Below are 72,089 nucleotides of genomic sequence, written 5' to 3' on the forward strand. Positions count from 1 at the left end.
GCTGAGGTGCTGAAAACTACCAGGAAAGATTTTTCTTTTTACACAAGCCTCTTAAACTGAGACAGAGGCTGAGAAACTGAGAGAATAGGGGAGCAAGAATGGAGACAGACTCATTAATCTTCTTTGGATCATAAAAATAAAGGTGGAAATACCATTTACTTACCTAGATTTGTTTGAATGGTATGGACTAACACTATAAAAACACATTACACAGATCTGCCAGGAGGGAAAATAAAAACACTTTGGTAAGAGATGGGCAGGATTCTTTTACCTGAAAGCAGCATTTTAAATTTTTTTCCCCCCTATAAAAACCGCTGCCGAAAAGCAAATTCGGTAAAAACAGTTCAATTGTTCGTCTCTTCATTGTCTGTGTGCCACTTTACAGAGCAAACAAAACTTCTTCCAGAATTGTCATGCTTCTTGTTGCTGTAATTGTACTCAAGTTGAGTAGAATTAGCTAGTTAGCATCTGTTTTAACACAGCATTGTATTCTGATAAGCATGTAAGAAGCATCTCTTCAACACCATCAATTTTGTTCTCTTTTCCTAGAGCAAAACAGCTCAGGTGCTTGTCTTGCATCCTCTGCAGCAGGTATTCCAGCCCAGGAATAAATGGCTGTACAGAGCCAGAGGAAAGGATCAGAAAGCTTGCCACCTGAAAAGTGTATCTGAATAATGAATGATCCTCTTTTTTAAAACTCAGTTGTCTCAAACCCAGTCAGCAGCAGTGTTTAAAGAATCTTGCCCTTGAGCTGCAGAGTAAGGATGATGAATTGCACAAAGGAGAGCTTTTCTGTTTGAAGCATTTGAAGATAAACTTTTGAAAAAATTAATAAAGTGTAAATTCCTGAAAACAAACCAGCAAAAAATAGACAATCTTCTGTGCCAATGATCAAAGCTGTAGGACAGGAGATGAGATCACTGTTCTCCATGCTCTGTTTTAGTTCACTGATTATAGGTAAGTGGATTGAACCTGTCATCTTGAAGCACTCTGACCCACAAGCACTTGGATCTACTGTTTGTATTCCCTCACCTTCTCCTGGGGAAGAGAAGTGCAGGCAGCTGCATTATAAATATAGGCAAGGATTGCTTGAAGATACTAAAACCTCAGCTTTCAAAAAACCTGGAAGTCACAGTCTAGAAGCAGCCACAAAAACTGGGTGCCCAGTACCTTTCAGTGAGTACTGGACCAGATTTGTGAAGTCTTACTTTTTTAGATGGAGTGATCTGATTTTGTTGCATTTAATTGATTTCAATGCCCACTGCAGCATGGGGACCCATTGAATACCTTGTGACTTCCATGTGCACCCACTGCTGGATCTTCCCTTGGGATCCATGGTATAGGTCTGGATGGGGAAGGAGAAATCTGGTGCAAATTCAGGTTTTTTCTTTACCTGGTATGTGATAATAACCTAAGGAAGAAGCTGTATAAAAACATTTAGTTACAATCCTGGAGGTAAAGCTGCTTTTAAAAGCTCAACCTGAGCTTGAGTGTGCAGTGTCTGGGGTTTATCTTTGCTGACTGCATATTAATGTTTTCAGTTCTGTTCAGAAAATATCTACATCTTGTAGTGTAGTCCTAATAGACATCATCATTCCACAGATAAAATCTCTTGCCTTGTTGAAGCTAATAGCAAAACACCTACTATTTTATTGGGTCATGATCGATTGCCAGCTGATTCTGCATTTTACTGACACCAGATGGCATTTAAAACTCTCACACTAGCTGGAAATGGTCCATTGTCTGGGAATTATTTCCTGTAGTAGTTCCAGTTTCCTGTGTGGGCCCTCCTCCTGTGCTTCTTTTGCTAATAGAAATTGAATTCCACATGTCAGATTGTTTGATATTTATGGGATTTAGTGCTATTCTCTGAAATCCTGATGCATTTTCTCTGCTTTCATTCATCCCAACATCCTATATATTGTGAAAATCTTAACTTGCAGTGTCCTTTGCATACAGACAGGTCTCCATTCTCTCAGTGGTTGTAAGACAATTGTTATCCCTTGTTACCATTACAAGTGGGGTTTTTTTGAGTCCAACGTTGTGCCCATTGTTGAAGTGGAGTTTTATATGGACAATTCTCACCTCTATTAATGAATAGAGTGATGCTGCAGGGGTTGGTGGGACATGGAGCTTGTCTGTCCATTTATTAGCCCTATATTTATTATTTCTAGGCCTTGGCTTGTCATTTGAGACACTATTTCTTCCTCTGCTGTGCTTTGGAAGGTGTCCTCCCTTCAGCTGATTTGCTCCTTTCCTTGAGTCTCTGCCTCCAGTCTGATGTGAGAAGTGCACTCAGACTGCAAAATCTCTGTTGATACTTGATAGTCTTTTTTACCAGAGAAAGTCCCTAAGGCAGGTGTTTGTGTTTCTTAAATATTAGTGACAATAAAGTGGAAGACTAGAGAAAGATGGAGGCTCTTCAGATTTGCACCTTCTAACAATCCTCAGTACAACACGAGGAGTTTGCAAATGCACATGTCCCACACAAATGTTCCCAAGGCACAGGAACCTCCTCAGACCCAACAAAAGCCTGTGTTCTGGCAGCCTCTCTGTCCCAATTCCCAGCTTCCATAGCTATTTGCACTAGCTGGTGATTTCACTAATACAAGACAAATAATGTAACAATATCAAATGAGAAAGCAGGGGAAACACTTTGATTTTTCTATTCTAGTTAGTACTTTGGTTCCCTGGGGTTGGTATTCCCAGGGTGAAGGTACCTGGGCAGAATACCTAAAGTTTCTGCAATAAATTTCACATTCAGCCTGTAGGACTAAAAAAAATCTGCTTCTCAATGTTAGCTGATTATCTCCATCACTGATTTTGAATTCTCCTCTGATGCATCTGGTAATGGCCATCCTGTGGGATAGAGTGTCAGATGATACTGGATATTGGGAAAATTAGGCAATTGTAAAGAAATAGTAATACCATGAAAGCTTTTTGGCTTGGGCTTGGCTCACACATGTTTATGGAGGCCACTCCTTTGCTTTGCAAAGCCTGAGATAGCCCCTCACAAAGCTTTCTGTGTCCTGAACTCCAATCTTGCCATTGCCCTGAAAGTGAGTCTCTCTCACTCCACTTTGGGTTCTGAGGTCATGAATGAGGACACGTTATTCACTGTGTCATGTAACCACCTCCTCTTGTTGCAGCCTGGCATTTGAACCACACCTGCAGCCCTGAGTTCAATTCATAATAAAGCTTCTGAGATGTGCTGGCTCCATTTAACAGGAAATAAATGTCCAAGGCCAAAGTTCAGCCTTCTCTGAGGCCCCAGTCAAGTCTGTAGTTCTGCTGAGAGCCAGTGCTGCCTGCTGACCCATGTCTTGTCTCTAATTCCAGCCAGTGTTTTCCACCTGTGACACTTGCAGGGTGCTGGGCAGCCTCCTGTTCCCCATTTCCTTGATTTGCTGCTTGCTTTTTGTACATTCAGGTCATTTAAATATCTTCACAAGGGGCTCTGAAAGAATTCAAGTGCTCAGGCACCTCTGAAGTTGAGAGCTGCCCAGACACTCAAGTGTGTCAGACCCCAGTGTACCAGACTTCATGAATTCCTAAATTTCATGAGAAGGGAGTGTGCTTCTGTGTCGCTGATAAATGCAAGAAACCAAAAGTTGAATTGCAGCCTAGGACTTCAATCTTCCATCAATGTGCTTAAATACATACAACTTGCTTACATAACTCTTTACCAATACAATGAAGGCTGCAGCAACTCTTTCTCAAGTTTGATTTGATGTTTACAGATAGGAGTTTGCTTCTGACACAGCCAGGAGATTACATTGTTTGTGTGACATGGGAAGAAAAGGATTACAGTAATCTTTCCTTGTTTTACAGCTTTATGTAGGAGGAGAAAGATTATAGCATGCTTCCATAGGAACATGGAAATGATGGGGGAATTATCTGCAGCACTTTGAATAGCGACCTGGCATACATTAGAACATTGTCACCTTACTGCTTTTGCCACTAACCAAGTCCCTTGTGAGCCACTAGGCACAGCTCTTGAAAGGGAAAGGAATTATCACTTATTTGTGTGTGGGTGTAGACAGTAGCAGTTTGAGTAAAATCAGGCATTTCAGTGGCATGGAGGAAAAGGCCTGGCTGTTTAATAGAAATGCAGATTTTGAATGAACTGACAAAGGCATCCTATTACTTGAATGTGTACATTCCTTGTTTTTTCCCTCCTTAAAGAACTCAGCCAGGAAACAGGGACACATTAGCATTATAAATGGTGTTGGCAAGGAAGGGGAAGGGCTAGAATGATTTATTTTTAACTTTATATTCAGTGAAAAGCTGTAGATACCATTTTTCTATTCTTCTCTTGATATTTAGTGTTGTTTTACCAGGTGTTTCAAGTGAAAAAGTGCGAGGCCTTTGATCAAAGGATCAGAAAAGGGTGTTTGGTTTCAGAGAAGGAAGACCTCTTTCTTTTCCTTTTTTTTTCCTTCATGGAAAGCTACTTTGTGAGCTCTGACAGCAGAGCTTGTCAGGGGATCTCCCAGACTTTGCTGCAATTACATTAACAAAACCAGGACTAAGCTGAGAGTTTCCTCCAATCCTGCAGGATTTGTTTCCTTTGAGTGTCTGAGCAAACCCAGGGAGGAGCAGGGAAGGAACACAGCCCTGTTCTCTTGCATACCTAAGTCACTTAGAACATGATTGTTTACTAGAGCTAGCACATGAATTTTCTGGTGTGTTTGGGTGTGATTTCTCCTTTCCTGCCAGCAGAGATCCTTGGAAACTGATGTAAAATGCAGCCAAGTGGCAGGAGTCTGAGTCGATGGGTGCCCATGGAGGTGTTGGTGACAGCTTGGTCTGGAGCCAGTTCTCCTTGCCTGGAGCTGTATCAGCAGATCCTTACTGGGCAGGGAGGGCCTTTGTTGGGCTGCAGTCACCTGTGAGACTTGTTCTTCAGGAGACTGGAGGATAACAATGTTATCACAGCACTGGGGTCTGCTTTCTTCAGCCATCAAGCACTGCTACCTCTGCCTTTGAAGCTGGATAGAGAATCCCTTATGAAAGAACAATCTCAGCTACACCTCTGGGATTCTTGTACTAACACTATAAATCATCAGAGACCTTTGCTGGGTGCATGATATAATTTTTCTTGCATTTTTTTCTCTGTTTGATATTTATAAAAAAAATTATCTGCTACAGGTGAGAAGATGGAAATGAGTGTTAGTGAGAAAGCCAAGAGAATGACAGCAGGACTGAAAAGCAGATTGTAACAACTGGTGGAACAAAACTGTGAATATTAAAGGATCTTGTTACCTTGGTAATTTAGCAACAGTGGGCTGCAGTGCAGAGATGGGAATAAAGGAGCTTGTAAATATGAACAGGTCAAGTCAAATCTGAAGCGAGAGAAACTTGTCCATAAATGTGGTGTCCCCCAGGAGAGTGTTAAAATCTCTGTTAGGAAAACAGTTAATAAAAGTCCTGGGCAGCACAGCTCCAGGACTGACATGATACATAAGTGTGCTGCCTGTAGCTACAATGCTGTGTCTGCTGCAGGAGGGATTGTTAAACATCCCAAGTGCCTGGTGCTACCGAGCTTGCAGCCTGATGTTTGCCCACAGTGGGTTTCCCCTTTATGCCAAGGACCTTTGAACCTTCAGATGTCACGGGTTTCAGGTTGGCTGTTGGGTTCCTCTCATAGATAGTTATTAGGTCTCTACTATTTCAGGGTACAGATAGAATTCTTCCTATTTATAGTCTTCATTTTCCACAATATTTCTTTACTTCTGGTCCCTTCTCAGTATCTTGCAGCAGAAGTAAATGAGTATTGTGCTTTCTAGTGAAGATCCAGTTCAGACACTCAGGGTGTGAGAACCTTAATATTCTCTGGGAGCTGAAAAATCATTTATTGCAGACCAATTGCATTCAGCAAATGGGACTGTTTTATGCTGATTCTTACCTGGCAAAGATACCACTTGCAGGGAATCCAATCAGAAGTGTTTTTCTGTTTTTGCTGTCATGTTGTGTTCTGCTTCTATCAGTAATAAACTGATCTGTGACTGAGCCATTCTAGTAGCAGAAGTAAGAGATTCTCACTAGAATTAAGGGTATTTTGTGGTAGTTTCACTAAGGGACAGAAATGCGGTTTTATTTTTTTTCCCCTTGATGGATGTTTTTCTGCAGGTTTTTAATAGTTTCTGAGACTGCCCCATTCTTCCAGTTGTTACAACTTGTTTTAGAACAAAACCCAGACACCTCTGAATTGCAGAAGATTCTGGGCTGACAGAATGTTCCTGTCACTGCAATGTCACAGCTACATCAGGACAGACAGCAGTGAGAGAGCTGCTGCTTCTCCAGCAGCTTGTGTCTTACCCAACCTACACATCTCAGAAACTTTCCTTGGGGTGGAGTGGAAAGAAGAGTTTTGGGGTTTTTTTTCCCCCATATATTTGTAAGAGGAGGCTATTTTTACAAAAGATCCTAAAAATATGTTCTGAAATATTTCTTCAACTTCACAGAACTTTCTGTGATTAAAATGTGTTTTAATCAAGTCCCTGTGGATAGATTATTTCCTCAACTGAAGAGGGTAGGAAGATCAATGTCCCACTTCCATTCTTGCAGCCAAAAGACAGAGTTGATTAAAGCTGCCTTGTACACGCTGCTAAAGCTGAAGAAAAGCAGTGTCTCCTTTTAATTCAGAGATGCCAGAGGCTCCATCATATGGGCTGGACAAAGAATGGTCTGGGAAGCCCTGATTGCAAAATATGTGATTTAAATAATTGCATTCATGTTTTGCCCTTCAAAATTCCAAGAACAACAAGAAAAAGGTGGCCCAAAGACACCAGTTGAGTTGCAAAACATAATCTATGATTTAAGTCATTAATGGGCATCTCCATAATGCTGTAATTTTTATTGATTTTGACATAACCATTTTATTCACAGCACTCACCGAATGGATGCAGTAGTCAGCAAATTTTAAAATACTCTCATCTGACCCATTTTTATCAGCTTAAGCCAGCTGTATAACAATGAGATTCTAAATTGTCATCAATGAAAATAAGAGTAAGAGGAGGAGTGGGCAGAAATAATTGGTAGAACATGTTCTTGCTTTTCCCTCACGCTCTGAAAAAGCATGTGTGAGCCAAGCCCAAGCCAAAAAGCTTTCATGGTATTAGTATTTCCTTACAATGGCTTCATGTTCCCAATATCCAGTATCATCTGGCATTCTATCCCACAGGATGGCCATTACCAGATGCATCAGAGGATAATTCAAAATCAGTGATGGAGATAATCAGCTAACAGTGAGAAGCAGAATTTGTTTTAGTCCTACAGGCTGAATGTGAAATGCATCCTGGAAAAGTAAAGAACTGTTTTCCTGCTAGTTTGTGGGGTCACCACCAGCTGAATGCCTTGTATTCACCAGTAGGGTTTGACCCCAAGATTTACACCATTCTTGCTTCATATTAAAACAAAAAACCAAATCAAACACAAAAAAACCCGCGAACAAACAATCTTTGGAAAATATTTGAAGAGCTGGCATTTTCTCCCTATTTTTTATTATTTACTTTTAGTTTGAAGACGTTGGTGCAACAGTTTTTTCTGCACTGAACATAGTTTGCAGTTTTTCATGTCTGTCTGCATGCACACAAATGTGAGGAATAATTGTACGGATTGTTGGCTCAAAGTAAGCTTCTGTTCACTTCTGGAAATCTTAACTTAAAAAGAAATGTGGGTTTGGTATCTAAAATGATACTGGGGAAGCTATGAAATAGGATTTAATGCTTATGAAAAGTAAACCCCATTAATAAAATTGACAAATTCCCATCACCACAACTCGTGGTGGGGCAATTATCCTTTGTGAAGTTTCAACAGCCCTTGCTTTATTGCTCCCACAAGCCTCTTGACATAGCATGGGGTTCTTTAGAAATAAAGCTTGCTCTGCCTTGCCCTGGTCCTCCAGTGCTCTTTAATCAGATGGATGAATGGACTGGAGGAGCTTGCAGCTCTCAGATTTGTTCTGCTTTTTCTTTGCTGTGATGGGGCGGTGACGAGGTGCCCTGGTGCCCTCTGAGCAGCCTGCACAATCCAAGATTGTTGGCTGTGGGACTTCTCATGTAACTGTCACACATGCTGACTTTGGATGCATATCTCTTGTAAAATTTGCAGACAGGTCCTCTGGGGAACAAAAAAACCTCAAAATAGAAACAGAGAAGTGAAGTGCTGTCAGGGCAGAGGTCAAAGCCCCTCTTCTTTCTGTCTTCCATGTATATAGGGCAAGTGCACGTTCTTTTACATTCTCTGAAAACTCAAATTCTCTCCCAGGCAGACAGTGCAGCACTATCCTTGTGGGGTTTTACCTCCAGAAGCTGTCACTGAAGACAAATCTGCAGGCTATGAAGGAGGGAGCACAGGATCAGCCATTCTGTGTCCTTGGGGAATGACAAATATTTTTTGCTGAGGAGGCGGCAGAGGACAGAGATTGCCAGAAAGCCCTTTTTTTTTTTTTTTTTTTTTTTTTTTTTTTTATGGTAACTGAAGTAATGAACTCAAATGAAAGGAATAAAATAGAGGTTTAGAGTGGAAGTGCCATTTCAGGTTTAACTACAGTGTTGCTACTGCAAAGCTATAAATTAGAGCAGGGTAGTTAGGTAGGATGAAATAAAGGAAGAAAGGCAGGGTCCTTGGTAATTGGAAGCTCAGAGGAGCCCAACCTCTGGTAATTGCTGCACATCCCCCACTGGCATGGTCTGCTCTCAGCTGGTAATTAGCAGGGTTGGCAGGAAGATGCAAAGAACAACTTGCACAGGAGGGCGTGTGCTTTCCTAGCTGGGCAGGAAACTCGTTTTTGCTGATGATTAAGTGCCTGCTTTTCCAGTCTTGGACCAGAGATTTGTAGCTGATTACTATAGCATGTTTTTCTGACAGTGATACTTAGAGAAATCCATAGGCTACCATGCAGTGTCTTCTCCAATAAATATTCCTCATATTTTTCACCTTCAGCTATTTCAGGCCTCTATACCCATCTTTGTGACCCAAAGCTGAGACCCTGAAATTCTACCATCTTTCTCTGCCCAGGCAGGGAGAGGTCTGTGGAACTCATTGGCCTAATCAATCTCAATATCATCTGCTTTTTTCTCCTTCTGCTTTATTTTCTTCTGAGTAGAGACTCCTTTCAAAGAGTTCATGGAAAGCTGGAGGGATGCTGGATTAAGAGAATGGGGAAAATACAGAAACTCTTCTTAAAACAAAACAAAAAAAAATCCCTCATAAAATATTAATGTGGGTCAATTGGTAGTTAATAATGCCCTATAGACAAAGAATAAACAATTGGCAAATCCCACAGAACACAAAGATAATCTATATATTTTGATTTAATGTTGCAGCAGATGGAGCTGCAAGAGGTTCTAGTGCAACCTCCCTGACTTTTTGCTGCTCTTTAGGTCAGCACTGCTTCATTGCTAGTGCTCACAAGTGCCCACTGTGGCTGGAAGGGCACTTATAAACATTGAAAAGAAGGTGAGTCAAGGAGCTGCTGAATTCCAGGGAATAAAGGACATCATTAGTTTAGAGCTTGCTGAGCTCTAGTATGTAAGAAAATGCTCTATTTTCTCTGGAAACCACCTTTTATTTCCAAGATCCCTCCTGTAGTTCAATTGCTTTGGAGGCTCTAGGCCAGGTTTCCAGCTTGCCTGCATTCATGGGAGCTCTCAAATGAGTTCCTATGCCAATTTACACTTGTGAGAATGTGTCCCTGCTTGGAAAGTACCAGCTGTACATTGTCTTACAACTGCCTTGTGACTGATACACAATGAAGGAAAGAATGGAAGTGGAACAAAGTGATAGCCAGTCATAGCTGAAAACCTGCATAATCATAGAATTACAAACATAAATTATAAAGAATATCTGAATAATTTTACCTGTGGGTAAAATTCACTGAGCTGAACTTGGTCAACTTGTGGGTGCTTTGTCAGGTAGCTGAAAGCTTCATACATATATGGATGAGTGTCTGTCAGACCTGCTTCCTTCTTGTGGCAAACCAGAAATGCTTCTATAGTTCTAATGTCACAAACAAAATGTGTGCTGCTCAAGGTTAAGTTGCTCTTGTCACAGCAAGCTGCTAGGTGTCTTGTAAAGGGGTGTTCCTGGGGAATTGACTTCAGGTGACTTCCTACAAGCTCTTTCATTCTGAAAAATGCTGAGTCACTTAGCAGACAGAGGTCTGAACTTTTTGAAGGACTGATGAGATGAGTTCAGGGAGTTTCTGGCTAAATGTGTCGTCTGCTGCTGCGTGATTCAAGCAGGATGTCTCTGAATGACTTGTAGTGCCCTCATAATACAACACTTACTTTCCTTGCAGGGAAGGATTACAGCACTGTTCTGAGTTAGGAAACTAAGCATTACTTCTCAGCACAGCTTGATCTCTGCCAATTTTTCAAGTTACAAAATGGAGTGTGCCCAAAAAAGCATTTGTAGTTTAATTTAAACTTCTTTTCCCCGTTCCTCAGCCCAACCTGCTGTATGCCTGTGCCTGGTAATTCTGTGTAATCATGGCCTGAGATTTATTCACCTGAGTCATAGTAGCTATTCAGCTTTATCCTGCAACACAGTAAGCAGGAAACTTCACTTGTATTGAAATGGATCTTTTTCTTAGGCAGGACTTCTGGAATTTGAGCAGGACAGAGTTTTTGGGTTTTTTCCCCAGAATACATAGAGACTCTAAGTATCAACCACTTTCATCTCTCGATATAAATCTACCCCAGGACAATCTTGCACTTATTTGCTCAGCATAGGTCTCAAGACATCTCCATCTGTTGTGTCATCCCCTTGCACTTGCCTGCAGTGGAGAGAGATGGTTGAGAGCCCCACGTGCAGCTGGCAGCAGGGCCTCACTCCTGCCTTTCTGAGAGCTAATGGGATCACAGCCCAGGATCAAAAGGTTGCAGTAAATCAATAGTCACAAATCTGCACTCATAAATCTCTGTGCACTGAAGAGCTACAGAGGGGCCTCTGTGCAGGGCCTTACAGACAGATCTCATTCATAAAAGACTTTGCCTTGTTACTGTGGCACAGATACCTGTTTTGACAGAATATCAGTGCTGTGGTGAGCAGCCCTTATCAGGCTGTTTGTGCTGAGCTTGCTGGAGATGATGGGCACCTGCCTGTCATTGCCACAACTTGTCCTCTCACCAGCTCTCTTCAGTTTAGTCTTTATGTTACTTACAGTAAAACTAAAGGGAATGGGAGGGAACACCCCAGCAATCAGTGCAGTGGAAAGAATTTCTGGGAAAAGTGAGATAATAATCCAGATAACCTCTGGATGTTTTCTGTGGAACCTCATCTTTTATGGCAGGGGAGCAATTTTACAGGCACAAGTCACACATGGATTAGGTCAAATATCTTGTATTCAGATGTTGGGTGTGTCTTCACATCTCATCTGGTCATCTTGACTCTTGTGGAGAGATTTCCATATAATTCAGAGACTTCTTTCAAGTTTTTGTGTAAGGTTCAAGCCTGATGTCCTCTCTCCTGCTGGAAAGCAAGCAGCCAGTGCTCCTCCCCGGCTTGGTGCATCTCAGGTCAGAAGTGTGGTACTGCAATGCCAGCTTTATCTCCCTGGGGCTTAGCTGGTCCAGTTCTCTGCCCTGCAGATGGGCAGGAACAGCAGGTGCACTTCCTGTCCCCTCTGTGTCAGAGGGCCTCCTGCATCCCAGGAATACTCTTTGTGGAGATGTAGCTCTTTGCTGAGGGCAGGGATACCAAACCTGGTGTGACAAGGGCAGGTCGGTGCTGCCCGGGGCACTGCTGGAACAGCTTGCAGGAGCACACTGCCATAGATCATCCTTTCCTGTCTGCTCCATTTTTCCTGAGGAAATAAATCACTTGGCTGTAGGTGAGAAGCCATGTGGCTTTGACACATATTCACTTTTTTCTTAAAGGAAAAAAGACTATGATTATGAAAAGATGGGACAATGCTGTGCCCTTGATTCGTTGTTGAATGTGGAAGTGATTTAAAATAGGATAAAAGATACACAGGGAAGTGTGCAAACTGCAGAGCATAACTTGATGTACTTTAAAACTGGAGCATACATAGAGTATGGACTTCAGTACATGTTGTTGCTTGATTTTGAGCCCTGGGCTTGGGTCCCTTTGCAATGCACTTACCAGGGAACATGCATGAAAAGTAATCTTTTTTTTTTTTAACCTGTAACTTTTTGTTCAGGAGACAAAAATCCACAAAGTCACAGAAAATATATCTTCAATTTTGTTTCTAATTTGGTTTTTAATTTTTGATGAGTGAATCCTTTGAACTTGCAGAAGTTCATCTCCCACTGTGATTTTAATGTTTAGTTCCTGACCTGGATTTCTCCAAGGACTTGAGCTGAGACCATTTAGGAACCTCAGGTCCAGTAGATGACTAGAGGCCAGAGTCTCTAAAAGATTTGGCTCTGTAGCTAAAGCTGTACAGATAAACTAACAACAGAAAAAGGAGAGGGAAAGAGAAAATATATGATTATCAGCGGTGTTACTGATGTTCCTGATCAATACAGAGTTTTTATAATCTGAAATGCAATCTCTACAGTCTCAAACTGGGGTTTGTTTTTTATTTCCCCTCTATTGAAAGGATTTTAGAACATGGTGAGAGTACCCGTTTACTGCTAATTATCTGAGTCTGAGCAGACAGCCAGCCTTTTACTACTTCAGATTTTCTTGTGTTTCCAGCATATGCAGCTCAGAGCTGGGCTTCCTTTCTGAATCAAGCATTGCACTCTCAGATTCTGTAATGCACCACAACCAACAGGTTTCTATGATTAATTTTTTTAAATTTTGTTTTTGTTTTTTCCCCCAAGCTCTTACAGGAGTTGTGCTTTCATGCTGCAATAACTCAAGTGACCCTCATCTGAACAGGGATTCAGGGATTCATTGCCTGAACACTGCTTACAGATAGTTTTGTTTCTTGAGTTAGTGTTGCTTCTCTTAGGTATTTTTGTTTTGTCAGTTCAAATCATGTCATTTACAAGTACAGAAATCCCTTCTTGTGCTCTTTTCTTAGGCATAAAATACTGTTTGAACCAGAACTCTGTATTTTACCTCTTGAGATATTAACTTTTTCCTACATGTGCTTTAGGCACATGAAGAATTTGCCTCTAGTGGCTCTGGAGCAGCAGGAGGTCTTGTCCTATGGAACTTATTACTCTTCCTTGATTAGGCATGAGCTCCTGGCAAATAACTAGAACAGTGAGGGGGAATTAAGGGTGAGAATTTGAGAGGCTTGGCACTGCAGGGGCTGGTGCTGAGTGATCCCCAGCTAAACCAGCAACCTTGATCTCAGCTGGAGCTCCCTGGAGGTGAATTGGAGCCTGTCCCTGCAGTCAGGTGCAGAGCCACGTTCCAGAAGGAAGGGCTGGGTATAAATAGTGCTTTGTTTTGATATCTAAAGTTGAGTCCATGTGATTTGGCTTCTTCTTTTTTTAGATGGACTATTCTCTGAAAAGCTGTGTGACCTCTCTGTTACTTCAACTGCAAAACCTGAAAGACCTGGATAACAGTTCTTGTTTCAAATTTGCTTTTCTATTTGACTGAATATTAGTTGTGAGATTTTACTGCTGCTTAGGCTATGGAGTTAAAATACTTTGCCTCTGTTTTTTATCACCAAGCCAGTGGGTCAATGAATTGGAGTCTGCACTAACTTGCAGGATTCCTGGTTTTGACTCCATTCACCTTCTCAGATGTGTTTATGATACTTGAATAAAAAAGGAGGAGGTGTGAAATTGTTAAAATTGAACTTCAAGAACTACAGCAGGGATGGGGAGAGAAAAAGATGTTTGTACTCCGATGCGTGAGGCAGTGCAAGTTTTATGTTGGTGCCTCTGCACATATGCAATGCTTGAAACTGCTCTGTGTTTATCTTATATCCTTCTTAGGTTATTTATAACTCTTGTATGTCTATTTCTGTCTTGGCATTTAGGAATAAATTAGGTTTTACTGTTCCTTCTTACTTTAGAGTGCTAATGGGACTTATGTGTATTTTAAAGGACCAAAGTGCCAAGATGTTTCACTAGGCAGACAAATATTTTTTTAATTAAAGAGATAGAAGTCAATAAGTAAATGAATGCCTTTGCAAGAATTCATTTATTAATGGACAGAGCTATGAAATCAATCAGCTAAAGTGCAAGTGACAGACATCCTGTCTTAAACATTCACTCTGAGTTGGCTAACTCATGCTTGGAAATGTTGCAGCTTCACTTGGGACAGGATTTTTTAGTCAAGAATATGAAACAGTGATATGGATTTTTATTTCTTTTTTAAATTTCACCATGTTTAATTTGTCTTGGGAAATAGTTGTTTTATCATGTTCTGGTACTGGGAGTCCTTTAATACAGCCAAAAGCTGGTCCTCCCTTTGAGTTATCCTGTAGCTGTCATAAATGTGTCCAGCTCCTTTTAATCCAGCAAACTGCTGGGGGGTTTTTATAATGTTCACTGTTTCCCTCTGAACTCATAATCATTGCTATCTTTCTAGTCATACTCCTAAACATTAACTCACTAACAACCATGTGGCTTCACTGCTCGAGCCTGGAAATTTAACTGAGTTCAGACACAAACTGGGGCATGTGGCATAAACTCAGGGATAAAGTTTAGGCTGTACTGCAAAACTGAGTGCACAATATTACTTTCCTTTGATATTAAAGGCAATCCTAATATTAAATAAAGTTCTTGTTGAGAAAAAAAATCAGTTTTGGAAAATTCCAGAACGCTTTCTTGAAAATGGTCATGTTTTTCAACCAGGAAAGAGTAGTTTTCTGATAGTGCTTTAGGTTCCTCATGGTCAGAGAATTTCTGCCTGCATGTGGTCCATATATGCAAATACACATTGTGTCTATATAGGCATACACATATACCTGAACACCTACTGCTTTATTATGCTATCAAGTTCCAGCTTTCCTTGCTACAGAAGATGTGTAGACCAGCTTTTTGGATTATTTTCTTCCAGATGCCTTAGCTTATGACTTTGCAAATTGCATTTTGCTGGTAATTTCTGCTCATGTTTCTAATCCCTCTAATCTGGAGTTTTCATAACATGCTGTTTCCTGATCATTGTTATAAGTATTAAATAGGACTAGCAATGATGCCTCCAAGCCTCAATCATTCGTCATTTAGTATTATCTTTTGTTTGCATAACTTAAGCTATCTTGTATTTTGTAGGGTAGGTCTCACCTCCAAGATGATAAGAATTAATTGAGAGGAAATTTATGCAATGCAGTTTTGAATCTCTAAAAGCCACATCATTTAAATCTGCTAAAGGCCTCCACCTACTAATCTTGTTTGTCAAAAATAGTAATGTAATCAGCTCAGCTCAAAGAATCTGCCTGTTGCAAGCTCATTCTAGTTTCTTCTGGAATTGGAGAGTTGAGGCTGCTGCTGGTTCCAAGATATCTGTATCTGTTTGCTCAATTAAAAAAGTGTAGCTCTGTCTCTATTCTGTATGAACAGAATTCTGGTGTCAGAAAAATGTATTGCATGTTCTAAAGCTACTCTGCAATTATTAGCTGTACCAGAGTATAAAATAGTGCATTGGCAGGTCTCTGGACTTGTCAGGAAAGTTACAGGGAGAGGATAGAAATCTCCACAAGGAATATAGGAATAGGAATTTGAGTCTTCGCTTCTGGTGAAACAAGAGAAGCTTGGTTTAGAGAATTCTTTCCAAAGCAGAAAATAATTTCAGCAAAAGTTGCTGGTGTGCAAGAACAATGTGAGATGCTTGAAAACTTTCACAGAAGGTCATAGTGAAAATTTTACTCCTGCTTGTGAGGGTTGACACCCCCTTCTCCCAGCTGTGTTTGCCAAAAACTGCTCTGTATCACTGGTTGTTACTGGTTTGTGAAGGCCTGACTTAGAGAAGGCTGGTTTTTATTTTTGTGTCTTCTTGCTGATGGTCCAAGCAATTATTTATTCTCTGTTCATGCAGTGAATGTCATGTCTTCTTTGGCTCCTGCAGTAGGAGCTGAATTTCGGAACTAGTCTGGGTGAATGCACTGATTTGCAATTCAGTTTTTCCTGCCTGCTTGCTGAAGACATTGCTGTGTTCAGGTTCCTCTTCCTGGCTCTGTCTGTACTTATCCTCAGGACTTTCCCTGGCTCTGTAGGTTTCAAGCAGGGTTTAGATTTTGAGGTCCAAAATAGTGACTTAATTCAGGTTTTTCAAACTTTAAATTTATCTTCAATTCTTATGAACCTGAAAATGGCTAAATATGTCTGCACCTTTTGTCATTTTGGTTTTTTCTCACCTGATTTTGGTCAGTAGTGGGTTGAAGTCGATCTTAGTCTACACTGACCTTGTCTGCATGTAGACAAAGAAAAGGCTGCAATTCAATGGGGGTGGGTATGGAGGGAAGCTTAATTTAATTCACTCTGTGGTGCTCAGAACAAGTGCAGTGCTGGAAGTTTAAAGAAAATACAAAAATCATAGTTGATATTTCTTTTATAATCTACTCCAAAATTGAGATGCAAATCTGTAGGCACAGTCCAGAGAAACAACCAGTGGATGTATTTCGCTTTTCCATTATTCATCTCTTTCACAAGATTCTTTTGTTTCTGAATGTAAAAGACTCCCTAAGTCTTCACTACAAAATAGGATGTGAAGATGAACTTTTATATGTCTCAAAAAATTATGGAAAGCTGTGTCTGTCAGTTATTTTGGCTTTTTTGTTGTTGTTGTTTTTCAGGTTAATGAAAAATGGCCTTTACAAAACACTGCTATGTCCCTGTTTTAGTTTTATCCTTGTTTTCTTTTGACTTGATATATGTGCCTTTCTTATAGGCATAATTTATGTTCTATGATGTTAATTAGGATGAGCACATACAGCAGACAGGATAATTTAGCTTGTGTGTACTGCTGGAAATCAGATTTTGGGGGAAATGACTGCATTTTTGGCACGGAAAGCATAGGGACATATGGCCATGTGATTGAATGGAAAAAAGCTAATTTAGTTTGTAACTCTTCTGACCATGTCTCAGAATGAAGGTGAGAAATAAGTCACAGATTTGTTAAATGAAGGCTGTAAATGACTACTGTGATTATTTAGTGAGCACTGACTTCTCCTGCATGCTGGTTTTCAATCCAGCACCTTTGCTTGAATAAGACCAGGTGCTGTGTTAAACCTATGCAATTGTGATTTCAAGGTGTGCAGAGAAGGAGAATTATGGGTAAGCTATTAATGAACCTTACCATAACAAATGTATCTCTTGTTTCTTATCTGAATATGCCTGTCTCCAGGTTCAGCTATTGCAGCCTTGTTCTCTCTTTAATTAGGACACTGAAGAGCTTTCCCTGCCATCAAATGCTGCTCTCCCTCCAAATCCCTATTACACCACAATGAAACCCTCCCCCTGACCACACTTCTAGCATAAACAACTTTTGGAACTTTTAGTTCAAAATCTTAAGTAATTGTTTTGTTGTTGTTGTTGTTGTTGCTTTATAAATATTTGCAATTTTTCCATATTCTTATTTAAAGCTGGGTGTCAGAACTGTATGTGGCATTCCTTTTTCTGTAGACAAGTGCAAGATTGAAATACTTCTTTACATCTCAGTGCTTCTTTGCTTTAGAGAGTGTAGCTCTTTCAAGCTGTTGCAGCCTGTGCTCAGTATTCCATTCTTGAATGTCTGATAGATGTAAATTGGCTATGAAAATTCTGCTCTTAGCTGCACCTTCACTGCTAAAGAAGGACAGCACAAATCACTGCTGTTATCAGAAAACTTCAAGACTTTGGAAACCTGTATCACCATCTGAGGTATTTAAAGATTTCCTGTATCTGTGGTTTTGGTCACAGGTCTACAACAGAATTTCAAAGGATACAATCTTGGGTAGAGCCTTTTGAAAGCAGGCAAAGAGAGAGCTCAAGGGAGGAAGATGTGAAAAAAGTTGGTGGCAGGGATGTGAGTTTCATATAGTGATTAAAGTTTGGCAAAGCACCATGGGGATTGTGATGCCATCTGTTCTCTCTGTCTCCATTTGATTACATCCTCTTGGGATCAGTGACAGCTTGATATTCCAGTGGACTTGGAGACAGCACTAGATAGCAGCTCAGTAGCTGTGATGGTGAATTTTGTACCTTTCAGGCCTTCTCTTTCCTTCTTTCCTGGCAGATTAATGATTGCAAGGCCAGGGATAAGGCATGGAAAAGCCCATTTTGTCTGTGTTTCAGGTTAAACTTCCTCCCTGCCCTCCTCGGGTTTCTGAGTTGTGCCTCTGTCCCCTGCCACTCGTGGGTCAGAGGCTGATTGACTGCAGTCTCTCTGTGACAATTCATGATTTACCACTCCACTTTTAGTCACCTGTAGTCTTCATGGTGACAATTTTATGGGTAGCATTTTATCAAGTTATTGACAACATTTTAAAATAGATATTTATTGAGCAATCACTTTGGCATTCACACTTGAAACAGTCTCTTAACAATACTAATTTACAGTTAAAATTTTATTTTGAGAGCTCTATAATTGGATGGATTTAAATTGAGTTATGGCCAGTCACATACTCTTTGATATAATTCTGGTTTCTAGCTGTATTCAACAATTCTTACAATCTAGAGCAAAGTTTATATTAGGTACAGCAAAAGAAAAGTGAGCTTATGTCAAGGGCTTCTGAAAACCCTCCCTCATAAAGAGAGTGTAAGTGGCTAGAACTGTTATTTCATTTAAATGGCAAACAGAAGAAACTAATAAATACAGATTACCTAAATAAATCAAAGTCAGGATGCTTCTGTTGAAATGCAAATCTGCTGTCATAAAAATTTCTATAAAGTTATCTAATTTCCATAAGCAGGCTTTCTATTGGATAATGATTTATTCATCTAATGTTTTGCCAGAGATCTTAGCTGGCTGCAAGAGAAGATATCTTGAATAAAAAGAAATCTTTATTGTTTTTTAATTTATGTAGAAAAGGTTGACACTGCTTTCCAAAGGTTTCAGAATTAATGTTTTGTTTCTATTATACTTTTGTTTTGGAAAATAGAGGTTCTCTGTCTATTCAACTCTGTGGTCCATGGATTGTTACCTGCCATATTTATATTTTTGCAATTGTTTCATCTCTCCAAGGTGTGAGAGGGAGACCTTTTAGATGCCCTCTAAAACATCCAGTTAAAAAAAATGTGTATATGACCCCCAGACTGAATGAGAGCTGCTCTTTTGTTTCAATCTTGCAGTTGTATAAAACGAGAGGCTTGTAAATGTTTGGGTTTGCTACTTGAGACTGGTTTTAGTTCTGCAAGTGCACCTCATTCTTCCTGAGTGACAGTGGGAAGGACAGAGAGAAGTATGCTGTAATGAAATCACTTGAAATAGGGGGAAAAATGTGGTTGCAGGCTTGAGGTTTCTCTGCTAGTGTCTGCAATAACAGAATTTCTCATTTTTGTGTGGTGTTTGTTTGGGGTTTTTTGACTCTATTATTCTACTGGTATTGGCAGTATTGTAATCCTTGTAACAGACTTCTGACTACATGTTTAAGCAAAGCTTTTATTGTCCATAAGTGAAGATGAGAATGAGTTCATCAGGATATTTCATCTCTTGGTAAAGCAGTAGGAGCAGTTGGAAAGGAATAGGAGGGATATTGGTAACATAAAGCTGTTGTGCTGGTGAAAGGAGGGAAGGAGTCCTGAAGGCTGGTGACAGCCCTAAAAGCTCTGCCAGGTGTCACTGTGCTGCTTTATCCAATGAGCAGCAAGCCACAGCCTAAAGGCAGAGGGTGGCTGCAGTATGAGTCAGACCTGTCTGCAGGCAAAAGAGCTTTCTAATATTTCCAGGTGTCTGGAAACAAAAAGCAGAAGCACATCCACAGGCCCACCTTTTCAGGATGAGATAATGCATTTTCTTGTTTTTAAAGCCACAAGCTGCCTTCCCAGAGAGCTGCTCTTAGAAGAGGCACCTGTTTGAGACAAACACTGGACCAGGGCTGCCTTTGCTGTTAAAGCTCAGTACAGGGAGGATGATGAGAGTGGCTGTGCTCACTGAGCTGTGCAGTGTAACCTGCACTTCAGCCCAGGTACCCTGTCTGGGAGCACTAAAACTGCTCATAAAACAATCCCCCACTGCTGCAGGTAATTTTATGACCCTGCCTTGAGTATGACAGAACATCAATAGCCCTTGCTGAAGCAGGACTTGAGAGAAGATGAGCCTTGGGCTATATGTACTCATTGTTATGGTCCTCTTCCAAATCTGGCATTTCAAAAAGTTATCATAAGTGTTTTGTGAAGTGAGCCCCTTGGCTGGCTGGCATTTGCCAGTGCAGCACTCCTACAGCCCAGTGCAGCTCCTCAGCTCTCCCTGGAGTGCTTCAGACTGCTGCCTCTCAATAAGTGAGCAGCCTCTCCTCTGGAGCCTCATGTCCAGAAATTGTTTCAGGATGAAACAAACAATTTCCTTAAAATGTTTGGAATATCTTGTCAGTGCAGTGCACTCGCAGTGAAGGGAGTAATGGAGCTCACTTGGAGTGAGTCATTTTCAGAGGCAGCTTTTTACCCCAGGTGAGGGCAGAGGAACCTTCTGGGAAGTTGTGCCAGGCATTTGGACACTTGCTGGAGAAACCCTCTGAAACCCATGGTGAGAAACTTTTGTACACTCTGTCCTCACAGGGATAAAGCTTCAGGGGTTTTAGTTATTTTTTAAATGTTGTGGCTTCAAAATTACAATGACAATATTAAGACACTTTTGAAAACAACTATGGGATGTTTCATGCAATTATTTATTCTTTCAAAGGTAGTATCCAGGTCTGTGTGGAAATGTTTATTAACTATTTGCTTTCTAGTTGTGTAATAGAAATGGGGTTTGTGATACACATACTTGAGAACTGACATATATTTAAAAATGTCAGATTCTTTTCTTCTTAGCCTTTGGTTCAGAGACACCCTGATCTTCACAATAGAGATTAAGTTGGATAGTGTGCTACAGTGCAGCATAAATGTGAGGTTTTTTTGATTATTTCATTTAAAAAACGGTGCTTTGTAGAAACAATTTAAAAGAAATGGAGTGTGATCAGTCCTCATGGCTTGAATACTATGAAAAAAAAATTCCAAGTGATTTTTAGAGTCACACTCAGGATGTGAGGCTTTTGTGTATGTTTGCTGCTCAATGGGAACTGCAGGAAGTGTTTGACATTATGTTGACAATATTGAAGTGAAGGAAAAATTTGTTTGTGCACTATATCTTTCTGTGAATTGAACAGCAGCACTGTTGTGATGTGTAAATGGCATTGTATAAATGGCAAATATTTAAATGGTGTGCTTGCTGTTGCAATAATATAACAGTGATGCTGCTACATGATGCTGCTTCTAATGATTTTTAGAGATAGAGTTGCTGCAATTTCTCAGTGTCTTTCATGGTGTCACTAAAGAATTTATATGAAATGTCTATTTTTCTGGGGTTTTCTCTTTCTTAGATCCTATGTGTTTATATTTATTGTATGTGGCTCAGTAATATTGTTTGTATTTTATAAGCTACATCACCTTCCTGGCTCATCAGTGTGCTAGCTGGCTGCAGGGCTGGTGATTTTGCTGTTCCTAATGGAAGGGAAATGCTTTTTTGTTCATTTTTAGCCAAATGATGTTGGCTGAGTTGTGAGCTAAGCAACTCATATGAGAGGAGATGTGTGGATTTACACTGAGGGTGAGGCCTAATGGCAATCTCCAGGAATGAGCTTGAAAAAATGCAAGTACTGTGGACATTTGAAAGCTTCTTGAAATTCCACTGACCCCAAACTGGGTCAGTTTTCTGTGGCAGAAGAGTGTTCTGTTGGCTGTAGTCACCAGGCTGGCGCTGAACCTTCAGTCTCTTTCTATGAAGAGATTCCTCAGTGATCCAAATTTGCCAGCAAGTTTTCCTTGGGCACAGGAAGGAAGGTCTTACAGGGGTGGTTGTCTTTATTTAGCTGTATGCCAACGTTCTTTTCACCTGTTTTAAGAAGAAAAGCTGGAATAAGTGCTTATTTCTAAAAGGCTTTTTTGGTATTTTGGAAATACCAAAAAATGGTTGGATTACCTGTGTTAATTTGGTGCCAGAAGGAGGAAGTTTGGTTCTAGTCTTTCCTGCCCAAAAGAAAGTAAATAAGACTACTTAGCTTGCTTTTTAATTTTTTTTTTTATTAAAGCCATTAACTGTAGATGTAATAGAATTTAGTAGAATTACCCTCTGTAGAGCCAGATAGCCAAGGTATAATGAAATATAAATCTATTATCTTTACACCAAATGGGACAATCAAATGCAGAACTAATCCTCTGTGAGCAATAGTAAATAGAATGAGCAGTATATATTAGCTGCTGAGGAGGAAAAAACATGTGGAAAAGGAAATTTTGGCATTAGATTTTAATCCTGTGGTGTATTTTACATTTCACAAAAGGACTGGGCATTTTCCTTTCTGGATCTATAGCACTTCAGGGAGAGGAGCCACACAACCAGTAGGTTTTAACTGTTCACTGTCAACTTTCAGGCCTAAGATTGTTTCTCCCTATTTTTAAAAAATTGTTTATATTGTTTAAAAACATAGGTAGAACTTTGTTCAATTGACTGTAGTGCTTAAACAGTTTACATCTTCTAAATTGATATTTACTGTTCTAATCAAACCTACCTTTGACATCTGCTGTAGCAGTAGAGGCCACATGAAAATGAGACCCTCAAATTACACCTCTGTCTCATCTTGTACCTCTTGTTTTTGGCAAATGAAGGCTCAGCACAAGGTGTGAGTGGGTGGCTGAGGGCCAGGTAATGTGATGCTGGATCTGTCACCTGTCTGCTCTGCTGTGCCTGCCTTCAGGGCAGGGGGCACAAACCCCCTGCAGTGGGGGGTTGATCTCCACTGCTGGCTGGAGGAGAATTGGTGTGTTCCCTTTCCTGTGGTCACACCTGAGCTGCCACAACACCTGGATTCCTTGGTGAACCTTCTTCCTGTCAAATTGTTCCCAGAACTGCCTACTTGTAGCAGTAAAAATCATTATGGCATTTTGTGCCTTTCAAAGCTAAAGGGTGAACATTATGCAAGGTGCTATTTACTATGACATGCTGAACATGAAGTCTGGATCCTTAGCAAGCAAGAGAGCATCTGGAGCTAGGCAATTCTCAGAAAGGTGGAAAACCATCTGTGCTAAGCAACCATAAATGAATCAAACCCAAGACAAAAAGCTCCTCAGAGTTCCAACAGGAAATATTGAAGTTCAGCTGCTTTCTCTTCCTGTGATCACTGCTTGCTGTTCAGTGCTTCAGCACACATCAGTCAGACCAAGCACTGCTGCAAGCCTTGCTGTATTCTAATTGTCAGCAAACGTTTGCAGCAATGAGGTACTCAAAGTTTGCAGCAATGAGTTGCTTAACTGTGAATGGTATGTGAGCAGTATAGAAAGCAAAACAACAGCAGGGGAGAGGTGTTTGCTTCTGCTTCACTGAAAGTATTGATGAGCACTGTGTTTATGTTGGTACAAGAGCAGCATTGATCAGAAGGGGAAAAAATTAGAGACATACCTGCCAAAACCTGTTTGGTGCTGATGAGATAGCAGGTGGCTCAATGCATTATTAAACACAATTTTCAATAAAGAGATTTTGGGGCTAGTTTTACTACGACAAAGTTGGCTTGTATATTGTAAACAGTCCTTCACTATAACCTAGAATTAATCATCTTTTCCTTGGAGCTAATGCTCCAAGTACAAAACAGAAATACACCAGAAGAGATAAATGAACATTGGCATTCATAAGTAATGTATTGTGCAGCTCTTATATGGCACCTGTGGCAAAGTTCCAGCAAGAAAAGCTTTGGTGCCTGAGCTGCCTGTTACCTCTGAGGGAAGCAATTATGGTTATTTAGTGCAGGAGAGTTAGATTTAGAGACTGCAATAGCCAGGAGCACTGTGTGAAGGATGTGGGAGTAGGAAGCAGGTATCTGCTAACTGTATGGATTGTAACTCACAGTATGCACACAAGGAGATCTCTAGATTATCAGGCTCATGTTTTGTGTTAAATGTTTTGGTTGTTCATTGGGTGTGTGTCAGTAGAAAAGTGATTCACACCCTCTAATTCATGCTTCCCATCCAAAGTGCAGATTGATGGTGCTCTACAGGAGCCTGCATCCTTATCTCCCTGCAGAAATACCATCACACTCCAAGTGTCCCTTAAATCCTCAGGTTTGTGCTGTTTAGAGCTGGGATCTCCTTGCCTGTTGTTTCAGGGCAGTACAGTGCAGTGGCTGTCTGTAATGCCCAATTGCCCCCCACATGTTTGGAAAGATGCTCCCCTCTTTCCTTCCTGGCTCTCTCCCTCTCAAAAAATCACTGACAGATTTTATCAGCCCCTTTTGGATGAACTAGACCAGCTAAGCAGGAGCTGGGGGGCCTGGAGAGGTAGGCTGCTCTCCTCTGTGTGTGTGCAGAGCTAAATACTGAGTGAGCATGAGTCCTAGTGCTGCCACAAGAACTTGAAGTGAAAATGACTGCATTTCTCTTTTATTTTAGAAGAGGTCTCTCTCTGATAGCAGTAAGACAAGTTGGCTTAATAGACTTCTGCCCTGAGTTAGAGGAGTTGTCTGTGGTGGAGGACCCAGCTGGATTGATGATATGCTGGGGTTTTTTTCTTTTTTGTGAGGTGGGTTTATTTTTCCCTCTGACTGGGCTGACTCAGCTTTATTGGAAGAGCTGAAAAAAATTGTGCCAAAAGCAAAGAGTAGAGAGAATGACAGCTGATTTTTTTTTTGCTTTTCTTGCCTTCTTATCTCTGGTAATGGAATAAAACTAGGCCAACCCTGATGGCTCCTAGACCCTATTTTATCTTTTGCTCAGGCTGTTGTGCCTTTTTAAGAGCCTCAGAGAGCCCCTGCTCTTCAGAGATCTGGTGAAGTGAGGCCATGGGAAGTTCTGGGGACACGGTTCCCTGCACACCCTTTGTCCTGCCCCCTTGCTCACATTGCTCTCTGGAGGACTCTGCTTCCCTGTCCAAATTTTCCAATGCAAACCAGACGTTCTGGGCAGCAGGTACCCACCTTTTGACAGGAAATTAGGACCCCAAACTGGGAAGTGTTCCTGGGTTCTTTGCTGTTTGCAATAGTGGGCTCTATCTTTTTCTTCACAAAACACTCTCTCCTGCAATATAGATTGTTAATTTTGCAGACCAGAAGAAATAAAAACTACTTAGTTTGGAATTAGAGATCAAAACAAATTACTTGGGCAATTTGCCAGACTGGGGAGTTAAATAGATTACAGATAAAACCTTATTAATTAGTATCAAATCTGCTTTGGTGCCATATGGATCACAGTACTTGTTTCCTTTGCCTCTTCTTCTTGTCATTATCTCTCAATTTCCTTTTCTCTTTCTGATGTGAACAAGTGATTGTGTTACTCTGAAAAGATTAAAAAATGGCTTAATATTATTGAAAGAAAATGCTATGAATCCTCTTGACTTTAATAGCAATGAAATCTAAATACAGACAAGTGCTCTAATTGGCAGGTAAAAATTGTTTGGGTCAAATAATCTTTATCTGATGGGAGAAAGATTAGTAAAGTGGTCCCAATTAATTCTGTGGTTCCTTTCATCAGATCAGCAAAGTAGTGCTATGGTTGTACTGTAATTAGCATTTTATGTTTTATAGAAACATGTAAAAGTGTGCTCGAATACCTAATTTTTAATTTTTTAAACAATGTCCTACAGAAAAAACCATGTAAGTGTAGTACAGGAGTTCAGAGGAAGGCAAAAGGGAATTTGTTAAAACAATAGAACTTGTGGTTTTGGCTTTGGAGAAACTTGTTAAATTCATCTTTGTCCCTATTTTTAACCTGTTTTATGTGCTATGGCGGCAATTCAGCTCAATGCTTGAAAATTCTGTGTCTTTAAAAACAAACCAAAATAACACCCCAAGAAAACTTTTTTTTTCCTAGATTAAAGGAGCAAATTTTTTATGAAATTTCCAAAACTTTGGTTTTGAAGAATATGTACAGGGAGGGGCATCCATTACTTGCCAATCTGAGTTTTTCTTTTGGAACTTGACAGCCTCTGGGAGTTTTACTGTTTGATGGATAATCCTCTCACAGTTGCTCTTCCATGGAAGGCTAGAGATTAAATTCTCCTCTTTACCTTTTCTACCATCAGTTTTACCCTCCATAACAGACAGGAGATTTTCAAGTCTAGGAAAATAAATATGGAACCATATAAATTGACCAGCAGTCACAGAGCTGGTAGACTTGCAGCTGCTCTTGTCGCAAAATACATTTTTATAATTTCATAAAGCAGATATACAGATGTAATTCTGTAGAATAAAAGGAAATATGGAAAAACCACATGCAGTGATGGGATTTTTATTTGTAGGCAGATGTCTATATTTGCATTATATTAAAGTTTTAGACACTGAAATGTTTACCACCAATAACTTTGTGCACAATCTATGCACTCATGATGGAACGTAGCAGATTTGATTTTTTATGAATGCTTCCCTCAAGAAGTGAAAGATCAGAAATTATGTGAACAAAAGTATGTGCTGAAATAAAAAAATAAACCTCTTTATTCCAAGCCACACTTTCCCAAATCTTGCAATGCTCAGGGAAGAAGCTTCTGTGAGGTGAGATGTAGGATAAGTAGCAAGGTTCTCTCTAATTAAAGAATTAGAGAGGACAGGGAGTATTTTTGAAGGAGTGAGAGCACTGCATGGAAATGGATATCCATGATATAAAGTTCTGACATTTGGCAATACAGTGCAGCACAAATTGGGGTTTGTAATGATTCCAGAGAGCCTTCTCAAACCTTTATAGAACTTGAATTAATCACGTGCCAGAGAAGCACATTACAGCTACAGGAAGCCAGAGGATGTGATGGCTCTGTTCACCTCATATATTAAGTTCTGCTGTGATATTTCAGGGCTGGAATTCAGAAACTGGACTTATGCAGGAGTGTTATATATTCCTAAGCTTTCTATGTGAATATAGCATAATTTTTAATCAAGAGTAATAGGCTGCTGATGACAAGTGCAGCTTGGAGTGCTCAGGTGGGCTTTTGGAATTTATCATTGTGGGGAAAAAAAAAATTTATATATATATATATAAATATATATATATAAAAAAAAATATATATATATATATATATATATATATAAACACCATTAAAGTAGCAGATGCAAAGGACTTATAAACCACCTTCTCTTGTGTTATTTTTGAGCATGGTTTAGATAAATCTATCTCCATATGTAAAATAACATCTTAGTTGACCTGAAAGGGTATGTTTTTGTATTAATTTAGTAGAATTTAAAACTGGATTAGTGATCATAAATAGATCAACATGTCAGCAGTATTAGAAAGACTTGTTGATCTGGAAAGATCAGACAGTCTGGAGACTGAATATTATCTATGCTTCAACAGTCTTGCTCTGCCCCTTGCTTCATTCATTGGAAATCCAGAAACTTACCAGCTTGAATAAATGTCCAAATCCTTGTTCCACCTTGGAAATTTTTTTCTTTCCCTTCTGCCACAAAATTTCACAGAACATGTTAGAACAACGTGAAGGTTTCTTGCACTTTGTCTGGTTCAGCTTAATCAAAAGCTTTTGGCACTGCTATGTGTACTGGCACTTGGTTGCTCTTCCACATCACATCCTGATCACATGGAAGCCTGCATCATTCCCAGGGCTTGCCCTAAAAATACACAGGCAATATCTATTATGTAATGCCTGTCTTCTGTCTCAAGGTAAGTAAGTGTTAATTAACAGCAGGAAAGAACACCTTAAATTAAAAGAAAGAAAAAAGTTATGAAGGCTTCTGCATTTTGGTTTAAATAAAAAAAAAAAAAAAAAAAAAAACAAAAAAAAACACCCAAAATCTTAAAAAAAACCCCACAAAAAACCCAAAACCAGAATCAGCCCCCGCCCCCCCCCCCCCCAAAAAAAAAAAAAACCAAAATACAAAAAACCAAATTGGAAACATCATCATTTCGTGTTCAAAGTAAAGGTAAGGAAAATAATTATATCATGTTTCTGCTTCAATACCCTTCAGTCCACCAGGAATGCTTTTAGTGAAGGGAATGTGTGTAATTACTGCTCAGTGCTCTGATTGCTCATTACACAGCAGACTCTTACAAGGAGAAGAGATCATTTGCCTGTCAAGAATCAGTCACAGTCGTTAGTACTCACCTTTATCTTGACAGAGAATAAAATGTTTTACTCTAAGCTGCTTGTGATACATTCTCTGCACTGCTGCATTTCCTAAACAGGGACCCAATTAAAACTGCTATTACCCTCTACCCCTTCCTGGTGTACCTGGACACTAATTTTGTTTCACTGAGCAATATTTTTTTACTGGTCACCTTTTCTGTCACACTCAGGCATCACAAGCACCACATAATGAGAAGGTCTCCAGTGCTGTGTCAGAGCCAGGACTGAGACACGAGATAAGGCACAGGTGTTCACTTCTGGGGCATTCTGGTTATGCAATTTCATACTGGCTGCTGAATGTCAGACCTATAGCACAAAGAATTCAGACTCTATGTAATGAAACTATATAAAAAAAGGTTTAAATATATTTTAATAATCTTTGCTGATAGGTGAATGTGTCTGGGTGTTTTGTTCCTGGTTCTAGCTCCTCTGTAGTGTGAAGGTCCCACAGATGCAGGTATATAAGTAACACCATTCACAGTCCTGTGATTTCCTTTGGATGGGAATAACTGCACTGCTCTTGAGTGCTCCTCCACAGCTCATTGACAACAGCTGGTGATATTGACAGTGCTCAAACACCCTTGGATCTGTCATTTCAGAAAGGATTTTTGTTGGTATAAACTAATACAACTCTGCTGGCTCAAAATTTTCATTGAGTCTGAAGCCTTCAATTATTAAACAATTGCATTTTTACACATTGGGAAATTCAATCCTCAAGCACCCATAAAAATTTAAAAGGAGAGGAGTCCACTGTGTTAATTTTAGATCAGCCCAGTGAAAAGGCAGTGTGTGATCTCTTCCCGTCCTAATTTCAGGGAACTAAAATTATTGCATCAGGAACATGCATCTCCACCCTCATATGTGTTCTTTAATTCCTTTTTTTGTTGCCATTAGTACCAAAAGTGCAAGCAATAGTGCTTTTTTTGGTCAGGAATGTTTGGGGTTTTTTTTAAGTATAGCCTTGACCCATAGAGACAGTCATGAAAGAACCAGCTTGGTGGGAGAAAGAGCTTAGTCTGAGAGAAGGGGGTATGTGTTTTTACTGGTTTGTGTTTATGAAAAACAGGATAGAAAAATGTAAATGTATTTGAAAATCACAATTTAGTGCTGTGCTACACTGAACTAAAACCTAATGTTGAATCCTGGTCCCCAGCAAGTACTATTGACTTTATCCTCTGAGCTGGCCTCTCAGGGCTGCCAACAGAGTGTTCTGCACTACATCAGGGCTGATTTTTTTGTTTGTTTTCTTTTCTGATCACTGGAATGAAGAGAAGAATGGGATTCTCTAACAGTATTTGACACAAATAAAATCCTTCCCTTATCCCTGAGGCTGTAGCAGGGAACAAGGACCTGCCTGGGAAGAGGTTATGGAGAACACATGATGGTGAGACAGGAGTAAACCCCCTCCCAGAGTCTGCACAGCTCTGGGTAGCTGTGTGGACCAGTGATGGAAGGAAAAAGGCAGGGGGAGGGCAGGGCAGGGAGTGTTGTGTTCCTGTGTTCAGGGCTTTGGAGTGATGCAGGTCCTTGTTCTACAGACATGCATGGCTCTTCTTGCACTCCTGGAAGTAATTTAACACTTCCATGGAGTGTATTTTATGACTAATGGGAATTTAGCCTAGATATCTACCTGTTTTTATGCTCCTCATAGTTGCATCTGAGGCAGAGTTAAGGCTTCTCTTTCAATTTTTTTAGTGTTGGGAGTGAGCTGAGATAAAGCAGCCTACACAGCATACAGCCCTGGGTGCCTTCTTCACTGAAATATTGTCAGGCATCCACTGGCATAATACCAGCAGATTCAATTCAGTTTTGTTGATGTTTTCTTCTGCTGAGTAGCCAGGAACAGAAATGCATAATTTCCAAGTGTGGAAGAATACTCACAGCAAAGTGAAAGTCTTTAAAGCTAGGAGAGTAGGTGCTTGTGAGAGTGCCTGGGGAAGGAAGGAGATGTCTGCAGCGTGTTGGTTGTGCTGCTTCTGTCTAGAGAGCTACTGCCAGCCAGTTAGGAAGCAGAAGTGGCAGCTCAGGTTCTCAGTCTGAAAAATGGATTACAAATAGCATTAATAGAGGTTGTTTGACATATTAGTTGCAGTGGGTTGTTTCTGCAAATCTTTGCCTGTATTGGTTGTTAGTGGAATAACTCTCGCTATGAAATTTATTAGCAATGTTTCGTGCTCGTGATGAATTTGTGGACAGAAAAATGAGCTCTGTTAGTTATGTAAATGGTGAATACTTCTGGCAGAGGCATTTTGTCAAACTACCTCACCATTTCCCAGGTTTTAGTCAAAGCAGGATCTGACCAGTGCCTGCAGTACTCCCTGTGGCAGTAGGAGAACTGAAGCCTTCTCATTCTGTGGGCTGACAAGACACCTTGTGCCACAGAAAGGTTGTGTCCTTAGTCAACCCAACATTTTCAGATTTGCTTTGTTAATCTTTGTCATACTCTTCCAGGTTTATGTTCAGTTTAATTTTGAAATAATTCTCAGTTTAGGTTGAGGTCAAAGAAAGGTCATTTAGCACTTAAAATGTGTAGTAAATGTGTTGCTGATCAGTCATATTGAAACCATTCCAGGAAGTCACAGCATGCCTACTGCAGGAAGGGTGAGCATCCTCTAAGTGCTAAAACTGGAACATCTTGTTTGTCTTTTTTATCCAGTTGCTACCTGGTAGGCCCAGGGTGGGATGGTGTCTAGAAACATTGCCCTGGTGAAAACTCTAAGGCTTGTGCACTGGACTTTCCTTCATTTATGGGCTTTATGTTTCCCTTCCTGCTGTCATTAGCACTGCAGAATATCCACTTTGGATTTGCCACAGGAATTGTCCCATTTTGTTGCCTTCTGCCCTCATGTGTGGCTGCTAAGGACAGACTGAGGAGGGGTGGGTGGGGAGAGTTGTAGGACTGAGCTGTTTGCATGATGTCCTCTTGAACCTGACTCACAGGGACGAAGCTCCAGGTAAAACAGGGAAGAATTCTGAAAATTTCAGTCTGTGCATAGTGAACTTTTAGTGTGAGTTTTTCCTGAGTTTAAATGAAGCAGAACTTTAACCAGAGCAAGAGCTACATCTGAGCACAAGCAGAAATTAGGACTCTTTAAACAGCATGGCAGTAGTCTACCAAAATACCCTGATTTGGGACAAGGACCCCAAAAGTTGCTATTTTCACCACAATTGGTGAGAATTAAGAATGTGGATGATTTTTTATGGATTTTTCTTTCCATTTCTCAACCCCATCTAAAGCTGTCAGTGCAGAACAGAACAATTCTTTCCAGCTATTCACACTGGATAAGTGGACAAATCTTGTTATGCACACTTAACTTGTCCTGGTTTGAGACTGAGGCAGAAAGCACTTTTTTCCTCTCTAAAACACTCGCTATCAAATGAGATTTAAAATGCAATCCATGTAAAGCAATTCATGTAGCCCAGAAGATTATCTTGGGAAATTTCAGCTGATGCTGGAACCCTTTGGGCTTCACAACAGCAGCACTACCAACAATTTCATAGTAACAGCCATATCTACACAAAGCAACACAGAAACAGTGGTCTGAACAGAAAAAAAACCACTAGATCCACATAGTCATGCTATAAAGCATAATTAATCCAGGAATACTTCATATTTCTTGTGGCAAAATGGCATTCTTAATTTCTTCTAGGGAACATTTCCTTAAAGCCATGCTTAAGGCAAGTAGCACTTGCAAACAGATCCAGCTGGTAGCATAATTTGCTTGTGTAGTAGTTATATTTCCCATTTCTTCTTAGAAGCTCTGTTTCTGTGCACCAAAATTCTAATGGTTTAAAAATAGATTTTTGGCCTGGAATGCAAATACTATTAGGAAAATGATTTGTTTTCCCCCCTGAATTCTACAGCAGATATTAGTGCTGTGCTGTGATAAGTTCTCCACAGACAGAATCCCTGAAAGAAATGGGCCTTGATTTTGAGTCCTGTGGTTGTATCTGCATACTCTGATACCAACCAAAAATAATTGGCCCATTGTAAGTGCATCCTCTGGGTTTTAGTTTTATTTCCAGAACTGAGGTAGAATAAACAAGGGCCACAGTTCCTCAGCAGTCTGAATTTTTGAGTCTGTTGAAAAGTTAACACGATGTGAGGAAGGAAGCTCTGAGAACTAAAAATTGTCCTAGTGAACTGTGCCTCTCCTTTCTGCTGTGTACATTAGAAACTCCAAGCCCAAGTATTTAATCGAGACCCAAAATCGAAAAAAAGAAAAAAAATCAGAACAATTTTCACAAGATATTGTTTAAATTATTTGCACCTCATAATCAGAATGACTGGGGAACTTGTGACTGGGGAATATCTACAACATATGGATTTTAATTCTTGCTCATTTTATGTTCAGAATAACATTTCTGGAATTCCTTCACTCCCAAGAAAGATTTAAGGAACTTTAGGATCTTATCCTTTGTGGTAGTGCTGCAGAGTCTGAACTGCTCTGGATCCATCAGGACTCACTGTGGCATTTCTTGGAGAGCACTCAGTGATGTGGATAAAGCTGGGACTCAGTGCTCACCTGGGAAAGCATGGACACTGAGTCAGCACAGAGATGTGACAAAAGCAATAGGTGAGGCAGCAGTCTGTAACTGAGATTGCTGGAGTGCACAGTCTCCATTCAGAGGGGAGGGAGCACTTGGAAAAAGAAAGGATCACAATCAGTTTCAACTGAGCAAGCAAAAAGAGGCTTCATAAATATTGTAGGAAAGAAGAAAGCGAAGGGATGCCTGTAGTCTTCTTTAATAGAGGGAAGGAATAAACTGATCTCAGGGAATTCAGGAGAGTTATAGTGCTAACAAATCTTGAAATAGTGGGAATATATTTTGGACAGCATGGTTTTGGGCACAAAGACTCCCCACAGGACCAAACCCCATATAGTGCCAGTTGCTCTGTTCCCATAGGCACACCAGCTGAGGCTTCATTTTTCAACACACTTGTTCCCAGTCCTGACAAAGCAGGAGCTGTGTCAGGGCAGGAGTGCTAATCTGTCTGACAGCTCTCATGCAGGACAGTTGGCATCTCTGAATTTTGCATCAGCATGACCTGGGATGAAATACCAAAAATGGGCAAATGTCTGACAGAATGGAATTAATTGAGACTGAGTTTGCAATCTGCTTTCCTTGGATAAAAATTAGTTTTTACCAGTGCAAATACTAAATAATTATTTTTAATAAAAATACATAACTAATGAACTTGCATATGGTAACACTGTAAATTTTTTCCCAGTACAGGGATCAGTCTTAATACCAAAGCAGGTCACTCATCAGCCTCATAGAAATTGAAGAGATGATTTCTTAGTGTCTCCATGCAGTTTCAGAAACAGGTTTACCATTTCGTTCTCTTTAAAATGAGAGTTCTCATGTCCTCACAGTAAGATTTGCAGACAACATTTTGTAAGGATGAAATAAAGTAAAAAAGGAATGAAGTATCAGAAAAAATAGTGCAAAAAATGGTTCAGAGTTTCTTTCCTTGTCTCACTCATGTTTCTACACTCATATTTTAAATGCAAAGCAATACATTTTCCATATTTCATTCTGATGTTATAATTTCTCTAATATTTAAAGTATACTGTTTTCACTGTAGAGGAAAAAAAAAAAAGGAATAAGAATTCTGTGAGTGAAGAATCATCCAAAGAAGAGTCAGAACTAGAGCAGGGAGTCAGGACATGCATGTGGTCCTGGAGCTGTGACCTAAACATGGAAGTTGTATTGGAATCACACCCTAATGAAAAGAAGAATGCATAACTAAAAGTACTCAGAAGTAAAATCTGAGGGAGACAGCTAGAAAGGCCAAGACCAAAGAGAATTAAAAAACAAACAAATGTAAACAATCCTAATGAGACTTTAGCATTATACTCAAAGTAAGAAGGAAAGAAGTAGAAAATAAGTATGTACTAAAAAATTATGAAACATTCCCTCTGTTTTCATTTAAGTCATTACTACTTATATTGGGTATGTATTTAATAAAAATGGGATTAATGAGAAGATAGAAGTCAAAGCAGGTCAAATATATGTAATATTAAAGAATGGTGTAAATCCACAGAGACAGCACCAAAAAAGTCACCCTAAGGCATTTAAAAATGGGCCAATTGCTAATGAATTCCTAAAGGAATTATGGCATTCACTTGTTTAAAGGGACTTGAGTACATTTGCAGCTGGTCATCTTCACTGTAATCCCCAGGAGTGTTGTGTACTAAATTATTACCTAGGCAGTTGTTGTGGAGCTTCAGCACAGAGAGGCAATAAAGTTAAATCCAGCCAAGGTAAATCTAGGAGTAACAGATGACATTAATTTATCACCCACTCTTCCTTTTTTTCCCCCTTTGGTTACCGGTCTTGTAGCCTTTAAAAAAAAAGTAAATTAAAAGGAGAAAAAAAAAAAGGCAGTGATAAGTGGTCTTTTTTGGCCAAGGAGTAAAGTTACCAGAAGGACCTTATGAAAATATGTTGTGGGAATTCTGTCATTCCATGCATTCGTAGCTTAGTAAAGAGTGGGGTTGAAAATTAAACCGAAAATATTTACAATTGAACAAAAAGGTCAGGGTAGTTCAACATAAGTCTGCTTAGCATGAATTGCAAAATGATCATTCAGTGCTGAATGACTAGGTGATAAAATGGCAGATGAAATCCAATGCTGATAAATGTAAAATAATGATACCAGGAAAAATAACTTCTAAGGCATATGCCATGGTAAGTTTTACCTTAGCTACTCCCATTCAGAAGGACCTTCTTTAAGGTCACTGAGTGTAGTTCACAGCAAATATCATCTGTGTGCTCAGTCACACAGAAAAGGCAAACAGACTCGTAAAAATTATTAGGGGAAAAAAGGAGAACAAAATAGAAAACATCTTTATGCCATCTATAAATCCAGGCTTTCCCTGCACAGTGAAGTTAACAGGAAGCTCTGATCACACTCCTAGGAAAGTGGCAGAGGGAAAGCAAATACTGAGAAGGGCAGCAGAGGTGCTGAGAGGTAGGAAATGGCTTTTTTGTGCAGATCTGGTTAGGCACACCCTGAGGACCTGTAGAAGGAATACAGCTGGGGTATCCAGACACAGGAGGCACATAGGACACGTCACTAATTCTCATGGTGGTCAGTGGAGTGAGCACTGTGGCATTCAGTTATAGCTCCTCTTTCCTCCAGCTGGAATTGAGTATGGATACAGCCTCTGTGAAAGTCCATGCCTTGGTCCACGAAATTTCACTCATTTAAGTACATTTTGGTAGGGTTTTAATGAAATGTCCGTTATGGAATTATTGAATGTATTTGCAAAAAGTGCTCTCTGCTCTATGGGAAATTGGATGTTTTTAATAGTGCTCTGAGTGCTCCTCGGGCGTGGCCCACACGAATTTCAATGTCTTGGTCAATGCTACAATTCTGCAGTATGAGCACATCAATGCTTGAAAGAGGACTGAGTCCAGGAAGAGGAAAGATTGGCTAATTAGTGAGTTCTGTCAAATGTCTTTTTATATTTACCATTGAGTTCTGTGGGTTTTGGGGGTTTTTTTCCTACTTTTTTGTTTTGTTTTGGTTTGGTTTTTTACAATAAAGCTGTAATGTCATAATTTTTGGTGTTAGGGACTGGAGTGACTAGAACAGAATACTTATGTAGTATGGAAGTCTATGCAGTATAGGTATGTAGGTATAGGTAAAGAAGAAATTGTTTGTCATGGGGGAAATAATTAGATAAATTAATATAGGGGTTCTAATGATCTAAATAAATTTTACAAAGGTTAAGGGTAATTGTTCTGCACTTCTGTGGTTCACAGCTAAGTCTGTTGTAATGATGCTGCTAATAAAGTATTTTATGTGTCAGCTTTCACCATTATTGCAGAAAAGGCACTGAATGCTTCAATCTTCTCTGTCTCACGTTCCCTCGAAACAAAGTTTGTGCTAAAATTCAGTGAACTTAATTTAGACAGAACAACTCCATGCCCCATGCTTCAGTCCTTGAATAAGGAGAGAAATTGTGTGGATTTTCAGGTTAAAAAGCAAGACATGAGAACAATTTTTATGTGTCACTGCTTGGACTAAATATTTGGTAGAATCATTTGTCAAGAGACTTATTTTTTTATTAGTAAGATCTGCATGCATACACTGAAATCTCAATAGTTTTAATATTTACTGATAACTTGAGTTTGCAGCATCCAGTGGCAGAGTTAGACACTGAGTCCTTTGGGATTGAGCCATCTCTAAGGCAGGCAGCTGCAATATAGAGGTGTTGGAATTAATCCTGAGAAGTTGTCCTTGTGTCTCACATGTGTCACAGGGACCTCCTGACACTGGAGACCTGGATGACAGATCTTAGAACAGGCATAATCCCAGTTCACAAAAGTCTATGTCCAGTGATGAAAAATTTGTCATAATAAATTAGGCTTTGTTCCAGGCACTGGTTTTAGTCAGCTTAATCAGCAGTATGTGATTCTGTGGCACTTCATTTGTTTTAAACCCAAATTAACCTCTTTTACAGAGCCTCTGCGTAGTTTCTGTAAATTAACAACAGGATATGGCTTTTTGGAGCTGAGGTTATGTTAAAAAAAAGCACAGATGTGCAGAAAATAATAGCCAGTTAAATGGGAAGCTTGTTAATGCTTCTCTTGCAGTTATGGTCCTAATTACTTATTTTAAAGACAAAGTGAAGCTACATGTTTTCTGTTTGGTTGAAGCAGCTGTATATTGCTGCCTATTTTAATAGATTTTTCTTTCTTCTTTCCCTACTGCTTCTTCACCTCCAAAATGACCCAGCCCACCCAAGGAAGCACTGAAATCATGGTGCAGCAGGACAGCACTGTTCCCTCCCTGCAGTGACTGGGGGAAGTCAAAGCCAGGATCCTGCAGAGTTGGGAATATTTCTTTAGTACAGTTCCTTCTCAGGGCTGGTGTGCTGTTTGCTCCAAGCCATCTGGCAAAAGAAGTTCTGCAGTTCACAGGGAGCTCCTAAACCCAAACCTGACCTGTGGAAAACAGTGTTGAGCTCTTCTGTCACCTGTCCCTGTGAGACAGTGGGGGGGCTCCTTGCTGTAAGAGTTATTCCAATTTTGAGATGATTCTTCCTGTTATGACCAATTCTTGTCATTCCTCTGCATACAGAGCTGTTCCTGCTCCTCCCAGCAGTAAGTTCAGTACACAGGCTACTCTTAGAATTGATCCATCTGTTATTTGTCCTGTGGATGTCAAAAGGAAGAGGCCAGGTGTAGAAATGGGCAAGTACAAGTCTTGTACAGCAGCTGTTTGGAGTAAACTGAGGTACAATCAGGCAATACCTCTTAAAGAGTTTTCCCTCTGACCTTGTGAAGTAAGTAGGGGAAAATGCATTTGAAAGTTAGAAACAGACTAGGAGAGAACTGAGTAGAAATAGATTTATGGCAGTGTCAGTGAGGGAAGACGGAAGACAAAGTGCTGTTACAAGTGCTGTTCTCAAAATGAAAGCTGCAAGGCAGAGCAAGTCCTGTGCTGGCCATCTCAGCACAGTAAAGCTGCCAGGACACAGCTCCTGGCAGCACCAGCTTGTAATCTGAAACCCAGAGGCATTGGAAAAGATCATTTACCCATCCTTGTGTGTACTTCAGAGCTGGTTAAGCATGCAGGTGCCTAAATTAATCCATATGTTGATATTAAGGCTTAATGAATCCAACTGTTTCTGTTTAATCTGTTACAATGGAGGTTTCTTAATATGCTTGTATTGCAACTGGTTTATTTCCAGCTTTGTCTCGTGAATCTGTGGCTCCACAGTGAAACACAAACTGGTTTACAGCACAGCAGTCACTCCTGAGCTGTGCCTTGAAGTCACATTGTGATCATGCAGAACTCCTTAGCTGTAATGCCAAGGAAGAGTTGTGGTGATACTACAGACAGGATCATTGCCAGAGAGTCAGAGTCTTGAATGCAAAAAGCCCCAAACCTTTGGTTTCGATTCATTATGAAATCTTTGAAGACTGAGCTCATCACCTGTTTAAACTGTCTTCTATGATCATTCCAGTAAGTGGAAAAAATCCTGAGCCTTTTGTGGACCACTGGAATTTATCAGCAGATGTGTGTTAGGTAAATATTTGAGGAGCAGCTTTTCAGCCTGTGTGAAATGTCAGAGTATTAAAGGCAGCTTCCCTTATCTGTGTGTCTCTCAAGACTCTCCAATCTCTAGCTGTGGGAGGGGAAAAAAAAGAAGTTGGGAGGAAGGGAAATGTGCTCAGGCTGCAATTGCTTCCCACCTTTGTGAGGAACTTGTATGGAGGACTTGTGAGGAACTGGTGATGAGGTGGCAAGTGCATTTAGATTTCACTGTGTATTGTGGTCCCTTTGCACTGAAGTCAAGAGCAAGGTGGTACAGAGGTGAGAACCTGTATGGTGCTACTGTTCATACAATATTTTTGAACTCTGCTCTCAGCTTGAGGCACAGGACACTCTTGTTTCCCACTTGGTGAGCCTGGTCAGTGAGGTTAAGCTGAAGTTCATGAGCCCAGCTCTGCAAACTCAGGAGAGGTGCTCAGGAGCAGAGGAGGATGCAGGGTACAGTGGAGACTTTTTCACAGGAGGCAGATTTTAGCCAGAACACTCAAGGGAAAGGCAGCAACGAGTGAATGTTTGTCCATTTGGTTGAGGGAGAAATGAGAGGAGGGATGGGGACAAGGCAGTTTTACAATTGCCCTTTTGACTGAGATTTCTTCAGTGATTCAAGTCTCATCTCTGCTGTACTGACAGAATGGGATTAAAAGGAAGGTGGGTGGAGAGAGAGGAGGAAAGCATACTGAGTAGATTTTAAGCAGGCCAGCATCAATATTTGGAACAGCAAGCACATATAAGTACACATATGAAAGCATTGAACATTTAGTTTATCATATAGTTTATAATATTTTATTAGTTTATAATATGAGTTTATAACTCATATAATAGGATAAATTGCATTTTTTTCTGCTGAGTTTTGCTACTGAAATAAGAAGTTACACTAGAGTCCTTTAATTGCATATTGGTAATGGCAAATAATGCACCATGAGTCTTTATGTCATGTGTGTTACTGAAGTCTTCAGAGCAGTGGTGAAAAATTAAACACAAAACCACATCCAGATCTCATTCAGTCACACCAGAGCTCCCCTGCAGTAAGCAAGTGGTACATCTGGTGAAGAGATGATGCAAGGCTGTGCCAGTTTGGACCTTTCTGTGAGCACTGGGGCTGTGCAGGATGAGCAGGAACTCGTGAACCTCCATCCAGTGGCACCTGCCCTGAGTCTGGAGGGGAATAGAATGGTAACAGCTCACTCTGAGCAGAAACTGAAGGAATAAGGCTGCAGTTGGCTCCCTGCCAGCACTGCTGAGTGGGATTGGGATTCTTTTATGGGGTTTTCGTGATGTTGGTACAACTGAACCAGCGGGTGCTGAGATTTGTGGGGTTTGTTACCTGCTGCTCACTAAAGGAGAATTGCAATCCAAACAAGTCAGGTGTTCCTGAAGAAATGTGGGGCTCCACTCCGAGAGCTGAAGTAAGATAAAAACCACGAGAGCTCAACACTCTTCAGTGGGATGCCAAATCTGAAAGTGTAAGATTAGATCATTAGATTCAGGCATTGGTTTATGATCTAATAAAAACACTAATGTGCTCTGGTGCAGCAGAAGCAAAAGGTGTGGGACAGACCCTACGTCTTGTGTGAAGCAGCACATAAAAGATGGGGTAAATTGTAAGCTCTAGCAGATGAAACCTTCATAGAGAAAGTCAGGCGCTGTGGACTTTGCAAAGTGCAGCTGGAAGGGCCAGGTAGATTTTCCTGCATGGCAGAGAGGAGATACATTGTGCTTGGCTGGCTATTGACTGAATACTCAGTGCATTTCTGTTCCTAATCATTCATTTGCTTCATGTCAATGTCAGCTCTGTCAGCTGCTGTAAAAATATTTTTAACTGGAAAGCTGATCACCAGTGAGGTACTGTCTGTGCTTCTGATATTATAAACTGCTAGTATTAATAATCTTTGGCTGTTTTAACATCCTTTATATCATAACAGAGGCAGGGGAGGGGCATCATTCTGTATCAGAGTCATCCCAGTAAAAAGTTTTAAGTACTTTAAAAGTATTAATTTAATTAATTTTTGATTGAGATATCATTAAATGAAGAAGATTAAATGTTTTTTTCCAAGCCCAGATTCAAATCTGTTTGGCAGTGAATTGAAATGATTGTGGTTGTTTTGATCAAGGATGTTTTTTGTAACTATTGTCCAAGGACCATCTCTTCCTGGCTGCATATTCCAAGGGAAATATCCAGAGGATGTTCAGAGTGGAAGATGCATTGTAAGGGCACTTGAACAATGTTTTCCTCTCTCCTCACACTGACTGCAATCATGTGAAGTGCTGAGAGACTGCTGAGGTTGAGCTGGAGTCAGAGGAAATGAGTATGCTTGGATAGTTAACATGCTTACTGTGTTCATTAATGACAGATAAGCCAGTCAGGAATGAAAAATCCTTCTCTGTATTCTTTCCCCCTAGGAAAGAAAATGGAAATAAAGTGCTAAGTTTATATGGAGAGGTTATAAGTAGAAACTGAGGAAAATTAATTACAAAGGAATTTATTTTACTCTAAAATTTTTCCTACATGTCTTTTCTATTTAGTCTCCAAAATTTCCATGAATATGAAGTTTTTTTAACCTCCAAAATGTTTTGACAACATTTTTCATTCTTACTTGATATACAGTTTACAAACACTTTAAAACTTTCTTTTTCATCATCAGTGTGAAGGCTGATTTTTTTTTTTTCCAGGAAGGTAAGAGGAGAACATTTTCCATCAAAGGCACAGTCTTTTTGCTATAAGGCAGAGAAGTAAAATATCTGCAAGCTATCTCACTTCTTAATAATCATTCAGAAAAGCATAACTGATATTTTAAGTCCAAGGGGGAACATTTGGAGAAAGTTCAGTGGAGTAAAACTATGAACACCTGATTGGAATTACTGCATGAACAATTCAGTAGAAGAATTTTTCATCACCTTCTCTGGGCAGAGGCAATGCCTTAATTTTTTGTAATGTGCCTAGAACTTTAATGTTGTGTGTTTGCAAGTGAATCTTTAGTCTCCTATGAAAGTTGTGGTATTTATCTCCCAACAGGCAGATTCCTAAAATCTTACTAACTAGGCTATGTAAACTTTTTCTTTCAGTGCAGATCAATCCCATAGAAAGGAAGGTGACCAAGTCTTCTGTCCAGTGTGCTCTGTGATTGAATAGATGAGATGTGGGGTTCAGGAAATCATGAGCTTTAACTTGATTTTACTTCTGTGATATGAGAAGAAACTTGGCAAGTCTGTTGATTTGGGTTGTTTTGCCTCACTAGAAAAGTAGGATTGATGCTCCTGTTGTTATCTGCATCCTAGGGAAATATCTCAGTTTGTAGATGGGTATCTGTGGCAGGTTTGAACCACAGGCAGATACTTTTTTGGGCTCATCCCTGAGGTCAGCTTGATGTATTTTGGCCAGTTATATATGCAAGCAGAATTTCCTTTGAGGGCTACTTTGTATATAAATTTTCTCTTTGCATAATGCAGGTGCAATTTATGGTATCCTCTATCCTTGCCCACTTTGCTAGCCTTTTCCCAGCTGACAAGTACTAGAACAGGACCCTGAAACCATGGCCTAGCTTTAAGAGCTGGTGTTTGGCTCTACTTACTGTTCAAAAGAGCATGTCAAGTCAGAGGGAGAGACTTCTGGATTAAATCACAGGGGGAGCTCTCCAGTCTGCCAGGGAGAATGTCTGATGAGTACAGTGTGATCCTGATGTCTTTGCCATGATGTTATCCTGCCTGACATTACCCTGTTAGGTATATGATGTGAAATGGCATTGTGTTGCATGTGATAAAACAATGCTGCATTAAAAGCTAGAACAGTAATGACAAAGCCAAACAGGCTAACAGTAACTTCCTTGAAAGCCAACAAATAAAATAACAGTTTTCTAATCTAACTATGGATCTTTCCATTCAGCTGAAGTTAATATAATTTCATGCAGGCTTAGCTTTTTACCGTTACATGTACCTTCACACCCACACACAGTTTATTTCTGTTCTGCCTATGAATTCTTAATGTTTAAGGTTTAATAGGAAATGCACTGGCTGAGTCAATTAGTGCTGCATCTACTGCTACTTGTTTTAGCCCAACTTGTGCTGTTATAAAAGAAAATGTCATAACCTTCACAGCTGTCTCCTGTATCTGTCATGAATAAAATAGGATTGCAAGTTCATCCGGTTTGCCAACCTTCCTGTGTCTTAGCAAAACACACTTGAGCTGGATATTGCTTCTTAAAAAAAAAATAATAATCAGAATTATTTTGCCATCCAGCCCTTCTCCAGGGTATTGCAGCTGTTTTCATGTCCAGACCCTGCTTTGGCCCATCACTGACTGAGAAGTTGTGAGTTGTACTTGTATGAAATTGTCACTGCCTATGGGGAAGGGGAAGGTTGGCCTGTGCCTTTGGACTACAGGTGAATGTCCCAAGGATTTTCCTGTATGTAATCTGCCACATTCTACCTATTTGCAGCTTTCAGAATAAACTCCTTAGGAACTGATCCTTTATCCATTAATGGCACAAGAAGAGCAACTTTTTTTTTTTTTTTTCAACGTGTATGTCTTACTGAGTTGTTTTCCAGTTTATCATTTGCAGGTGTCATGTAATTAAAGTTTAGTCTAGCCTAAGGATTTTTTAATGGTACTTTTCCCATTCAGACTATCTCAGGGTACTTTGCTGGATTGGAGAATGATTATATAGGCAATTAACTTGGTCATTATGCTCTCAGCAATAGTTCACACACAGCTTTTTACATTACGACCTGAATTTTATAGATGAAACTAATGTTAGTCTAGACATCAGGGTCATTCACTCCTTTTTCAAAGAAGTCCTGTGGGACATTTAAACTTCTGCTTAGAGGCCAACAGAGGGTCTGGCTTTATGATTGCTATTAACAGAGAACAGCAGCTGGACTTGCCTAGACATTAAATACTGCAGTGCCAACAGCTGGTTATGAAAACATGTCCTGATCCCCTCTAAAGCCCATGACCTGCTCCCCCAAAAGGAAGAAAGTCAATCAGTGAGCAGGACTGCAGTGATTGTGTCTTAGTTTGTAATTGCTTGGAACTGTGCTGTTGGCTCTCTTGAATGGCATTGTAGCTCCAGATGTCCTGGAAGTCCTTTGCTGTTCTTTGCTGATGAGTATTCATCTGTGATACTGTGACTTTTAGGCCCAGCATTTTGGCCAATGTATTATGCCCATCAGTCACACATGGTAGATAACGCAGCATTCCCATAAAAACCTCCTATGAGAGGCTCTCTCAGTGAAAGACAGTCTTGAATTACATGTGAGGAGCTTGTTTGTGTGATTGCCTTTGTGCTTCAAGAATGGCATAACCATGAAAGGTCCTTTTTTTCTGTCTTAGAGCCCAGAGTAAGGACTCCAATGTGTCAGATCCTGCTTGCTCTGCGGGTAGGATGCTGCTGTCCTGACTGACAGATCATGCAACTTACTGTAGGAACAGAGCTGTTCTGGGGCCACGTGGGCTTAAGGCACTTTATTTGGGGTAAGGTGGAGGCTAATGGGGTCTGTACACTTGGGTGACCCTCAGTGAGGTAGGGAACACCATCAGTCTCAGTCAAAACTGGTAAAAGTCTTCCATAAGTGGGAGATATTCTTTGCTCATTTTCTCCATGACAGTGAAGAAAGCACCAGGAGAGGGACAAAATAAGTATTTTTTTGAAGAGAAGGACACACTTGGAAAGATCGTTGGATCCTCACCATCACTGGTGAGGGCAGGAAAAGAAATTAACTGTGAAATAAGTTTCAAGAGCAAACAGCTCTAGAGCAGGAAAAAAGGTCAAAAAGAGTGGATTTCTGTCTAAGAAGAGGTAGGCTCCAGTCTCCTGGAAGCAAGTAGAGATGGAGAGAGAACAAACGGAGCATCTTCTCAGCAGTGGACAATTCCCTTCATTTTTAGGGAAGGGATGTAAAAGTCATTGTAGCTGTGCAAGTTAGAAGGGAATTTACAGCTGTTGTAAACACCCACTGGGCCTAGCTAAGATGATTTTCTACTGCATGTCTATAAGCAGTGTGAAGACTTGATAGTATTTCTGGCTGTGCCTTTGCAGCAGCAGGAACCACAGGACAAAATATATCTGACATGATTTGTGACTTGTCAAAAAAACATTGATTTCCCTGCAGTTCATGTACAATTTCATGGCATTTATTCATACTTTGTGCTTTGTGGCACCTCCTCTGTTTTGTGCCTTGTCTCAGGTGTACATAAGGAATATTTTTTTTTGCATTCCCATGTAAATGAACAAGTTCTTCAAACCATAGCTCTTTGACACAGTCCCTCCCAAACAGAATCCAAACTGGGTTTGTCAGCTGGAAGGTGATTGCTTTGGTGGTCTCTGATCTGGCTATAAATTGGAAGTGCCTAATGAAAATCAGCATAGTTTAGAAGAGCTGGCACATGAGAAGTGCTTTCATAAGGCAGGAATTCTTGACAACAACATTAGGCAGTGAGATTTCTCTGAATGCCTGGATCTGGTACTTGTCTGAGAATTACCAGTGTGGCAGCTCTTGGTAAGGCTGTGTGTGTCACCAGGTGCACTAGCACATGAATGGAACATTATTTAAACCTCAACAAGCCCTGAAAAGGGAAAAAACCAACCCACATCCCTCTGGCTTGCAGCTGATATTCTCAGAGATGAAAGTGGATTTATTTTCAAATACTGCCTGCAGTCAGGATGCAGCTATCAATGCCCAGCTAGCACCAGCTCATTTCAGTGTCTGGAATTTTTCTTGATAATTTTTTTCAGACATTTCCTTATGTTAAAATATTCTTTCAGGGATTTCTCTTGTCTGATGATTTTTGAAGTGCTGTTATCCCCATGCTTGTTTTTAATAGCCATTTGGCATCTGACAGCACATGTTTTCTTATATATTATCTTCCATTCTGTATGCACTATGGTTTGTTTATTTTGTTGCTATTTATAGGAGGGTCTCCCACAAGGCTTTGGGCACTGGTAATGGTTTTTAGAGAACAGAAATATCCTTGGAGAAATTTTATAAATGGAAAATATCCCAGATGATAAATAGATGCAAAGAGAGAGCATATATTATAACCTGGCTTTTCATGCCTGCATCACTCAGAGGAACCTGTCAGCCCACAGCTGAGCTATTATGGATCTGTCTCAAGGAATATATGCTTTATCCTCCAAATATGATTATTTCCCCTGCCAAAAGAAAATGCCAGTAGACCTGCATTTTTTAGGATATTTAAGTAGTTTTAATAGGGAAGAACATGGAAATTTCTGTAATTTACATGCAACCATCATTGTTTTAAGTGCTTTCCATAAAGGACCTCATAATCTATAATGCTTTAAAAAAGAATAGAAGAGGAATTAATATGTTTGCTGGGAAGGAATGAAGCAGGTCATAAAGGCTCCTGCTAAAAATGTTGTAGATATTGTAGGTGAGGAATAGTTATAAACATTGATGAAAAATATTACACTGAAATGCTGCTGTGATTCCAGCACAATAATAACAGTTTTGTGAATAGTCCTAACACACTGGTTGTATTTGAATTCAAGACCAATTTCTCACCTGGCCCCAGATGACAGGAGTCAGCCCTCTTCAGTGATGCTGGCAGTGTGCTGGAAGGTTTAGCAAAGCAAATGCCTCTTTCATTTAGGCTCAGCTTTTAAAACTTTTGTCATGTACCTCTCCATAAAGAGAACAAGCAGGAGCTTCAAGGGACTCTCACTCCTTCCTAGATTTTTCCTATGGCTGGTTCATAGGGACCCCACAGCCAGAAGTGCTGGGCCATGCTTTTGTGCTCAGAACAGATATGTTTTATTTGTGCTGCCTTCTCAGAACATAGCTGTCCTCTGTGTAGCTCTTAAATTCTTAATCTGCAGGGCCTGTATTTGTGTGAGCAGACAATGTGTTTGCAGAGCAAATGAAGGAGGGCTGAACAGACATCTGCTTGACTTTTAATAATTGCTTACATTTCCAAATATGTTAGTTCTAAAGTAGCCAATCTGTACCCAAATCTCGAACTAGGCATTCAGAAATCTAATTAGAGAGTAAAGCAAAACATTTAGATTAGGAGCAGATGCCTCATGCTAGGCACCTCATCTTTGAGTGTGTTTCTTTTCTTGCTTTAAGAGGGCAACTGAGCTGGGCAGGTCATTGCAGCCTTCAGTTCAGGTGTTGGAGCATTATCTCTGGACATAGCCTTCTTTCTTTCCAAGCCAAACAAAATGCTAATGGCAGCTAAATGGTAACAATGGGCCAGTCTATGTTTTAGGTAGGTCTTGTCCATCATAAAGCTCTGGGCCTACAGCTCTTTTATGTTAAAGATAGCTCAAGAACACAGGATGAAATCTTTCATCTGGAATAAATGGAACTTTGTCCAAATGAATTCACAAGTGTGATATGTAACAGCTTCCTCAGCTCTTCAGCACTTTTCTGTCCTGTCCTGTCAGTATTCAGATAGAGAGACAAAATTATTTTCGCTGCAGGTTGCATCTCCATTCAGCTGTATGCATTAGACAGTTGTTTTTTTCCAAGTTATCACTGTGAATTTGCCCAGGCTATTATGTAAGCATGAAAATGTGGACTGGTGCTTGTAAACAGTTTCAATATTTTAGGTACCTTGTGTTTATGCTGGGGTAAAGCATGAGCAGTAAGCTGTCTCTTTCCAAGATAAGGAAGAGGGTTTTTTAAATTCCAAACATGGGAGCTAGCATGAAGCAAACCACAACTTTTGTACATTAGATCAAATTTTTCAGTTTCATTGGTGCCGTGACCAAATGTCATGATATTGGTGGCAACTCTTTTTGTATAAGACACACACAGTTTTCATTACCAATATGTGTCAGAAAACTCATGATCAAAGTTTAGTAGGGATTGTGATTGGGCATGGATCTGTGGATATAGATAGATATATTGGGCACACTACTAACTGTAGTTAGTAATTACCTCCAGCAGGTTCCTCTTTCAGAGGAAAACCTAACAAGGGGCAAACAACCAACAGTCCCCCACTCCCAAACAGATTTATGTTTTTTTCTGATTTTTGTCAGGTAAATAGTAAATATTTTGTCATGTAAATAGTAATTTTTTTTTCCACCTGAAACACAATTTTAACTTCAAAGGAAACAGGATTTGCCTGACCATGGATCAGTGGTCAGTCCAGAAGGCACTTTACAATATTGCATGTACCCACATTTTTACTAAACAGAATAATTTCAGCCTAAAATCTGCAGCTTTTCTGGAACTGGGAATGGGATTAAATCCTGTTCATTAAAAGATAAATCTGAGATAACTGACAATTTAGAAGTCATTTGTATGTTTTGTTATGCTGTTTGCATGCTCAATGTGTGCTCTCAATAATAGTCAATAGAGAGGACCAAATGTTGTGTTGATAAAACTGATGAAGCTCTGTTGAAGTCAGTCCAAGTCTGTCCATTTGCAAGAGTGTTTCACTTCTTTGGATCCACTAAAGGAGATTTCTCCCTTTTGTATGTGTAATCAGAATGTTGAAAAAACCCTAAAGAAGATGAACAACAGATTTGATTCAAAACAGTAAGGGATGGGGTGTGATTTCTTAAAAAAGAAATATTTCCTCTGGTCTGTAAAAAAATGAGGATTTCAAATATTCTTGGATTTTCTGCCTCTCCCTGTCTTGTTAGAAAAATCTGGTGCATTTTTATGACAACAGAGCTCTGATGTTGCCAGTGCTGCAGAGTCTAGTGATGAATGGTCCCTGTCATTTTTGCCTAGCAGTTTTTTCAGCAATATTTAGCTAAGTCTTGTAGAAGTAACTTTAAAGGATTATTTGGGGTTCAAGGTGACATTCTGCTTTTATGGTGTCTTTTTCCTGCTTGCAGTTAGTTTGACTGGTTGGGAGTGTTAGGGGCAAGGTGTAAAAGCTGATTCACCCTTCTCTCTGCCTATCAGAGGGAGCACTGGCTTCCTGGAGCTTTCTCTTGCCCTGTTTTCTTGCATTCACCACCTTGAGTGAACTTTAAACATTTGATTTCACACATCCATCCCAGCAGAGCTTGGGCACTTTGCCTTGCTGCACACTTGAAATCCATGTGGGCAGTGGCAACATCCTGCATGTTGTGGGGTCTGTGCTCCATGTTCTGGAGAACCATGGCTAGGTGAGGTTGTTTCTAAGCAGCTTTTCCACATTTCTCCTCTGTATCTTTCTCTTCTGTCTCCCTTCTCTGGAGGCTCCTTTTCAAGCATGTGCAGAGAGCCTGAGCAGCAGCACTGGCTTATTAGACCCTGCTTATTCTGTTTATCAGATGCTTCAAATTTGGCTGTGGGCTCTAGCCAGACTGGCACAGAGTTCATGTTCTCTTTCAAAATCTGCTGTGTGTCTTGGAGAAAACACAATTTTGTCAGTAGTAAAACACATTCTCCCAGCATCCAAGGCTTGTTCTCTGTACGGATTATTTCCCCCCTCCCCAATTTGGAAGTCTTCCAATCAAAAGAAGAAGATTCTGCTTTTGTGCTTATTGTTTCTACTATCCTCACACCATACATAATATCCTTCCCCATAATATAATTAACTTAAAGACTCCAGAGCAATTTATAAAGATAATTTCCAGCAAGCTAGATGTCTATTGTCATACACAAAAATAAAACAAAAACAATGAAAACCCTTTCCAGTCCAACTGGGATTTATGTATCAGCCACATTATTTAGTGGTGGATATTTGACTAATTGAAGTCTCTGTCACAAGGAAGAGCTTTCCTTAGCTGGGCTATGTTAGAGAGCCCAGGAAGCCTGAGGCAGGGTCAAATGTGAGCACAATAGATGGAAAGTTTTGTGGGCTGACAGAAACCCTTGCTTCTTTATCCAAAATGCTCAGATAATTTTTATTCTCTTCTTAATAAGCATTGTGGATATTTTTTGTGGAATCAAAATTGTTTCTTCAGTGTCTTGCACCACCTCAGCTTATTTTGTTTGATCTGGACTGACTTGGCAAAATACCAAATTTGGCTTCCCCTTTATTTTGCTCCTTTGGGGTTCATTCCACACTGACAACTGCAGCTGCTGAAAGGGTGTGCAGGGAAGAGAAAAGGGTAGGTGGGGCAAATCATCTTCCCTTGAAAATCCTCTGTGGTGGCTGTGTGGCAAACCTCTCTTCCTAATGCTTTCTAGGAAATTCCTGGTGTTCTCTAAGGAAATTTTAAACCTCTTGCTTTGAGTTCCTCCACACTGAGTGAGAGATCTTGGTACCCTAGAGAAAAGCATGTTCTCCTTCCTGCTGCTCTTATTTGGGATCTAATGTAGGTTTCTCTTCTTAATGGTGCACCTAAACTTAATCTCTGCATTTCCTTTCATACTTCCCCAATTTTCTTATATCCAGTGACTGACAGGTGAAAACTGATTAATTCTTATGGAACTCCTGTTTACATGGAAGGTTTCACCAGCACAATTTTTATGAAGGAATTACTAAATGATTAAAAGGCTCTTTAAGAAGTGATTAGTCAAATGTCATAGGTTTTCCAATGCATCAATACCATGATTCTCACCAGGAACCTTGCTCTTAGTGTTCTGTGCTGCTCCTGGAGGAATCAGCCTCTCCTGTTGGGTGCAGCACCATGCTCAGAGGAGCTCAGGTGGATAAGGCAGATGCCAAGAGCTTTGTAGCTTCTCCACTCCAGGTCTGTTTTGAAACATTTTCTGTCATCCTAACAGAAAAATCAGTGATTTTTCTCTTATGTTGTAAGGTAAGCTGAGTTCCTGGCTCAGTATTTTCATGGTGTTGAAGCTGGACAGCCTAACACATCAAAACAGAATAATTTGGAAATAATATGTCACAGTTTGCTTGTGTATTTTTGTTCTGTTTTGAAACCCAAACACATTTCAAAATGTTAGAATTTTCTGGGGAGCTGGAGGTCTGAGTTTTGATTAGTTCTGGTGCAGAAAGCATCTGTGGCTTGGTGTGTTCTGTGGGTGCTGCAGGATTATCCCTGTAACTCTGCTCCTCAGTTGGAACATTAATAACTCTGCCCAGTGCTCAGGCAGCTTCTGTCTTGCAAATGCAGCCAGGCTGTTTTCAGCTGAAATGATCACATACAGAAGTTCATCATCATTTTTAATAAAGAGAATGGAAGTTTGACAAGCTAAAAAATTCACAGTTTCCCACAGAAGCTTCCCAGTATCAACAAAGGAGCTAGGAAAGAAAAAAACTTTACTCATTTTAATGGAATTTCAGATTCTCCTGAGTATCTGAGATTAAACTTGCAAAAAGAAACTTATATTGTGATTTTTTTTTCTTTTAGTATTTTTTCCAGAGAAAAAGCATCTTACAATAGTCTGTGCTCCATGCTCTATTCTATGTGTGAAAAATCAGCAAATGTGCAGTAAAAAATCAAAAAAGTTGATCTCTGGACTGATGTTTTGGCCCTCATGCTGTAGTGTGCTTTTTTTTGCCTGAGGTGGGCAGGCTCACTGACACAGGTACCATGGGACAGGGAGAGGTGTGGTAAGAGTCTGTTCACATGGAAAACAAACACCTTGGAAGTGGATGTGCTTTTCATCCCTGGGCTGCAGACTGTAGCATTTCTCATGTATGCTCCAGCGCTGCACTGAGGTGTCATCTCCTGCTTTTCTCAGAATCACTTCTGTTCAGCTGGAAAACTGTACCTGGTCACCATGGGGGCTGCTGGCCTGCTGCAACCCATCCTTTCCTCTTTGCTGTGTTTAACACTGGTCAGAGAGTTGATCATTTAGTGCAGAAGGGAGGCATCCACACCATGGTCCTCAAGGGCTCTGCTTGTGTTCATGGTGCTAAATGCCACCAGGTCCAAAGCCACCAGGCACTCACCTTGCTCCTTGTTTTTATGCTGGGCAGAGGGAAGGTCAGCCCAGTCATCCCTGATCAATGCACAGCAGGAACAGCCTGTGGTGAAGGGTCATGAGCTGAACAGGAAACCTTCTCCTTATTCCTCAGGATCCCAGAAATGAGTGACACTGTCCTTTTGAGAGCAGAGGAGAGTCACAAGATTGAAGTCATTAAGAAAAAGAGAAACTATGGTTTATTAACTAGGGTTACCAAAGTTTAGTTTGGTTTGTTTTAGCTTAGTTTGGTGCTATGTGTCACTCTTCTGGGCCTGAGATGTAATCAGTAAGCAGCCCCTGGTAGCAGGGACCTGCAAGGCTGAACAAACCAGCTCATTTAAAAGCTCTGCACTGTGCTGTGAATCAAAAACATGCTCAGCTGCCTGTTTGCTCTGGATCCTGACTGGCTTGCTTATAATACTAAAATCATAAGCCTATTTTGTTTTGATTCTGTAGAGGGTGGGAAAAGAGAGACAACAGGAGGAGGCAGGAACTGTTTGTTATTTATGACCATATGCCATTGTACGAGCTGTGCAGAATCCAGGACAGTGACTTTAGAAGGAAACTCACTGAAAAGATTTGAAAAGGATTTAATTAATTCCTCCCTCCCTCTTTTTTATCTCTGTCTGGAAAGAGCTGGCCTGTGTGGCTTTTATATGGCTCTGTGCAGGATCAGGTGCCAAACTGTGGTAATTAAAATTGGGAGTGAGGAGGATGTGGTAAGACAAAAAGCCATTTTTCTTGGCACGCACCTCTGTTACAGTATTATAAAAAGAATTTGCTCACAATTTTTCCAATTTTTCAAAGCTTCAAAATCCCCTTCAAGCCACCTCCTCACAAAGGGAGAAGAAAAAAAAAAAGGCAAAATTTCACACATTAATTATCTTCTTCAAACTTGCACATCATTTCAGAGGCTTGTTCTCATTATAGCCAGTTTTAAGATGATGTGGCTTCAATAATGTGCAAATCTAGAGATTCTGAAGGGGGAGTGTTGCTTTCATGAGTTGCTCATATCTGTAACTGCCACACCCCTGCTGTGCTGGGTGTTCTAAAGAAAACTATCACTGTAAAGGTGCTAAGTTCAGTTAGTGGTGTTCCATAATTAACATGAAAGAAGTGAGTGAATTTGTGCTATTGTATGTCAAGAAATTGAAAGAAACAAAGATTTTTTTTCTGAAGAGAAATTCAGGCTGAAATGATACAGGATACATCAAACAATTGCAGAAGCACTTACCTGCACTCCATGGCTGTAATGCATTTTATTTTTGGTACTATTTGTGGGCAGTCGAAACAACAGCCACCATCATTGATCTTGAAGGGAGAAGGAAAAAGAGCCTATATATAAAAAAAGCATTAATAGTATACAAATATATCCTTTATACTATATCCCAGCATAGCCAGCTTTGCTATGTGGGAACCACTCCAAACTCTGAGTGTCAGTCTGACTAAAAGCCCTTTGCTACACAATATAGCCAAAGAGAGCCAGATCAAGCTCTTCTATGAAGAATTTCTTATCCTAGTAAGTAAAAGTCTTCTGAGTGTGTGGAAGGGTGGAAACAGCAGTTTGATCTCCCAGCCCACTAATTTCCAGTCCAGCATATGGGGATTTTCATGCAATAGCATTATAGGTAGGCAGGGGATTTGTCCTCCCCATGTAGGGTGGCTGCTGTTTGCACAGTTTATGCAAAACTCCACGTTTATTTAAAGGAAGAAGGATGTCCTGGTTACACAGAGAGGGTAAGTCTAGACATTGCTGAGGTGAAAGCACCAGAACAGGTATCTTAATTGCCCCCAAATATTTTTGTCACATTCTGCACCCTTTCCTGAGAAATGTTTTATAAGGAGAGTTCTTCAGATGCTGAATAGATTGTAATATTTAAATTCACATTCATATGAAATTTGTCACAGCTTTGACACCATAATGAGCTATTCAGAAAGCACAATCAAGTCATGTTTACAGTGCTTTTATTGGCATTCTGCTGTGAGTTACAAGGTGCTTGACAGCTTTCCTCTCTTCCAAGTTGTCCTTTTTCCTGTTTAATAAACACTGATTTGTGTCTCCAGCCAGCAGAGCTTAGTGTACTGTCACAGCTACTGTGACAGCATCATTTTGCTTTATCTTGATGAGAAAGTGTCCTTTGCAAGCAAACCTGGGAATGCTCATAAGGACAGATGGGGGCACAAAGGGTGCAGAGGTTGGGGGCAGAACTCCTGTGTGCTCAGCCCCTTGCTGCTGCTGATTCCCTCCAGGACTACTCTAGGCTTCACTGCTTGTGAAGGGCAAGTGCTAGAATTAGGCATAAAAGTGACTTTGGAACAGTTATTATATTTAAATAGTTATTTAGCCATGTAGCAGGAGAGCCAGAATGTCAGCCTGCCTTCTTGCTGGAGATGGACATGTATCTGAGGAAGCTATTGTTGGAAGAACATTGAGATCCTTGCTGAGATGGTATGGGTGAAGCTTTTCTAGTTGGCCTCAAGAGAAACAGAAAATAGGTCTGGAGGCTACTGTAAATGGGTCTTCTTGGTCTCTGGCATGAAATGACAGCTCCAAGGAGATTTAGATGGGAATAAAATTGTGATAGAGGTATTAGAATATCTTCAGAGGTAAATCCCCACTCAGGTATTTAATGGTTTTTATCAACTGAACTTTCTGTGTGTGTGCCAGCAGCTTCCCAGCACCTCATCTTAACAGGTATCTTAACAGGACTTTGACCCATTCTGGTCACAAAGTCAAAGGCAAGGGAAAAAAAGTAGTAAATTGCCTGGAAAACAAGTGTGTTTTCAGAAGATATTTGCAATGAAGTTGTGCCTGCTTTTCCTTCCTTACAGCACTCACTGATTTCTTTAAGTGGAAGGCTCAGCTTTGTAGCCAGGGATGCCCGTGCACCTTTTCATCTGATGTCTCACCCACTCTGATTGTCTCAAAGGTGTGGACTCCCCTGGGCTGGTGACTAAAATGAGTCCAGTGTAACAGGAAGAGTGAACCAACATAGATGTGCTGGTCACAAGCTCCTGGGAGCACTCACATCCTCTTCATAATGTGCCTTATTGCTGGTGTAAGCACAAGGCTGCCCCCAGAGTTTGGCTGTTTTTCTCTGCCCAAGCAGACAGTGGGAGTGCTGGAGGGCCAGAGAGCTTGCTAAGTCAATGAGCCTAGATTTACATCAATAAGAAGAGTTTCTCAAATCAAGGTCTAAAAAGAGTGAGAACAAAAACAGACTCAAAACCCTCCAAGCCATTAAGTGTAGTAGGAGAGCAGTTCATTGAGGAACAGTTCACCCAGCAAACACGTGTGCATTGGCAGTAAATGAGAGAGAAATAGCTTCCCTTAATGCTACACCCCTCTCCCCTCTGCCTTACTTTTTGAAGCACAAGACCTGTGACGAATGCCATTGGTTTAGCAAGAAATGGTTCTGATCCACAGCAAATGAAAAAACTCAGCATATTCTCCATCACGTGTGGTAGAGCTGGATGGAATATGTGGGGTGATGCACTCTTGCTTTCTCTGCCTCCTAAATCTACCAATCTGAGCATTCATTTTGAGATAAGGCAGTGGTTTATACAGAAACCTAAACACATGGGAACATGCTGTCCTGTGGAGTGACAGGCAGGCAGTGAAATCCCCAGAATGTGCCTTTGCAGAGAATGGCTCCTTGGTGCAATCTGACAACTTCATCAAACAGCAATTTGAAATCTCTCCAGAGGAGATGCTGTCCTTTGACTCTTCTGCATGGGCAAAATAATAAAGAAAAAAATCTTTATTTGCTTTCTACAGTGACACCTTGCTAGTTGTGAAAGTGCATTTTCCAAAGTCTGTAATTCACAGCCTTAAAAGCATTCTCCCTGCCTTGTGCTGTCAGCTCTAGATAGGGAGGTGTGACATGCCAGGGAGGCTGACTGTCAAATGGTGGTCAAAGACTTCTGGGGGAGAAATGGCTTTAAAGAGACCCAGACAAGGCCAGGGGTCAGTCAGTTTCAGTCTTGAGTTGTCATTACTTGGTGTACTCTACACAGTCACTGTGTCCATCACCTGCAGTGACAATCTCCTTTTTACTGAGAATTATTTTCATAGGAGTTTCTGAATATGCAGTATTAGTTTCAAAGTCTATTTTTTTCAAATAAACCTTCTGCTATCCAGACCTTTGGGGATTCTCTTCTAAGTTAAGCTGAAAAGGAAGGCACTGCTTCCTTGAAGAGCTGTTGAAAATACTGGCATGTATTGGGCTGTCAAGCTACTGAAACAGCTTCTGCTCTGGGCTGTGCCTCTGCTGGAGTTACTGGTGCTGCAGAAAGCTCTGCTGAGAGGAACGTGTACTTGCTCTGTCACACTGCAGGCCACTGTCCAGCACATCAGCAACTCCACCTTTGGGGTCTAAATGGACCTATTATGTTCTGTTCAACTACTGCTGCCTCTTAGTCAAATATTCTGGAAGGCATTTAGCAATGAGGTTTGCCCAGCAGACAGTCAAAAATGCTTCAAGACTTTGTTTAGTGCCTCACCGTGTAGTGATCAGTATGTGAGGAATGTTATTTATTATTTGAATGTACAGCTCATAGTTCAGCTTGCTTTGTGCTCTCTAGACACTGAAAACAAGTTCCAGGAGATAAGAGGCACTGGGGCCTCACAGAGTTTGTGAAATCCTGCCATAATTCAAAGTTACAGCATTGCTGATTCCCATTTATCCAGGCCCACAGGTTTCTCTTCTTTTTATCTCATTGTTCACAGGGGTGCAGAACTGTACATTTGAGAAACAATTTAAACTTGACTTTTGGCAAGACTTCCAGAAATAGACTTATGCATTTCATCCTGTACTGCTTTCTGGATTCTTGTACCCTTATTTTGTTTGGCAGTAGTTTGGTTGGGTTTTTTTTTTTTTTTTTAGGGCAGAGATGACTCACCTAGCTGCTTCTTCAAGGTAAATATGAATTTAAAGCATAAGTTTTTCAGGTATGCATAGATGTTTATAATATTTGGCCAGAAAGAAACTGTTTAAACATGGTAAGTGACAGATGTGACAGCAAGTGACAGATGCACTTCATGGGGTCCTTCCAACCCAAAGCTCTATAGGATGCTACTAATGGCTTATGTAGTTATAAACAGCATTTTGCTTGATTAATAATCAAGTTTTGTGGAGATCACTAAGCTTTTCCCTGTTTGGTGGGAGAGGAAAAGTGTTTCAGAGAGACAACAGGTATTTTTGAAAGCAGAATGTACATGTGGATAAAGCTTTGCCTTCTTTTCAGAAATAACTGAAGCCCTTTGGCTAATGTTGAAAGCGGTAACAATATTAAATTAAAACAACAAATAAGGCCAAGAGAGATGCCAGGAGCATCATTCCAGAGAGTAAATTTCTGGCTAAGCCCAAATGCAGAGACCCTCAAGACGCTGTGGTGCTAGAAAGCCCCAGAAAAGACCTACTTGTGTAGGACCCTGCCAGCCTCCTTTCCTGTCTCCTCTGCCTCTGCTGCTGCCCCTGTCAGAGGCACCCGAGTTGCAGAATCACAAACCAGTGAGCTTTGGGGGTCAAGAGATGTTTTTTGACTCTTTGGGATTGCATAGTATTAATAATCCTCTTTGTTGTTTCAGTCCAGTGAACAAGTGACCTTGTGAAGGAAAGGAGTGCTTAAAAAAAATAAAGCAGCCTCCCCCTTCAAAATAACCCAACCAAAACAAAACCCCCAAGGCATTGGCCTCTTTAGTGCATTTGTAATATTTTATAACATCTAAGCCATTAAGAACACAGTTTGTAAGTTAAAAAAAGCATAGGAAGGTGGAATGCTTGCTAGTAAATTGCTTGGCTTTTGACCCTTAAAATTTAGATTGTTAAGGATAAAGATAAATTTAAAACAGGATCTCAGTTTAAAGGAACCTGTCAAGATACTTTCCCATCATCTGTAAAACATCTCCCCTCGGGCTGTTTGTTATATGACAATACCCTAAGGACCTTGAAATTCAAATCTGTTGTGACTTTTTGTTTTTTGGGTTTTAAAAATTATTTTTAAATGGTCACTTCTCTCTGTTAAATGTAGTCAATTTGTTTATTGTAGGGTAGTCCAGCAATCATCATTCTTGTCTTAGTGTGATAGACGATAGAGGAATTCTGAAGAATAAGTTTGAAAGGAAAGAATGATGGAGAATTGGAAAAATTACATATTTTACATCTATTTATATAATATCTATATTATATTACGTAAATCCTTACTATTTTTTTTTAATATGCAAGCACATAAGTGAATTCATCAAAATATTCCTTTCTGGTAACGCTTTAATTATTAATCCAACACATGCTGCCAGTATGCATTGTGTGTACTTGTACAGTTTGTGTGCCTGTGCTCACATGAAGTAATCCACCTAATAGAACCTGAGAAAGCTGGAACAAAATGTCCTATTTTGTCTTTGAAATTTCTCTGTTGGCTTCTCTGAAATTGGCAGGCTCCCTCCCAGACTCCTTCCCTGCAGTCAGAACATATTACCTGTCGGGGGAAAAAAGAATCAAGCTGACTAATTCTGAGTGCAGCTTCAAGGATGCCATATGAAAAAGCTTCTTTAACTTCGACATTATCACCAATACATAGAAGGGTGCAATGCCATTTTCAAAATAACTGCTTCTCTTTGTTTTTGTGCATGCCTGGTTAATGTGAAGTTCAGAAACACATGTGTTATTTTGAAATCTTGCCCAGTGCATGCAGATATTTATATCTGAAATGGTAGAAGAGCTTTAATTTGACTGGTGGCAAAGAAGGAAACTCAGGCTGCATCAGGCTTGCATGTCTGCCAGACAAAGGGTGCAGGAGATCTAAGGGCAAGTGCATTGACTTGTTTTACTGAAAGAAAATAGAAGAAACATTAGTTTTAAAATAATGTTAGGAGTGCTTGTAAGGTGGTATGTCCATCTTACAGTGACTCCTGAAATGAATAGAGACAACTAAATTTTAGTACATAAACATTCTGCCTTTCACATATACAGTGATTTCTTCAGTTCCATAACTCACTTTATCACTTCACTTTCTAAAATCTTGAACCCAAATCAGATGTGGTGATCTCTTCCCAGTGACACCAATGTTTAGGTTAAACATCAGCACTGGTCCCTGTTGGACTTTGCTAGTGATTCCAAGGGAACAGGGGCAGGAAGAGCCATAACCTGTGTGAGCAGCCCAGGGCCAGCTCTGGCTAGCCTGGAGTTGTCACAGAGGAGCCCTGGGCAGGAGTTCAGTCTTGTATCTGCACAGGTCCAGCAGCTTGTTGTACAATATCACTCTCAAACACAGCCTTAATTTTTTTAATAAGTGTCCTCCAAAAAGTCACTGAGCTGGAGCAGTCTTTGGATGGGCATTTTTTAATGCACAAAGTAGAAATTATGGTAACCACACTTTTTAAGAAGGAACTGTGTCCTTCATTAGCTTGCATTAGAAGTATCTTGCTAGCTCAAAAATTTTATTTTAGCAACAAGGTAGGGGATTGAGTTATTTTTGCATTTTATTGGTGCCCATAATTATTTTTCCCTGGTTTTGCTCATTTTTTCACCACTGGCCACAGCATGCTCGTTGTTGCCTGCAAGTCAGTTTGCAGATGAGACAGCTGTTCCCATTTGGACACAGAGTGGACAGCATCTCCTTGGCAACTGGAGCTGCACAAAGGCTGCCTGCATGGCTCTGCCTGATACTTTTGTTTCTTCCCTCTTTTTAGCAGCCATCACTCACATGGGAAGGGACAGTGCAGGATTAGGTAGGACATAATGCACAGATATGTTAGGAATGGAACCTAAGCAATGGCATGTTTTCATTTCCTGCACAAGGGGACCCTGATAGCTTTTCAAAACTTTTTTTAGTTAAAAATGTGTTCTTTTGTGCTCAAGCACATCTGCATGGGGATGGGTTTCATTGTATGTGTGTGAAAATATTCTCCAGGCATGTGCCATCAGAGTAGGGTTTGCTTTAGTGACAGAGAGCAGGAGTACACGAGCCCCCTTGTTGCCCCCTTTATGCATATGGATTATAATTTTGCTTTTGTGTTTTAGAGAAAATTAGCAGTTGTTTTTCTTGGCATAAACCACTTGTGAATTACAGGAGACATCTCTCTTTCCTGACATCAGCATCCCCCCATGACTCCAGCTCCTTCACTCTCCAGTGAATCAGTGGCAAGTTAACACTTTTAACCATTATTTCCTCACTGTGTGGACACTGTCCAGGCTGTAGAGGAGAGAAATTCTGAGGTCATGTGGGAGCATGGTGTATAGTCTAGATATGGAAACAAGCTAGTTGTACCTGGAAAAATGTCTTAAAGGACTGACTCTCCACTTGCTGTCAGTGAACCTAATCCACTCTGTCCCTATACTTCCTTTTGAGAACTCCCAGATGCAAAACTGGAGAGCAAATATGTAGAAATAAGTTACCATGGCTGTTGCCAAAAACCTATGGTAGCAGTTCCCACAATTAACACCTTTCATCTTGTCAGTTCAATTCTCTCTTCTCATGGAGATTTGCCTTTTAGGCACCCTTGAAAGCATTTTAGTTACTTTTTTTCATTAGTCTGTATACACTGGATGGGTTGCCTGGCTTTGGCTGTAATTGCTGGCAGATGCCTCGTTATCTTAGGAGTGAAACTATACCACAGGAAAAAAACCCTGCCAAGAATCCTTACCTAATGACCCAAACTCTGCTAATTACTTCTGCTGCAAACAGGAGTTTCACTTGCCAGATACAGTGCTGAGTGGTGCAAAACTTGAAACAAACCCATGCTCATGCAAAAGGATATTTTTGAGGGATGTGGATAACAGCAAATGGCACTTCCAAGAGCCCTCTTGCCTCAAGGTGTGATTATTCCTTTCTAGGGCAAGTGGGTGCCACTCACAGCTTGAGGGTGGCTGAGGAAAGCAGGGTCTTGTAGCTCTGCTGCCTGAGAGGGGGGTCTTTGCTCAGGACACAGGGCTTTTCTGTCAGGAAGAAGTAAGGAAATAGATTTCCCTGCAGTCATGAGGTCTCTGGCATGCCAGAAGGCATTGCACATCTTTATTAGAGAAAGGGGATAGAAAAGCAGCAGGAGATGGGAATGACTAATAACCACGGCAGCCCTCGGGGCTGGGCTTTTGGTTCCTTCTTTTATTTTGGTAGTTTGACTCTCCCTGTGAAGGTTAACTAGGGAAAAAAGCCTCTTCTCCACCAGCAAGCTTTCCAGACTGAAATATTGCAGCCATTCTCCTTGTTCTCTGAAGGCTGCAGAGCTTTGTGAAAAACAGAGACAGTTCTCCTTCTCTTCTTAGAGTCTAGGATTTAAATAGCCTTAGAGTTTCTTCCATATAAAAGTGGCACATGTGTGCAGTATGTTATAAATGAATTAGCCAATTTGATTAATAAAGAGAATTTATTCTAAGGTACTGTATTGGAAACCTTAAATGAAAAGGCAGAGAAGAGAGCAATCTACTGTAGGATTTTTGAAAACCAACAGTTAATACAATTAAAATGTTTGGGAGAGAAATTTTGGTGGGAGACATGGAAGATCTAGCTGGAAACACACAACTGCCATTAATTTATGGAAGCTTTGGGGAGTGTCAGCAGAAGAGCAGCAAAGTAAAGTGGTGTCTGTGGCAGCTGGGCTACCTCTTCTCATGTATCTAAGCTTGGAACAGGCTACTTGGCGCAATTAGGACTTTTTGGGGGAGGTGGAACAAGTTCTGTGGGTGCTTGGATGGCTTCCCAGGTGGTAGTCACCTATAAAAAGGCTCCTTATTTCCAAGGGCAGAGGAAATGGGAGCTCCCTCAAACTGGCTGGCTCACAGGCTTCTTTCTGCTTACTGTGTGCTGAAAATGAAAGACTAATTATCTCTGCATGCCGACTTCTCGTTTCCTGTCTCTTGCAGAACTTTCAGGGACCTTTCTGTGAGCTGGTGCCAGTATTTTTGTGGCAGCAGCTGTTGGGAGCTGGAAGCCCTGGGAGCAGGGCTTGGTGAAGTGCAGTGCTGGCTTTTGCAGATAGGCTGCTTGATAGAGTGATGTTCCTTGGTGATTGCTCATCCCTCTGAGGCAGCAAAGCAAACAATGGAAATAATTTATGCTTGACTCTGATCCACATCTTCTGTCAGCCCTTGGCATATATCCATTAGGAAACAAGTTGTCCTGGCTGAATTCCCAAGTGAAAAGGAGGTGAGTATTTCGTTATATTTCCTATCAGTGTACATCACAAAACCAGTCTGGCATTAATTGCACAGCAGTGGTTGCAACAAAACATCTCCTACTGCAGTGATGGGAGGAGAGGGGGGTGGCACAAAGCAAGCTTGGAGTGCCTGGAGTTTCCTCCTAAATATAATTGGATTTAGAGGACCTTTCTGTTTGGAACAGGCTTTGGATCTGACCCAAGAAGAGCAGCCTGAGGCAAGGATGATCAGTAGAGAAAGATTCAGGCAGCTGGAGGAAAACAGTCCAGGTCTTGCCTGTGCTACTCATTGTTAGAAGTCCCAGTTTGCACAAACATTAAAGATTTCTTTAAAGGCTACACTGAGTTTAATTTGTAATCTCTGGTGAAATCTTTTTTCCACTACTATTATTAGGAGGAGAAATAATCAAGAAAAAGTTCTTAATGGGAATGCATGATGCCATAATATCCCATGGGAAAAGCTCTCTGTTTCTACCTGCCTCCTTCATTTTCAAGAAACCTTTCCACCTCTCCCTTATGGATAGGAGAAGCAGGGAGAAGGACTTTAAAAAAGCATCAGAATTCTCAAACATTTATAATGCTCACAGCAGAAGTCTCAAAATGCCCCAAAAAATGTTATTTTAATAGGAAATTTTGGTTTTGTGTCTCCAAAATTGTTTATTGAGATCCCTTGCTCCATGCCAGAGGAAATTTCTGTCAGTGTCCAAAATCTGAATCAAAGGCAGCTCTCTCATTTTTACAATTTTCCATTGACTTACTTCCTGGTGCCTGCCAGATCACATAATCCTGGTTACATGCTTCATCTTTCTGCTTCCCGAGGCTCTTGCTATTTCTCCTGAGTTTTTCTTCTTCCTTTTCAACCTTGTGCACATGTGCTGGTCAGTGAAACCAAAATTCATCTACTTTTCTTCTGGCTTCCCTGTTTCAGACATCAGTATCCTTGTCTTCTATGTTTTTCCACTCCTCAGAAGTCCAGAGGGACATCAGTTTTGCTTTACAATGTGCATGTTTTCTCCTGCTTATTCACTTTATTTCTGAAATCTGGGATTTCTTTTGCTAAGGAGTTAAAATACCCACAAAGAAAGCAGCAATCCTATAACTTTATCTTTTGAAAATTAGAAAAAAGCAAGAATGCAAAGCATGTGCTGCATGCTTTCAGTTTCTTTAATAATCTCTTTTCTTTTGCTTTTTTTGGAAAACTTGATGGATGTATACCTGTCTGTGGCAATTCCTCACTGAGTCATGGGAGGAAAGCTGATCAGGTAAAATGGTGTAACACGACTTTCAGTTTTAATTCTGAAGGGTAAGAGCTTTGCAGTCCCTGGATGTGGAACTCCAAATTCTGGGTGGTTTTTTTTTTAATTATATGGGGCAAATAGCTACTTTAGTTGTTAGAGAATTCCTCATGTAAGTATGGAATCATACTCTCATGAGATCAGTGAATGAGAGACACCTGACTGTCTGCAGATCAGTAATAAGTGAGGGCATAAAAAGAGGCAAAAGGCCTAAACTCTAAATCATTAAGATTAATCAGGTGTCTGGAACAAGTGTAAATTACCTCAAAAAGTTGCTACATCTGTATGGTTGTGGAAAAACATCCTTGTTCAAAGAGAAACAAACAAAACTGATGGGGGATTTTGGAAGAAAAAGCGACAAACATTAGTCATAGGGAAATGTGATAATCCTCTTTATTTGCTTTTATGGAATTTTCTGGATTATTTTTTTTTTTACCAGAAATTCAAGCTTACATAAAAGTGGTGTTTCTCCATTGAATTTTAGAAGGGTATTTCCCCCCTAAATCTAGCTGTGGATTTCTCCTGTTTTCTCTCAGAACTGTTCTGCACATCTCACACCCTTGTCTTTAGGCATGAATAGCAGGGAAGTTTCTCTAAGAGGCATTCACAGTCCTCTTTTAAAAATGCACCCAGACTGCAATCTTTAAGGAGATGCAAACAGCACCTCAAATTCTCCAGGGATGTTTTGACTCAAGGAGCAAACCTATTTTCCCCTCAATTGACTCAGTAATGAAAGGATGGAATGCTGGAAACATTTATTAGCTGCTAGGTGAAGTGGAGAGAGACAGGCACTTTGGTGTGGTCTCAAATCTTTATCAATTAGCAAACGCAGGTGTCAGGGAGACAGGGAACAACACAAATCCTGTAGCAGCAGTGGTGCAGTTCACATTACCTGCCTGGCTGTCTGCAGCCTAAACAAATTCCCTGCACCTTAGTTTGGAAAAAAGTGATGTTCTAAAAAGCCATTACTGTTAAATCAATGCTATTGACAGTCTTCTCAAAGGTGTTAATAACTCATCAAGCACATTACCAGCTGGCTGGTTTAAAGGCTATCTGAATGTGAAATTAAAGTTTGATTCCACTGGTGTAATATGATGTTTGTGTTTGTCAGAGATGACCTGCAAGCAACATTTCATTTGCCCACCGTGTTGCTTACAGCAGTTTTGGGTTGGCATGCTCAGACAGGCAGGGAGGATGAGAAGACAAACTTGTAAAATTTGCAGCTTGGTCAAGTGGTGTGGCTCTGCCTTTTGTCCCTTTTCCTGTTTGTGAAGGGTCAGTCAGCATAACACTTGCCACAGTCTCAATCTTCTGAGGGTGCTGGGCCAGCCCAGAAGCTGAGTGCTGGCACCAGAATGAATAATTGCAGTGCTGACATCATCTGTCTGGAAAAAAAGTACATGAATAATGGTAAAAGACAGCATGTCTCAAAAGCCAAGCTGAAATAATGAGTTGAACCTTGTCATTTTTTTGTTAAATATTTACCTTCCTCTTGAATTTGAGGTACCCACTGCCCTTCTGTGACCTTACAAGATATAACTCTTGGAAGATTTCTGGCAAAATTTTCACAACTGAACGTTGTTCCTTCAGCTGGGGACTTTTCAAATGAACTATTCTTTACTCAGCTCTTTGATACACACTCTCATCTACACATTTCTGCCCTGTGTGCCTCTCCACGGGCTGGCTCCGTGGCAGCTGGGGCTGCATACCCAGCCAGGAGCCTGCAGGGCTGCTGCCTGCCCTCCACCAGCAGCCTGGTCACAGCCCCTTTGGCCATTCCCTGCCGGCCTGAGCAGCTTTCTGGCCAGCACACACCCTTTGGGCATGCCATTCGTTGTCCTTGGTTTATCCATCCTTCTGCCAGGGTAATCCTGAGGTTAGGGTACATGAGAACATGTGTTTAGTGCTGCTGTATAGAAATTGGAGGTACTGATGGGAGGCTGTTACCTCAGAGAAATACCAATCCTTTCGTTTAGGATTCAAGCCCCGGATTTAGGCATTCTGTTCTCCTGCCTGGAAGAGAGAAATGCAAAGCTTTGAGGCCAGAGATTAGTGTACACTGTGTCCCATGTTTCTGTTTTCTTCCTTGTCTTCTCCCAGCTCTGGTGTTCGCTGCAGAGTGAGTGAAGGTAGAGCTAAAGGCACTGTCATTCTCAGCTTATTGAACAGCACATCTGTAGTTCATTACAACCCAAATGCCTTTAAGCTCATTGTCTCCTCGGTCACACTGCTCCAGAGCTTACAGGATGAAAGTACCAAAAGTTCAGAAATAATGGGTTGCATTGTTGCTGAAGGGAATATCTGATTAGTAGAGGCTTGCCCATGTACGGTATAGAGGAAATACAAAAATGCAAAGGCATTTTCTCTTCATTATTCCCATGCAATCACATTTTAAAAACACGAATAATTAGGCAAACTATTCTGGAAAACATCAGGCAGTTTATTCATAGTCTTCCTGTGCTTTGCAGAGCTTTGATTTTTATGTAGGTAATTAAGAAAGAGGTTATGAACTCTAATGATTTCTAGGCTGGTCTCTCCTTTGAATAGGAGTGAGGTAAGAGAAAGGATTGTGGCTGACTTTTCTCTCTCAGACTCTCACCTGTGCCAGGCTGGAGTCGAACTGAGGATGGGCTTCCTAAGAGGAAAATGGGCTAGCATGGCTGTGTTTTGGTTAGCTGATGTGTTCATCTGTGGGGGTTGAAACACAGCTGAAGTGAATCCTGTTTTTATAGGGAGAGGAGCTCTATTCATTCAGTAATGGACTTAAAGGGGGTGCTGCAGTGTGAGAGTGAAGTGCTTAAAGAGAGTGCCCCAGCCTGGAGTGCTGTGGATCTGCTGGTGTCCTTCATGTGGACCTGTAAAACACCACAGCAAGGAGGTGTTTTACAGATCCACATGAAGGAATTTCTTGTGCCAGTTCTCCCCAGGTAGCAGCATCAGAGATTCACTCAGTGATATAAAAATATGATAACCAAATGGTGCAAAGAGATAAAAGCTGCTATCTGCTCAGGATAAAAAGGTCACTAGGGTCATGAAAAAAGCTTTTGCTGGAGCCATTTGCATTGTCAGCTCTTTTAGTGGAAATCCCTGACTGCAAAACTTGGAAGTGGTCCAGCCCAGCAGCTCTGGGATTTGCCTTCATAAGGAAGAATAACAAAAATCGATCTGGTTAAGTGTCTGCATGGAAAATAAGATTTTCTGTCTCCTGCAGCAGGAGAGCAGGGGAGCTATCTGAAGTGGTGGGTGACAAGCAGCACACAGCAGTGTCTGATCAAGGCGCCACAACCTGCCAGATCTCTGTGGCAGCCCCCTGCACCCAGGTGTGGCTGGAGGCTGTGTCTCCCCTTTTTTGCTGACTCAGGCACTGGCAGCTCATGCACCAGGGTAATCTGCAGCAGGAGCAGACCCAGCAACTGCCAGCTCAGCCTGTGCTGGGAGCAGGGGGTGGCCTCTCCCCTGCTCAGTTGAGCACTTTCTGCTTTGCCTGGTTGCACTGCTGGGGCACTCTGTCATTTTTCAGCTTGCTGAACACAGAAATAAGTAAGTAATGTATACATTTCAGGCCTGCCACTGCCTAGGGTTATTTATGAACTAATATTTTCTTTATCATTAGGTAGAAGTAGTTTTAGTGAATACATACTGAATGCATAAATCTGCCAGCTCCACTCAAGTAGGGGGCAGTAGCTGGAAAAGAACATGCCAATTTAGGCAAATTTCAGAAAAAGTATTTTTTTCTGTTTTCATGGCCCGGGGTGAACCTGATTTGAAGGCTCATTTCTGATGCATTGGTACAGAGGTATAGCCTTTTCTTTAAGCAAAATAAATCTTTGGGTAGCAAAGCCTGCTGAGGGTGTCAGAGAGTCATTAGTGCAGGAGATCTGTTGTCTCAAGATGCTCTGCACCAACCCAAATCATATCCAACAGATGCACTGATTTATGCTTCTGGAGAAAGGAACCTAAAGAGTCTGGACTCCAGCTGGCCATTTAAAATAAAAATCCATTTTCATGACACATTTCTTTTTTGTTCTAAAGCACTACAAGTTTAGTAGACAAGAAAGGAAAATATGCTTTAATTATATTCATTTTACATACAGTGAACAGAAACCCGGGCTGTATTTACTCCATCTTTTGCAAAGCAGACAGACCTAGTGCAAGCTGCAAATTCAGAGTTACTGTCTGTCTAGACAGCTGGAAATGAGTCTCCTGTGCTGACTAAAGACTTCTCTCCAGTGAGTGCAATATGCATACCCACAAGTTCCTGGCAGCCTGGCTCTGCATGGCACCAGCACACAACCTACAGACTATTTGTAGAACTTTGGATGCAACCAGATTTCTGCAATGTGCATTTCTACCATGTGCTGACTGCCTCCATAGTATTTTTAGGAAGAGAAGGTGGCTGGATCTAATGTCACACTGTCCACAAGCTGTGCTGTGGCATAAACCTTGTCACAGAGATTATTACGTGGTTTGTTCCTCTGTTCTCAGAATGCAAATTCATTGCCTTTAAAAAAGGCTTTTATTTCTTGTCCATACCCTCAGCTGTGTCCCTGTAGCAGCTGCCTTTCACTGAGGTGCAGTTTAACACCTCAGCAGAGCAGGCATTCAGGTGCTGTTAAGGCAGGCAGGTAAATTGAGTGTGTCTCCTTCATGGCACAGCTCCTCCCGGGTGGGTGGCAGTGAGCTATGCTGCTGCTCTGAGCTGTAATGCTCTAAAGACTTTGAGACCATCTGTTTGAAAAAATGCCTCTTTTACCTCTCTGGGCATGTCTGATGGAAGCCATCACAGCAGAACAAGGTACTCTAAAGCCGTTTATCTCATCTAATGCTGCCACTGCTCTCCCTTTCTCTTTTTATCTTTCATTCTCTCTCTTCCTTTGTGAAATATCAAGAAACAATATCAACATATTGCACTAATCAAGGAAGCATCTGTAGCACCTGCTTCAGCTTTTGCATCTGGTGTGAATAAATGCAAGATGTGACAGGTTTGACAGATGCAATGTCATGGAAAGGAAACCAGGGCTCGCACTCTGGGGCAAGCACAGGAAGAAAACTGGGAAGAAAAGAGTGAAAAGGGCATCCTTTGTGTCACACTGGCAATTTCTATCCAGTGCTCTCCCCATTAGCATGCAGCAAAGAGGAGAGTTTGCTCTGACAATGATGTGGGGAAAGCCAGGGAGTGATCAGAAGGGTGCCCTACATCTCTGTCCCACAGTACTGGGGGAACTGGACCCACAGCTCTGAGCCCAGCTCGTGTCTGCAGCTCTGGCCAGGAGCTCTTATGGACAGTTTTATACAACTGGTGGAGGTCCAGCCCAGAGCCCTGCACTGATCTGACTCCACAAGGCACCCCTGTGGGCAGAGCTGCTGCTCTGCACCTCTCCTCAGCCTGTGCAGAGTTGCAGAGCTGAATGTGTGGCACTCTGCAGTCTGTCCTGCTCCCTCCCCAGGCTGCTGCTGCGGCTGGGACAGACCGCCACAAGGACAGCCCTGGGCTTGGCAGGAGGCAGCAGCACAGCTCTCCTCCCCTCATCCCTCCTGTGCTGCTGCCTGATCCTGCAGGGAAGCCAGAAACACAAAAGTGGGGTTTTGAAAAATCTGTTCTGTGCCACAGAAGTGTCAGAAATGTTGTAAACAGAGCAGCAGAGCTCCACTGATCTAGCAGACAAGCACAAAAAAAGGAGAAAACTGTGTATGTGTTTTGTTTGTTTGGGTTTTTTTCCCTCTCTTTCTAAATACCAACCTTCAATCAATCAGATATATTGAGTAGTTACCAGAGGTGGCCACTGAAAAGGCAGAAATTCATAAGAAGATGCATTGCCCTGGTAGGCACAGAGTGTCAGTCCATATGAGAGCAATCAAAGGAGATATTCTGACATGCTCATAGCCCAGAATACACTATACTGACCAAATCTATAACCCTCTGAAAAAAATCCCTTCATTTTGTAAAGATTTAAGTGCTGTTATGAGTTAGAAGGATCATATTTGGGCATAGTTAGAAACTTTAACTACTCCCAAGCATCTGAAGAGAAATCTGTATGCACAGACTGGGTTGTGTTTCTGTTTAAAAGCAAGAACAAACAAAACACTGCTATAACCAAGTAGTATTAAACTGCATGTTAACAGGACTTACTATTCTCAAAGGTACTTTATTTGATCAAAATCAGGCTTTTGTCTCTAAAGTTTACACGTCTCCAGCTTTCTTTCCTCAACTTTAATTCACTTTATTGACATGGACAATATCAAAGTACCAAGGTGTTTTGGACCCAGTTCGGTCAGAAATTTAAAAAATATTTTTACTTTTATGCACTAAGGAAATCAATAGATCTGTTGAATCTTCTACAAAGCACTTTGGAACGAGGAGGACAAAGGGACTGGGAAAAATGAATTAGACAAATGACAGTTCTGGCTGCCATCAATTTCCTGCAGAAGTGACATGTTTATCATGGAAGTCACTCCAGCAAGCAGCTGCATTCCCAGCGAGTGTCATAGATCTGAGATGATGCAATCTCTCTTTCCCTCATGTCAGATATATAAGCCAGCTGTAAAATGGCCTTTGGAGACAAGCAGGTTTGGGTTTTTTCTTGAGCTGACAACACATTATTCTCGTGTTAGGCGCTGTCAAGACGGCTGGGATTGCTGTCAGACTCAAGAATCTTTTTCCATTTTTTTCTATAGGCAAACATGAGCAATAGCATTGAGGGTCAAGCCTCTTCTTCCCCTCTCCCTTCTGTTGCTTCCCCCACTCTTCAGGCAGTGTAACTTTCTGAGCATGACATTTTGATGAGTAAAGTACAGAATGTGATACCTGAGGAATCCCAAAAGGCAAGCAGAGCATGCTGCTTGACTTTCATGTCCTATTCACCTTCAGCAATAATTTGGTGTCTTAAATGGTTTCCATTCTGTAAATTTGATGATGCATGATATGGGAAGGGGAGACAGTGTGAGGGGGAAGGCAAAAAGGAAGGATGAGTAAAAGAGCAGCTCAAAACTGAGGCAACAACCAGAAAGTCCCCTTGAGGGTGGTTGTGATTTTTGAAGGAAATTGTTTCCAAGAAGCAAAAAGAATTTTCAGACTGGGAAAAAGTAAAACAGAATCCTGCTTTTAGGTTTTATGCTTGTCAGGACTTGCAGGCAGTAGTAGTAGTTGGTGCAGCATTTATGTCAGGTATGAGTTTAGTGCTGCAGGGTCCAGGCCACGAAGTGGAGAGCAAATGGAGTGTGCCATAAACTGTGAAAACTCACAGTTCTTCTGGCCCTGGTGGAGATGCAACATGAGGGGCATCACAGCAGGACAGGCTGCTTTGGGCACCAGCACAATCTTCACCATTTAATTTTTCTTCTGTAAACTAGGGATAATCACTACTTTAGTGATTAAAGACAAAATCTGTTCTGGACCTTTAGTTGTGATCCCTGCTTGTCATACAGTCTCTTTAGATAACAGATAGTGCTATCTTTGATTTGAGCTAAGTGTATAAAAATATATGTTTGTTGCAGGGCAGAGGTATCTGATGAACAAAGTCATGAAAGAAAGCAGTAGCTATGTCAAGAGGAAGTGTTTTATAAATAACTAACACATTTAAAGTTTCTTAATGTTTATAGCTCATTTGCATACAGAGTTATGTTTCTGAACACCTGAATTGCTTTTAAAATATTTGCCTTGAAAATAGTTTGGCATTTATGTAGCTAGGGTTTTTTTGTTTGGTTTTATTCCCTCAGGACTGTGGAGCTGTTGGGAGAATATTTAAAAGAAAAAAAAAAAAAAGAATTTATGCTGCTGGTAGATAAAATGCCTATTATAGGGGGATAGTCCAGTCTGCAGCCCTTGCCAGAGCCAGGAATGTGAGACCTGCAGGCAGTGATGGAACCTTTGTGACTCTATCAGTCACTGCCTGTGTTATGCTTTCTCTGTGAGTGAAATCTTCATTTCACTCCTTTCCATGATCCAGTGGTGCTCCTGGTCACCCATTTTGCTGAGCAGGGTGTGCAAGGCTCACTTCTTAGAAAATACATCCTGTCAGAGTCAAGAAGAAACAAACAGGTACAGCAAGAATTGTGCCCTGCTGTAAAGGAACTGTTAAGGCAAATTTTCATAATTTAATTTCAAAATATTTCACATAAATGTAAGCATGTTTACCCAGAGAAGCTTAATCAGAGGGTTAAGTTACAAGTAGGAAATCTCAGAGCTAGTTAAGAATTTGTCCTGGAAACTTCTTGGAATGGTTAATTAAATTGCTTTTTCTTGTCTCCCTCTTTTAATACTGCAATGTGGAAGGAAGAAAATTTACTTCAGGGAAATGTTTAAAGTAGTTTAAAATTTATCCAGGCCATGTAAATCCTTTTAGTTCAATTTTTATGCCACCAATGATTTCTGTGAGCTGCCTGCATTTTGAAATGCACTTAGACAGTGTTTGTAGAAATAAACAAATGGAAGTCTCTCTTTTTGCACATCATCAATTGTTCTCCTTTGCCCAGTTAGGAGTGCAGAAGAAACATTATATATGAGAGAGACATGGGCAGATGAAGCTGAGAGGGACCAGAGTTTGCTATGAGAGTTTGCTGGGACTAGGAGACATCACTGAAAATATATCTTTATTTTTCATCTTCATTAATGTTTGCCTTTACAAAATTGCTGATAAATTGATATATAGCCTCTCTTACAGATCAGAAGTCCATTCTCATTTCTAGACCTGTAAAGACTTTAAGTTTTGCCTAGGAAGCAATGTAAGTTGTGTGGCAAACTTTCAGGGCAGCTCAGTCACAGCAGGATTTGAGTCAGTTCAAGTGGCTGAGACTGTGATGGGGAGCAGACAGACATCCTTGTTGAGGGTCTTCAAAAAAAATCCATCCATGGTGCTTCTTTTTGTGTCATAGAACTGGCACAACGCAGAAAAGGATGCCTCAAAAATAAAAAAGACTTGGAAAATGTAAAATGGCTAAACCATAGTCACTAGTGACGGAACATTCAGGCTCTTTGACAGTTTATAGTTGCATTTTTATTTCTGACCTTGTATCTGCTGGACTGACAGCAGAGGTGGGAATGTGCCAGTGGCAGCAGCGCTGCTTTGGCAGGAGGTGGAAAGGGGTGGCTTGTTTAAAAGTTCAGGCATGGCCACTGAGGTGTCTCAAAGTATGGCTGGTGTATGCCATTCACTCACCTCCTGCACAGTGAGCTCTCATCACCTGCAGTTACAGCAGGACCAAAAATCTAACCAGGAAATAGAGGGTTCCCCAAAACCTAGAGGAGGTGCTCCAGCACGGCTGAGATGTTTTCCATTCTCATACTTTCATTTTCAACTAAGCTATTGAAGTAGCCTGATGAAAATGAAAGTGTTCAATTGCATGGATGGAAATTATCTTTAAGTGACTTTGGAGCTGAAATGTAGGCACAGAAGCAGGAAAAGTACGATCTCTGATTTGTCTTTTCCTTAGCATGTCATTATGGGAAAAATCCTTTTTTCTTTTCCTCTCCTGACCTCGTTTGAAATGTTTCTGAGCTGCCACCTGTAAGAACAGGGAAGTGGCAGGAGGTGAGAGTGCCTGAGTGACTGAGTGTTGCCTACATTTATTAGCAGAATTCTTCTAACTTTGGAAATGCTCTTTTGCACCTGAAAAACATTACCTTCTGCTTACAAAGTTTTGAAAAGAAACAGAGAGTTTGGAACTAATTTCAAAACATTATTTCTATTTA

This window comes from Haemorhous mexicanus, chromosome 7 (assembly GCF_027477595.1).
Source record: "Haemorhous mexicanus isolate bHaeMex1 chromosome 7, bHaeMex1.pri, whole genome shotgun sequence".
NCBI classification, from domain to species: domain Eukaryota; kingdom Metazoa; phylum Chordata; class Aves; order Passeriformes; family Fringillidae; genus Haemorhous; species Haemorhous mexicanus.